The sequence below is a fragment of the Pollicipes pollicipes genome, unplaced genomic scaffold (genome assembly GCF_011947565.3).
Source record: "Pollicipes pollicipes isolate AB1234 unplaced genomic scaffold, Ppol_2.1 Scaffold_7231;HRSCAF=8579_pilon_pilon_pilon, whole genome shotgun sequence".
Taxonomy (NCBI): domain Eukaryota; kingdom Metazoa; phylum Arthropoda; class Thecostraca; order Pollicipedomorpha; family Pollicipedidae; genus Pollicipes; species Pollicipes pollicipes.
Genome location: NW_023597034.1, coordinates 37,279,576 through 37,349,645, shown reverse-complemented (window position 1 = coordinate 37,349,645; position 70,070 = coordinate 37,279,576). Strand labels below are relative to the sequence as shown.

General features: G+C 52.9%; 4 protein-coding genes and 1 long non-coding RNA gene across 5 annotated transcripts in view; 2 read left to right on the top strand and 3 right to left on the bottom strand.

Annotated features, from left to right (window-relative positions):
- Window positions 1-6,900, top strand: part of LOC119110075 (uncharacterized) — a 14,525-nt gene extending 7,625 nt beyond the window's left edge. Inside the window, exons 3-9 of the mRNA XM_037233818.1 lie at window positions 1,868-2,008; window positions 2,579-2,635; window positions 2,963-3,042; window positions 5,221-5,508; window positions 6,221-6,421; window positions 6,498-6,641; window positions 6,796-6,900. Coding sequence (XP_037089713.1) covers window positions 1,868-2,008; window positions 2,579-2,635; window positions 2,963-3,042; window positions 5,221-5,508; window positions 6,221-6,421; window positions 6,498-6,641; window positions 6,796-6,900 — 1,016 coding nt within the window. The remainder of the gene's footprint in view (window positions 1-1,867; window positions 2,009-2,578; window positions 2,636-2,962; window positions 3,043-5,220; window positions 5,509-6,220; window positions 6,422-6,497; window positions 6,642-6,795) is intronic.
- A 23,344-nt stretch (window positions 6,901-30,244) lies between these two features.
- Window positions 30,245-43,043, bottom strand: LOC119110074 (gamma-tubulin complex component 3). Its single transcript, XM_037233816.1, has 19 exons — window positions 42,940-43,043; window positions 40,630-40,808; window positions 40,157-40,273; window positions 39,608-39,716; window positions 39,259-39,324; window positions 38,703-38,821; window positions 37,330-37,353; window positions 37,159-37,275; window positions 36,240-36,449; window positions 35,734-35,870; window positions 35,228-35,379; window positions 34,351-34,543; window positions 33,661-33,865; window positions 32,687-32,813; window positions 32,393-32,490; window positions 32,021-32,152; window positions 31,495-31,614; window positions 30,839-30,979; window positions 30,245-30,452 (listed from the first exon to the last, which is right to left on the bottom strand). The coding sequence occupies exons 1-19, from the start codon at window positions 43,019-43,021 to the stop codon at window positions 30,282-30,284; spliced, it is 2,499 nt and encodes an 832-aa protein (XP_037089711.1). The 5' UTR covers window positions 43,022-43,043; the 3' UTR covers window positions 30,245-30,281.
- Window positions 43,044-43,666: 623 nt separating this feature from the next.
- LOC119110340 (GPALPP motifs-containing protein 1) lies at window positions 43,667-47,795 on the bottom strand. Its single transcript, XM_037234119.1, has 4 exons — window positions 47,390-47,795; window positions 46,042-46,221; window positions 45,303-45,437; window positions 43,667-44,443 (listed from the first exon to the last, which is right to left on the bottom strand). The coding sequence occupies exons 1-4, from the start codon at window positions 47,792-47,794 to the stop codon at window positions 44,288-44,290; spliced, it is 876 nt and encodes a 291-aa protein (XP_037090014.1). The 5' UTR covers window position 47,795; the 3' UTR covers window positions 43,667-44,287.
- A 1,234-nt stretch (window positions 47,796-49,029) lies between these two features.
- Window positions 49,030-51,742, top strand: LOC119109612 (uncharacterized). The gene is made up of 3 exons (XR_005095436.1): window positions 49,030-49,250; window positions 49,647-49,856; window positions 51,228-51,742. It is a non-coding gene; the product is annotated as an uncharacterized LOC119109612 (long non-coding RNA).
- An 8,533-nt stretch (window positions 51,743-60,275) lies between these two features.
- LOC119109611 (elongation factor 1-beta) lies at window positions 60,276-63,308 on the bottom strand. Its single transcript, XM_037233316.1, has 3 exons — window positions 63,130-63,308; window positions 60,898-61,301; window positions 60,276-60,514 (listed from the first exon to the last, which is right to left on the bottom strand). The coding sequence occupies exons 1-3, from the start codon at window positions 63,207-63,209 to the stop codon at window positions 60,360-60,362; spliced, it is 639 nt and encodes a 212-aa protein (XP_037089211.1). The 5' UTR covers window positions 63,210-63,308; the 3' UTR covers window positions 60,276-60,359.
- Window positions 63,309-70,070: the final 6,762 nt, after the last annotated feature.

The window sequence follows — 70,070 nt, the reverse complement described above, 5'->3', positions numbered from 1 at the left end:
ACTCGTGCCATAAATGATAAGGCTGTTGCCGGCTGAAAGCAGTAAGCGTTAACACCAGACTTGAAGACTAAAGATCATCCACTTTCGATAAATTTTAGTACGGTACTTCGATTGTACCTAGGATGACTCAGAATTAATTTTGTATGCAGGATATGTTGAGCATGTGTTGAATTGTGTCAAAAATTTTAGTTTACTGGCTTCACTTGATCCGGCGTTCTAGTCCAAAATTGAAAGGGGCTTCGAACGCCCCACAGTAAATGGCTCATCAATTCCCTCAATAGATCTAACTTGATGGTAGCAAAACGCAGGACAATGCCACCACCTTCTGATGACCATTTCCAAGAAGCACAACTCAAGGAGCTGCTTTCTTCATATATAGCTACTTTGAAGGCCTTGTTCAGATGATAGGGAGCAGGTGGGAGGTTTTATGAGGTATCGTGCAGCTGCCGCTTCCTGCGTGCTTCCCGGTTACGCGACCGCGAGCCCGCGCGAGCGTCCCTTCATAACCCGGCAGCCGCTACAGGCCGGTGCCGGCCGGCCGGCTCTGCCCCAGCCACTAATGCCTGCTGCCTGCCCTGCTCCAAAAATCCGAGTGTCCGATCGACGTGCCGGCTGGTGGCGTGGGAGGGCAGGGCAGGGAAGGGAAGGGCAAGGGTTATGGCTTGGAGCCAGCTCAGCGCCGGCGCCGCTCCTTCAGAGGCGCCGGTCGGTCGCGCTGCATCCGGTGGATTCTGAGTGACCCCGCGCCCAACTACGCCTCGGGCGCCTCAGGACTGCACTGCGCGCCGCTCCAGCTGGAAAAGCCTGCCGAGGACTGACCTTGCCCGGCCCCGGAGCCGGTGCTGCGTGACTGGCGGAATGGCGGCCACTCTGTTGGCAGTTGTACACGCTGTGTGGCGCCGGGAACGGCCCACAAATCATGAACAGCATCTGAGTGATCTATTTAGCAGTCCCTTGCGTGGCCGTGAACTATTGCATTTCTTATCGGTTTTCATCATGTTTGATTTATTTGATTTACTTCGTTGCTGTCATTCATTTCTCATGAATATGTACTATCTTTCTGGACGTGTTGTGGATAATTTTAAACAATCTTCATAGCCGTCTTGCGCCAGGTGGTTCTACTGCGTTCTTGGCGTGCTCCATAAAAGCACGCGTGGTGACGTGTGTTGCGTTAAAAAAACATGATAAGCTGCCATACCGTGTTTGGTTTACTTAAATGCACACGGGAAAAACAGATATAGTTCCTTTGCAGCTCAAAACTCATGCATTTTGATGCATCTCGCTACAATAACAAGACCAAATGGTTTGTGTGTCCGGTAACTAATGAATATTCATTTATGCTTTTCCGTCCACCGTGGTATTGTTTATTTTGAGAGACGTTCTTTACGTCGCTCTTGCTGTCCGCCTCCGTCCGAGCCAGTCCGCACCGTCGAGCCGGTCCGCCCCCGTTTTAGAAGTCCTGCCTCCGTCGTACCCAGCCCGCCTCCGTCTGACCTAGCCCGCCTCCGTCGTACCCAGCCCGCCTCCGTCTGACCTAGCCCGCTCCCGTCGGACCCAGCCCGCCTCCGTCTGACCTAGCCCGCTCCCGTCGGACCCAGCCCGCCTCCGTCTGACCTAGCCCGCTCCCGTCGTACCCAGCCCGCCTCCGTCTGACCTAGCCCGCTCCCGTCGGACCCTGTCCGCCTCCGTCTGACCTGGCCAGCTCCCGTCAGACCCTGCCCGCCTCCGTCTAACCTGGCCCGCTCGCGTCGAGCCGGCCCGCCTCCGTCTTAGAAGGCCCACTCCTGTCGTACCCAGCCCGCCTCCGTCTGAAATAGCCCGCTCCGGTCGGACCCTGCCCTCAGAAGGCCGGCCTGCTGTGTTTCAGGCGGCAGTCCTGTGCGTGGCGTGATGCGGCCGCCGCCCACGGTGGACATGTGCCCCGACCTGGACACGCTGGCCGAGCTCGGCGCCGCCGACGAGACGGTGCGCATAGCCGTGCTCGGCATGCAGGGCGTCGGCAAGTCAGGTGAGGGGTCAGCGGACCAGCGTACCGGCGTATCGGCGTACTGGCGTACCGGCGCACTGGCGTACCGGCGTACCGGCGTACCGGCGTACCGGCGTACCGGCGTACCGGCGTACCGGCGCACCGATGTGCCGGCGTACCGGCGTACCGGTGTATCGGTGTGCCGGCGCACCGGCGCACGCCTCGCTGGAGCGCGTGAGGACCGAATCGAGGGAGGGAGGGGAAACGGTCCGGAATTTGTTTTGTGAATGGCTAAGGGAGCACAGTCGTTGGTCGCGTGTGGTCTTTCACCGGTGTGTACATGGCGGTAACGGTACACTTACATAACATCAAATGTGGTAACACTGCATTCAGGTGCATTTGTCCTACAACAGAGCCCAGCGGCGTCGTAGATTACAATGGGCGGCTTTAAGGGCACTTGTACCTGCGTTCGCCATGTCAGGATATACGACACCACTTATAGATATTTCATATCGTGTTCTGAGCTCTTGACCCATGTAGCGTATTGCGGCATTGGCTTGTGCCGGTCTCGGAGCTGGTGTGCCTTGGTAACGGTGTTGTTTCAACTTGCAGCCATCACGGTTCGTTATCTGACGCATCGGTTTATCGGCGAGTACAAGTCAAACACAGGTGAGACAGTGACGCCGATCCAGGGGCGCCTCGGCCTTCGATCACATGTCAATCAACGCGGCATGGCTCGATAGCAGTGTGCCTGCTGCCAACTGCTTACTACTTGCAATGGCACCCCTGTTGCATTAGTCGTTAAACTGGTAGTGCGTTGTGTGAACATTGGTTGCCTTGGATAATGGAGGTGTTTCAAGCCAACGGCAACTGCTCCCGTAACTTGTGAGCCAAAGTATTAACATGAGCTACCAAAGGAAAAGCGATGATAGCTTTCGTTCTGGGAAGGGATATGCAATTATTATCAAATGTGACGGCGGCCTCCCTGCGTTGCAGATATGATGTACCATCAGGTGATCAAGCTGGATGGATCAACGATAAAAGTGGACATCATCGATGTCTCAACTTCAGTCCAGGTAATGTGGGAGCCCAGAACACGCGTCCTGGTGAATACATTCAGCGTAGACTAGACATACTCCCAGACCCATTAGTCCAGACGCAGTAATCGTCAGGACACCATTTTAGAAGCAGCCCCGGCAGAGACACCAGTGTTCAGGTATTGTCGCCCAGACGTCCGGTCCATGTGATGTTGCCTGGTGGCGACGTCGTGGAACGCAACATCCTAGGTAAAAAAGCCCGTGCTCTGAGTATAAACGACACGCCAACCGGTGATCCTGACGATGTCCCTTAGACGATTCCATGCTTGCAACTTCCACGGAAAAATCAAGCCTGATTACAAATGCATGACCCGGGCCGTGTGCTGCTGCGCTGAACAACAGCCTAGCTGCCGACGGCGGCCTTTGCCTCGCCCACTCCTACCTCGCTGAGTCTGTGAGCAGCTGCAGCCCCGGTGAGTCATGGTCCATCTCCCTCCTGACTGGTACTGACGCGGGCTGATTGTCGGCTCCTGACACCGTTCTAGGAAGAGGGCCGGCCAGCCCCAGCATCCATCCCAGAGATTATTTAATGCATCCTGTTGGCGCTTCGTGGACTGGCAGTCGGCTTCGCCCCACCACATTGGTCTTCCAGAAAGGTGGCAGCATGGGACGCCGTATCTTGCGCCATGGGCTTGGGGTCACGATTCATGAGCAACCGTCGTCTCTTCGCGGACTCATCAATAATCCTATCTTGTCATCTGCCAGTATTTTCATTATCGCGTTATTTGAGCGCTAGACGGCCATGTATTTATGGCGGCACTACGTTCTGCTGATGGATGCGGTGTTTGTTGTAAACTCAAGAAACTGGACTAACACGACAGGTATAGGCCCGGCGGTGAGCGATAAGGACTAATTTTGGCGGCGGGAGTAAACGCTTTTCAGTAGATCTGCCTGCTCTGGCTTTTTCGACACCCACCCAGGGAAAACACAGAACTGGGGCGCGCCGTCTGGGAGGTGAGAAGTCTCACAAATATTATCCAGCATAACGCGTGAGTTGCCACGGCACAAACGGGTCCAAATGACACGGCCAGATCTGATAGCAGCCACCTGGCAGTCGCGGCAGGGGGCCAGCGCGGTGAGAGGTCAGACTGTTCCGCTCGAGCGGCGGGCAGCTGGTGCGCCCTGCCAGAACACATGCGCTCGACAATGTGGGGCACCGGGTGGACGCCTGAGTCACATAGAGACAATTTACTGCAACAGTGGTGTTATGTTAGTAGGCTATAAGCGCACTGGCATGATTGTTGCCTAACGCTGCACCAGCATCTGCTACCCTAGGATATGACGCCTTCCGGGTAGCTCTCGCTAGTTATGCCAGCCACAAGACCATGAGGGATATGACACTGAAGTCAGAAACTGCGCGCGGGAAACGCCTCTGAGTCGGCCCCGGGGAGTCCTTGGTTCGTTTCCATCGGAACAGGCACCCAAACACGGGGCGCCGAGTCGGTGCAGCGGACCGTGTTGGCGGCGCCGTCGGCGGCTGGTGGCGCCGGGCCGAGCTGTTTTCCAGCGCGCCGCGCTGACGGCCGCTGTCCGGGCGGCTGCCAGCTCCGGCCGGCGTCGGCGTCGGCCCCAGCTCCCCGCCCCGTCACCGGCGCCGGGGCCCGCCGGGTCACCGGGACGACACTGACGAGCGCGCCAGACGGGGCGACGACTCCGCCCGGCCCCGTTTGGCCGATGCCCCGTGGCGGCGCCACGCGACCCGGGCAACGGCACGCCCCACAGACCGCGGACTCGAGGCAGCGAGCGGTCGCGCTGGCGCCGGGCGCGGAGCCGCTTCACAGAACTGTGCCAGATTCCGGCACCGTGGGCTCTCCGAAGGTCCGGATCGCCTCTCGTCACGACCCTTGATGCTTAAGTGCCACTAAATTAGTGACGCATATGCTGGGACTCGTGGCTAGGGTTCACATCCTAGCACTTTTGGCGCTGCTCGCTGGCACAGCATTTTGTTTTCGTTTCCGCGTCAAAGCGGTGAAAGTGCCAGCCGCACGAAACACTTAACCGCTATGATCTGATTTATGCAGTGTGCGTACCGTGACATCACGCGTGAGGCAGGTTTTCCCCATCTACAGCAGTGCATTACAGAAGACCGTGGGATTCGGTGCGACACGACCCGGTGACCTTTGCGCTGTGACGTCACCCAGCTTTCTGCCATTGCAGAGCGGCGCACTGGTGCACAACAACATCCGCAGCTGGGCCGAGGGCTTCCTGCTCGTGTACGCGGTGACCGAGCCCGACTCGTTCGAGCACGCGCGCCACCTGCTGGAGGAGCTTCGCCGGACGGGCGCCGGCCTACGCACGGCCCCGGTCCGCGACGGCTCCAAGAGCCCGGCCGGCCGCCGCAAGAGGGCGGCCACGCCGCAGCGGCCTGCCAGCGGGGACACCGGCGAGCCGACCGCGCCCACCATCCTAGTCGGCAACAAAACCGACCTCATCCACCTGACCAAGGTCAGCGCGCGGGGTCGACACGGCAGCGGCTCGTGTCGGGGCTGTGACGTCATCACGCCGCAGCGGTGGCAGCCATGGGGCAGCGGCGTCGGGGAGAAATGACGCCCGCGGACTGGGGAAGATGCTGTGCCGCATTGCACGGCTGCTTGGCGGGCCGCTGGACTCTGGAGTCCCGGGCAATCCGTCACTGGAATGCCCGCTCATCAACGAGAAACTAATGCAGCGGTCAATACAGACTGGTGCTCGAATCCGCTGATCTCGCATTACTTGTGTGTGCAGATTTTTTTGAAAATTCATGGTTTTAAGTCTCATCGTTATTTGTTGCAGCCCCGATAGCTTGCTGACCTTGGTGCCGCTTCACGAAACAGTTTCGTTTGACGTGAGCGAGACTGTTTTGACACTGACTTTCTCAAGATCTGATGATTATGGCGTTGGTAATGACTTCAGCGAGATCCGAGGAAAACCGTGATCTAGGCATCGCCTCAGCTTTCATTCATCTCAGCGTATGATAGACAAATATTGCCCACAGTATCCCAACATCATATTTCTTCAGATTCAAACTTTGCACGTAGGCTTCGTAACCTAAACAAGACTGGTAAATAATCCTAAGCAGTACACCTCAGCCTGAAGCTTCCCCAACACAGCTCTGTTTACGCAGGCGTCTGGCGTAGCCGGCCGTGCCACGGCCTGACGGTGGACGCTTCTGCCGCAGGTGGACTCGACGCTAGCCCTGGAGACGGCGCTCCGGCTGGGCTGCCAGCGCGAGGAGGTGAGCGCCTCTGACTCGTCCGAGGAGATCAGCGCGCTCTTCCACACCGTGATCCGGCAGTGTCTGGCGCTGAAGCGGCGCCGCTCGGGCATGGATGCGCTGCGAAGCGCCTTCTCCAGCCTGCCACGCGCCGGCCGCGGCCAGGCGCAGGCGGCCGGCGGCGGGCGCCGAGGCGGGCGTCGGCAGCCTGCGCCGGCGCCGGCCGCGCGGCCGCCTCCAGCTGCCCACCCATGGCGAGACCCAGCTGGTGGACATCGTGTCGCCGGTGGAGCTGCGCCCGGCGACGGCGGCGACGGCTGCGGCGGCGCGGGACAGCGAGGGCTCGCACCAGCGACGGCGAGAGCGTCTGCTCCGGCGCCACCTCGTCGGCCTCGTCGGCCGGCTCGGCAGGCTTCCGGCCTCCACACACCGCAGCCGGGGCGCCCGCGCGCAAGTTCTCAGTCTTCGGACGTGGGCCGCAAGCTGGGCAACTTCATCTCGGGCGGCTCGCGGCCGCCCCACGCCCGCGCCCCAACAAGTTCACCACCTCCCCGCTGAAGACGTCCGTGCCCGACCTCAGCAAGGCCTCGCTCTCCGAGAAGCTGGACACGCTGAAGAAAACGGTGAAGAAGGTGTCCGTGTGAGACGTCGCGCGCGCGGGCGCGTTGTGATCCAGACATTGTCGCCGGTCGCGGGCTTTCACCCCGCACGCGCCCGCGGCCGGCCCAGCCAGCATCACCCAACGACTTTGAGTAGTGATGTGAAGCCGAACGGTCGCGTCGGTGTTTGTTCACGGGACATTGGTGTTACGAGTGTGGACGTCAGCGTACATAGTGTACTTTCGCGCATTCGATTTGCCACCTTGCATTTCTACCTGAACCGTTCATTCTCATGTAATTGTAAGATTATTTCTGAGCATTTTGTACTGGTGCTACAATAAATGGCAAAGTGTGGCATATGTTTACATATTTTGCAGGCAAAGTTTATTCGGAAGTAATGAAACAAACAATGTCTTGATCTACGTTTCCCATGGTGTTCGGAGTCCACAGTGTCATTTCAACTGTACTTAAAAAGCTATGGAATGGTCGGCGAAATCCTAAAATAGCATTTTCGACGACAGCTAACTCCAAGGATTTTCATACTCAGTTGGAGCTTCTTTGAGAGGAATAAACAAGTTGGTTATGCGGATCATTTATCGTGCAGAACTGCCAACGTCCAGGCATCATTTACGTCTTCATCATCGATTAATGACATAGAGTCTGCGTCAATACAGTTTGCGTCTTTCCCAAACGTTTAACGAATTCCAACGGCTCAAAATAATTATAAGCCATCGATAGTGGATCCATAGGGGGCAAGTCTGATTACGGTGATGTGGCTTCATTTATTGCTCCTGGAGGTCTATCCAGCTCGACAAGAGCAGCATTGAATTGAATATAACGTACCCACAAAATGCGCAATCGAAACGGTGCTTAAAAGCTTGCAAGCTTGCAATAGTAGACATTGTGATTGCGGCGTATTGGCCAACACCAATGCGTGCAGAAAGTGTACAATTTCTCACGGAATGTCGGTTATGCCTTGCGCTCTGACATGCGTTATGTGGCTCTGACAAGATTTGACGGCTGACGCTCTCCTTCTGAGTGGGCATTGGTGACTTCGGGATGAATGACGGTAGCCCGGGTATGTTGCCGTCCCCCTGTTGCTGATGCACACCGAACTGGTTGTTGAAAACTCGATGATTGCATAGCACTGACGGTTTGCACTAGCCCAACGACGTCTTGTGCACTTGGCCACCCACGGGTCTGCTTTCGACCCACTGTCATCTCAGGATCTTATCGGTCAATCGGACGAAAACTGAAAAGGCCATTAAAAGACCTCGTCATAGCCATTTTTAACAATAAGCAGACATATTTCGTCCGACCAAAGAGTCACGAGCAAAGCAAAATGCCTGACAAGTCTACAAACCGTGTAATGGCAACGGAAGTGTCCAGCCCGTTAAAACTGGTCGCATAGCTTCGGAAACGGTGTTCGACGAGCGACCACCTGTCCTGACGTTTCTTAAGGTGACATTTCATAATTTACAACCTTTTCCTAGTGGTTTGTGACAGGATTACGGTCGATTACGGTGGGGAACAGCATATTCAGCGAAGGTCTATCAGTTTTCACGAAGTCCTGGTCGCCATTGTACGATGGAATTTGGGCCGTTGATGCCATCATCACTACTGTACCATGGACTTTGGGCCGTTGAGACCATCATCATCATTGTACGATGGAATTGGGGCCGTTGAGGCCATCATCACCATCGTACGAAGGAAATTGGGCCGTTGAGGCCATCATCACTATAGTACGATGGAATTTGGGCCGTTGAGGCCATTATCACCATTGTACGACGGAAGTCCGCGCTGCCGAAGCCATTATCATCATTGCAGGATGGAAATCCGTACTTCGCACCGGAAAAAGCCTACGAAACGCCCACGAAACACGCCTGAGTCGCAGGCGAAAACAGACTAGGACCGGAAACTGAATAAGGCGCAACGGTCAGTGAAGAAGGAGTAAAAATCGAGAGTAGAAGAACATAGCCAGCAAGCACCGGAGGACCTCTTTGCCTCTCGTTAACATGTTGCGTGCTTGAGTCGCCATTACCCAATACCCAGATCCAAAAGCGCTACACAACGATCTACGAGATATTCTGTAACATGGCGAGAGCCCTGTCACGAGTTATGCCGCAAGAGCTGGCAAGCGACCTCACCTGTCCATGGATATTTGAGGCGAGCACGTTTCGGCAACGGCCAGGAATACTGATCTTCCGCGAAAACGCCTCCGGAGCCGGAACAATTCGCCGAAGATGGCTCGTGGCTTTCCCACCCTCATCAATTATGCAATGATCAGAACTTCCCCAGATCAGCACAGCTCCCTAAAACCAGTCTGGCGCCAATGTCAGGTCGAAGATTTCGGAGCTCGGGATGGAAGCGAGCCAGTTTACCCTTCACTCACCAGGAATGCGTACACATGTTATCCCGAATGCATCGCGCTGCTCGTTTTGCCTCCCTTGACGAGTGCACTGGTCATTGTCGCGTAAAGACGGTATGCTATCCACCAACCAGCCACGGCTGATGCCGGCACAGCGCCATAGGTCACATACAGTCCCAAAGAATACAAACGCCGCCCCAGCCGCTGGACCACGGTGGCGGCCCCGGGGGGAGTTCAGTGGAGTCGCCTGCACCGCCAGCAGCCCGTGAGCGTCAACGGTGAGCCTGAGCTGGGTGCGGCCGCAGCAGCAGCTGAGGCCGGCGAGGAAGGCAGCCGGCGATCTGCCCCAGCCGCCGGGAATCCCGCGGCTGACTGGCGCAAACACGGATCGACCGAAATAGATGGCGCCCGACGGCACGGCGCCACCACTTAACATGCGACGCGGTGGGAAGGGGTGAGCGGCTCGTGATTCCGCAATCACCATCCGCGGAAAACCAGGCGCCCGTCGCGACTGCTTTCCACGATCTGTCTTTGGCTGCCAGCGCCTGGGAGTTGACCGAGATCCGGGAGGGTGTTATGAGAGATTGCTGATGCATCGGCTAAATAAGCGGAAGTTTTGTTGATTTTAACATGCTCATGCTTTTACCACGCAACTGTGTGCTTTTGGCGCCAGTGAGCAATAGCCACGGCACTAGCAATGTCACTAGTTGAGCCTGTCGTGTTATATATGCTCGTCTTAAGGCTCAGAATAGCCATAGATCACGCACTTGCCAGACGACATGAATTAATGTGCATGAGGAGCCTCTCCGCGATGCGTGGTTTGGTGATCCAGCGGCGCAACCGAAGAAGCTGTCTTTTCTTCACGGCCATGCTGCCGCGCGGTGCCGCTCTGCTTGTGGCACGGTCTCCGCCGGACCGTGTGACGTCACGTGCTACGGCCTTGAGATAATGGCACATGCCAGACATTTAGGATCCAATACGCGTTCTAAGCCCTTTCTCTGGGAACGGATATTTTACGATCACATCAGGCCAATGGTACTATTCGACTGCACTAAGCCAACTGATATCAGAACTCATGTGGAGTATTTCAATACACACCACGTACTGAAACTTCCAGCGCAGCATACGTTAATCGTCCCTCGATCAGAAAAAGTGCATCGCCTGCTAAGTGAGGCGTTGCAGGCCTCAAAACTGTCCAGTGCTATCACTTTGCCATAGCTTAGAACTCTGAAGAGTTACTGTCGTGATATCCATACCAGTATATACACCACACAAGTATATACATACCATACCAGTATATACACTTAAACTGAGCCACATCCAGCAGAGAGCAACGGGATTTAAACCTTTTTCGGTCATTTTTCCAGCACTCATGACCTGGTTGTTTGGCCTGACTTAGAGTTTGGGGTGTCCTATATAAGCATCAAGGCTTAGGAACCACCATCAGGGTTACCTCGCACAAAACTGACACCTTTTCGGGTCGGAAAGCCACAAACGGTGCAGCACGTTCGACGGAACACTGGACCGGTCGACTGTCGCCTGTTTCCAGTACCTAGTAGCGGTAGCGGCCTCGTGGGTCTGTGTGTTATTCACCCGCAGCTCTCCAAGAAGCTCGTGACGCACCGAAGCGTGCACTTCTGGCCAGTCTTGGGGATGTATATCACGCATGTGGGACATGTCTGGCATTGACTGTGAACACCACCACCCCACCGCCACACTTTTTGCCGCCGGTGGATGGACGGGCGATGCATTCCCCTGGCTGCAGCAGACAGGCCTCTGAAGCTGGCGCAGCCTTCTCGCGTGGTGACGTCATATTCTGTATTTACGTGTACATTTTTACGCCCCTGCCAACGGCAGGGCTAAGGGTTTTACGGCAGGCTGCATACATGTGTGTAGCAAATGTAGATAGCACATCTGAAGAGCCAATAATTCAATACCGAGAGCGCATTAAGCGCAGTAGAAATCGTGCTCATTCACATTTGTTTAAAAAGAGCTGGCAACCTTCTGAATATTTTTTGCATCATCTTACAATATTTTTTAAGCCGAGAGCACTGACCTTTCCAAAGTTCAGAGCCATAAAAACCTTAGACATTTTATACTCTAATTTAGGCAGGATGAGGACCGTCTTATCCCGCTGTCGACTTTTCATTTCCGGCTGTCGTGTTTTAAATGACTCGGCTATTGTGATGACACACCCTCAGGGGAAAAGGTGACATTGGTGGGTGGTTTCGTTCGAAACGGCCTTGTGCTGAGAGGTCTGTTTGTCATGCAAGACCAGGTTCACTGCCCGTGGGTCCGCGATTTGGCAACCAATTTCATTTACTTGATGGATTGTTTTCTCTGTTCAGCGCCTCAGTTACCGTATGCATTAAGATGAAAACTAAGCCAGAGAGGGAACAAGTAACTCATAAAGAGCACAGCGATCTTTACCGACATGTCATGGCCATAGAGACTGAGGAGAATCATCTCGCCGCACATTTGCCCGCGCTTGATGTGTTTGTAGATGTGTTTGCTCCAGCTGAGACAGCGATCTATCGCGACTCGTACCAAATAACATAGACATATGAGAAAGGTGGATTCAAATCTCGCGATCTCCTTGAGGTTAGAGTGCCATATATTTTCTTAACAACCAAACATGACCGCTTACGTTTGAAACGTCGCACGGGTTGCATGGTCGCGAGTGAACTATGCTTAAGGCTTGACAAGCGCAGTCCAAGAAGGAAGTGATAATGTTAGTGCTTTTAGCACATGAACGCACTTAAGCACATTTACAGCACATGAATGTTAGTTAGTGATAATGTTAATGCTTTGGCAGTGGTCCGGATATCATACCCTGTGATTCCTCAGCGTATAGCAAAGGTCGTCGACAGGTGCGGACAAATCATGGACGCGCAGATAAAAATAGGACAGGGCCGAATACACTGACTTGCCGCACACCAGACAGAGCGCAGGGTGCGTGAGAGCAGCCTGACGCCTGGGTCCTGCAGGCAAGATAACTTTCAAACCGAGGGAGACCAATTCCATAATGACGCAGTCTGTGCAGTAAAAGTGTGCAGTCTCCTGTGGTATGTCTTATCCAAGGAAAATTTACCTAGAAATGTATCGGAATATCCAGCCTCGTTGAGGCCTTCACGTTACTAGGCTACCGATTTCTATGACTTTTTTCGGTTCGCGAAGTTAGCTTTAGCTTTTAACCATATCCCTATATTTTAACTAAAATCTTCTGGATAAGTATATACATGACCTCTGTAGACCAACATCTGTGTTTGTATATTGGCGAGGTAACACGGCCACAGTAGTCTCTGTTGCATTCAAACGCATGAAACCTCATGCCTTTGAGAATCCCCACACATGCCTAACCTTTGCGTGATCTGCTTGGCTGGCCAGAAATCCTGCCACTGGTTCCGGTAGTTTGAAATATTCAATTTCGAATTTCGAAAACAATTTTTGAGACCTGATCGGTTTTCCTACCTTCAGCAGGACTGCAAATTATGCGATTGTTTTCAGTAAACATGCCGGATTGCTGCGATTTTTAGCCGCTGTCCGCGGATTTCAGGAAACATGTAGCGTTTACGAGCGTCTGTCGCTCACACGGCAGTGCAAACAAATAGCTGAATGAATGGAGTCGCGTCAGTACCAGCGGCGTCTCTATCCGTCTCGCTCGGCACGCCCTGCTCCATCCGTCCTTCTGCCCCGGCCACTAAAAAGGCGGCGGCCAGTTGACAAACGCTGCTCGCTGCCGGCGCCGCTGTCCGCCACCTATGTCCCACTTTGTAGCCGCGGGCTTGATTGGCGTGACCGGGCGGCATGAATGACGTCGGTAGAGGTCACGTGACCGGCGCAGCGTCCCCGGATTGGTCGCCGGCGCCGGCCGGGGGCGGAGGTGGCTGACCCTAATTCTCCCGTCATCGCGTCGTAGAGTCAACAGGCCGGGCCGCCAGGGTCGGTGCTGACAAATGTCCTCGCCCGGGACGGACCCGCGCTGCAAATAGCCGCCGCCGACGGCAACAGCACCCGGTCACGTGTCACATGGGACGGGCCCAGCATCCAGTCACTTGTCACACGCGGCGGGCCCAGCACCTGGTATCGCGTAGAACGGAGCCCGATACTCGGCCACCTGTCGCGCGGGGCGGTCCCGCCTTCCCCTACCCGATCACGTTTCATAGTGGGTAGTCCCGCCATCCGGCCAGGTGGCTGTCCAGGTGGCCGTCCAGGGTATACGCTGCGATCAGGCGGTACATGGGCACCCTGGGGTAGGTATGCTACCTTCCTCATGATAACCACCGAGCTTGATTGGGCCCGTTACTAGAAATAAAGGCAGTTCTTGAACTCCTTTCATGCAATCAGCCATGCCGTCTAGATGACGACCGACGCGGAGTACTTCAAATGTCGCACATCCAGCTACACGAGGGCTCCATCTCAGGCTACTGACGTATTTCCGGTGGGGGGCATCACCGGTAACAGCGACCTGACGCCAGGCCTTACGTCATACGAGTCCAAATCACATAAACAGTGCTCAAAGCGTCTGATTATAAACACACCATCAGCTGCTTTATGCTGCGTCCGTCATTCTAAACTGCCGTCGTTAACCCGGAGATATTGTTTGAAAACCTTCGTTATGCCTTCGCGCGCAGATCGGCGGATCAAAAAATAGGGTTTCGCAGTGCTATTTTTGGCACTGTGGCAAGCGGCTTGAGTTAAGCGCAGCATACATCATTGTTCTGTGCTGAGGTTGGCTGCAGGCAAGCTTCCGGACATCACTGGCGTTATCAGATAAGGTAATTAATCTAAATATGCTGCTGCACTAGTTGGAGCGTTCCGCCAATAACAATATTCCATGGATTGAGTTCCACTAGCTCGAATATGTCTACCCATTTGTCAGCATCAATCGCATGCATTTCCCTTTCAAAACGCACGCATGATGGTTTAAATGTACTGTGCGTTTGGAAATTGAGCGATTCAACCAGTATGACCGCGCGAACTGACGCTCTTATGAGCAAACCCTTCAGGCCGTCGTAGTCAATTGGATGGCTTGGACAAGCCGGCCCAGCTCGCACCGCAACTGAAAGCCTTATATATCTCCGGCCACGAATATGACGGTCGCAGATACTATACACCTATATTAGATAGGTCTCGGATATTATATACCTGCACCCGATCTGTTAAGGAGGCTGAGGCAGCTCGGCGCAAAGAACCTCACCGAGTACCACACAATCTGTCTCGTCCACAAGGCACTTCGACACCACGACAATTTGGTTGCTTGGATTAGAGCGCCTTCGACCAGAAATGACCATTTCAGGGCCATGGGGTGAAGGAAAAATGGCTAATGGTCGGGCAGACTTGCATGCGCCCGGGGGGGGGGGGGGCAACCGTACCCGGTCGTGGTCCCTTTCCCCACGGGGTTCGTGCCCCACTCGTAGCTGACGCATGCAGCCTGCCCCAGCATAGGTGGGGTGCCGCGAGGAAGAAGGGTAAAGCAAGATTGAGGATTAGAGGGTCGGATGCCCTCTCACGACGAACCTGAGGAGCTGGCTGGGAGGCCGATTCCGTACGTGTGCCGCCGTGCCGCACCGAGAGACGGGTACAGGGCGGGGCAGAGACGCGTCGGGTGTCGGTGTCAGGCACTGGCATGACCGGACCATCTGTCAGGCCGATTCCGTACGTGTGCCGCCGTGCCGAACCGAGAGACGGGTACAGGACGGGGCAGAGACGCGTCGGGCGTCGGTGTCAGGCACTGGCATGACCGGACCATCTGTCAGGCCGATTCCGCACGTATGCCGCCGTGCCGAACCGAGAGACGGGTACAGGACGGGGCAGAGACGCGTCGGGCGTCGGTGTCAGGCACTGGCATGACCGGACCATCTGTCAGGCCGATTCCGCACGTATGCCGCCGTGCCGAACCGAGAGACGGGTACAGGGCGGGGCAGAGACGCGTCGGGTGTCGGTGTCGGGCACTGGCATGACCAGACCATCTGTCAGGCCGATTCCGCACGTATGCCGCCGTGCCGAACCGAGAGACGGGTACAGGACGGGGCAGAGACGCGTCGGGTGTCGGTGTCGGGCACTGGCATGGCTCGCTGTCTCTCGGGCTGCTGCTGCTTGTTGTGCCTGTATGTCTCATCGCCACCTGAGGCGATACCTCCCTGCTGGAGCATCGGCTGCGAGCTGATGCATGTCTTCCTGGCCCTGCTGGATGTTTTATAATCATGACCTGAATGGCACGGGTTGACTATGACCGGATGTATTTGGTGATAACGACATATCACCCGCCGCCGATGCTTAGAGGAGAGAGTGTAATATATATATATATATATATATATATATATATATATATATATTCATGTCTTAAGTATTATTGCGTATCGCATGCAGTGCGGAACTTGGCATGAAGAAACATCTCTCATACACCACACATTCACTCCAATTTACACCAGACAATTCACGCCCCAAAAATCCGATGTTGGAGTACAATATTAAGATACGTCTAGCTCGATATTCGAATGCAGAAACCCTACCGGACGTCACGCTGCAACAAACACAAACATAAGATAATGCGTGATGCCCAATCCGTGGCTGATTTACAAATTAATGAGATCAGTATCAGTCGGATGCATACCTTTACGAAGTTGCCGCGGACAAAACACTCTTGGATATCATTCAGCGTTGTATAAGCCATAGCTGTCACTCTTTCCTCATATTTCGATACCCGGCACTGCCCGTGACTTAACAGCACAGGAGCATATCAACTCGGGCATGCTGTTGTCTGGGCATGCTTGGGCATGCTGGGGCTTGTTGCTGGGGCATGAAAAGGAGCATATCATCTCTGCTTGGGGTGCCGTGGACGCTTTGTTAACACAAGACGCCTACCTTTCCCATCACTTCCTCCATGCGCCTCGACAATGCGCGTGCGATAAGAATGGTCGGCAGCGGGTTGTAATCACAAGAGGAAGCACGCTCTGGTTACCTGGTTACCACGCTCTGGTTACAGTACCAAATCAAAAGTCGATTCATCCCGCCCTCACCCTCCTGGCATATCCTCCACAGCCACATGGGCAATCCAGTGTAGAGGAGGTAATGGCATCGATATGTATGGTTATGATGTATGGTTATGCCATACTTCCGATTATAATAGAAAATGCGTTGCAGCCTGGAGCCTGGAACATGGGTGATGCATTTAGAATATCTTGATTTTGTCAAAATATGTCACATTGAAAGAAGGGCAAGGTCAAGTTTAATCGCTCTAGCTGTAGCGGTTTTGTGATGAAAGAGTATAATATCCCTTATAAAAATAAGTGTCAAGAAACATTCAAATATACTGTTCTGGTCGCCCGCTCGCTCAAATATACCACAATATATTTGTGACATATTTTACATTATCTCATCAAGTGTTATCTAGTTTGTGTAATCTAAAAGGCTATCCTCTTGCATAATTACTACATAATTATTGCTTAATGTCACTTGTGTCAATATGCCATAATATATATGTTTTGGAGACAATACGCGGCGTTGCAATGCACGTGGTTCCAGGACGAGACGGTGAGTCCTCGCCAAAAGCAGCCTTTGAAGTACATTGCTCGGGCGGCGAGAAGGCGCCATTCAGCATGAGAACCCGTCATTCGGCATGAGAACCCGTCATTCAGCATGAGGACGCGTCATTCAGCATTCCATCAAGCGCAGCTGGATCGTTTGCCTATTTACATTTTTTTTCAATTCCCCATTGTCTCAGCTCCTCCAGGTACTAGGTAGACTATATCACTTACGAACAATACTGTGCCCATACACATCGAATCACCTAGCCAGATCAATCGTATTCATAAAAAGATACAGATCCATGTCCTCCAAAAATTTTCGAAGCTACAGACGTCTCTTTCCTGGACGTTCTGCTGGTCACACGTGTGCCTGTCATTCCACACGTCCGCTCCCGGTCGCCAGCAGACCGTTTTGTCGGACAAATTGGTCCAACATGCCGCGACGACGGGCTAGTAAGAATCCAATAAATTCCGCGTGTAACTGGGCCAGGTCCTAATCAGCGCGGCGGCGGCGGCGGCCGGGTGTCTCCTGTCGCAGCCGGCAGGCCAGGGCCGGGGTCAGGGCCAGCGCCCGACCCCGCCGGAGACCCGAGCCGCCGCCGGCCGAGAAACGGGGTCAGGCGGCGGCGGGGGCGACGCCAGCCGCCGGCTGTCGCGTGCGGCGGCCAGGGTCGACCCCGCTGCGTGGCTCGCGGCCGGTCGCTCAACACCGGAGGCGAGTCGGCCGCCGCCGCCGCTGCCGCCGCCGCCGGTGCAACGGGGGCATGCACATCGGTGGGACCACGAGAGCATTGCATTGGTACCTTAAAATTGAAGACGTCTTGCGATGTATTTTGATGTACTGGCCGGCGGTGTACTGTGAGCCAACGGTGCATATTTCTTGTAGGACATTGGCTTAGGTTAGTGCCGTTGTGAAGTCTGTAGACCCTTCGCCTGCATGAGCTGTGTCAAGGGAGCCGTGCCTCACTGTGTTATAGCTCGGAAGGTCATCAGCGATACCTAGCGCAGCTTAAAGCAAGACATTACAGCCGGAACAGCCAACATTTAAGGACTATGAAGCTTTGAAACGTGTTTGGAAAGATGATTGCAAAGGGTCTCCCGTAGCTTGACAGAAATAGGGTCATACGCAGAACTGATCTGGGTCTTCCAAACGAGGTTTTTAACTTTATGGTTACGAGCAAGACCATACGTCCGAACTGCGAAATAGTATTAAAGAGCCGGCCGGAAATTCTGCATCGTCAGTTATCTAACGCGGTGGGGGCAGCCACAATATTGACGGACTTGTATCTTCGTAACGCTGTGGTACTGTCATAAGGCTTTGGCCAACAGATAGCTAAGATGTTCACATTATTGTTGTCAGATATCCACAGCCCAGGGCCTGGGACAAGGAATTATCACTGGGTGGGGGGGGGGGGGCAATCCAAAAAATGATCATAGCCCCATCCCTCATTAAGCAAACCTCTCAGCCGATTTCGCTGAATTTTTAAGACAGCACCGACCGGAAAATCAAATGGGCCCCACCAAAAATGTTGGTGGGGCCCAGGCCCGCCAAAAGCAGTACGGGAGATTCCGTCCCAAGAAAGATCGTCCAAATCAGTCATGAACTGAAATGATTTCGAAACTATCTATATTTCAGGTAATTTTACCCGGAACTGTCAGCTGAACACAAAAGAGGCATGTTTGCTGAGTTTCAATTATCTCCACGGTGTACATTTGTTCTACTTCTTCCGCAAACACTGAAGAACCGCTGATAAGTTTTTGTCACGTCGTAATTGATCTGAATACAATGATAGCCCGCGCGATGCATCTCACTGAACTCATTTTCAGCAATCCGGCTTCACGCCTTGACCTAAATGCATGGTAATGGATGGATGCAGACTGAGGACATCGGACGCCTATGCCATCTTGCTGAGGCTCCCAAGCTGCTATGATCGAGATAGATATCGTGTATCGGGTTTCAATATTTCCAAGCTGTTTTACAACCTCACCGCAATTGACTTATGACCTGTTTGAGCTCGGTAACTTAATGGTTAAACAACGGGCAGTTTTACCCAGGACGGCTTTGCTTTATGTACATCCTGTGTCATGCACATGACAGTGCATCGATGCATATGAACTGTTGGCAATTGGATGACAATGAAGCAAATCACGCCAGAGTGGCATCAAAGCTGGACACATTCAAAGGAAAAGCCAAAAGTGGGGTCATTCACATGTATTGCAGGCTATGGTCAGACTGGAACCAAACAGCTTCTACAACGCCACAGTTCGCTGACACGCGTGCTCCCAACGTGACCCAGTACACTTAACAGCGATCCCTCGGAGCGGAAGAACTTCTTGGCAAATTCACGCTGCTTGTACCTCTCCGGGTCCGGCTGACGTTTGCGCCTGTCTTTGTTTGCCAGGAAGGCCGCCAACGCCGGACGCGGGTCAAACCTCGCGGTGCCCAAGCAGTTGACACTGATGACAAGTCGGTCGTTCACCGTTGGCAGACGCATGCCCAGGCGATGGCTCCTGCGCACAGTGTTTTGGTGCGACACGGCACGTTCGGTGCCCATGCTGTGCGGAGTGACGCAGAGGAGCGACGACAAGAGTTGCTGGCAGACGCCTTTAGCGTCTTTCGTCATCGCCATCAGTTTGTCTTTCGTGCCAGGATGCCGGTCTCTGGCGTCGCTCATCTTGCCCCACTGGTCACAGGCGTCTCTTGTGAACTGGGCCACGCTCTCTCTGCCGAACAGCTCGGATGCCAAGCTGCGACCGGCAGCGATGAACTGTTTCGCTGACCTGGACTCAGTCCTAGCGACCATGTCCTGCACAACTTGTTTCTGCTCGACATCAAGCTTGTCGCCCAGGAAGTTCTTCGCGGCCTGAACGATCTCATTATGCACAGCTTCAAATGTCCTCTTCGTCAAAACGAAGCTGTTGTGCGCTCTGACGACTGGTTCGTCTGCAGCTAGAATGAACTTGTCCTCCTGTCCACCAGGCAGAGGCTCCTATTTCATTAACTCCAACTGCAGCTGCGCAGCATTGCGGTCCTCCAGCACATCTGGTAGTACCAGGTCCCCGCACTGGAATTTTTCTGCGGGTGGCAGACGATTCCGCAGATGGCGGCCATGACGCTCGTCACACGGACCGCGCGCCCGCCCGCGGTCCATTTCTTGATAAAGCCCTCGGCTTCAGCCTTCTCTTTCTTGCTGCCTTTTACTGCTGTCTCCTGCCGTACTTCTCTACAGACCGCTAGGTTCGTCAGGACAGCGTTGATTGACGACAGCAGGTGCTCGGCGAAACGGACCTCGAAGTGCTGGGGAAAAGTGACCACCTTCTCGCTGCTCTCGCGGAGCTTTTTGTTCCTGGACTTCGGTGTTCGGAAGTGCGTTATTAGAGCACACAGGTCCGTCTGCCAGTGCAAGATCTCCGATACCGTCTTCTCCACGCTCTCAAGGGCTAGGTCGATTCTGTGACACACGCACCATATGGTGATCAGGTCACGTCCCAGCAGGTCATTGAGCCTTTTCCAGAGACCCTTGCTGCGACCCGAGTTGACGCTCTCTCCGTCCGTGGTCGAGCCAACCAGCTTGTCGAGAGGCAGATCAAGCCCTTCGACAGCAGCTTTCACCACCTCTAGCAGACCTTTTGCGCAATATTCTTCCGGTTCCACCACGCTTAGAATGAAGGTCTGCAGCTCAGTGTCAGCATCGCTCACTCTGGCAGTGACACATTTGTTGTCTTGCTACTGACGGTCTATACTTCCGTCGACCTGTAGGCTGTTCACAGCTCCAATGGCAATCTTGGCGCCGACCTTGGCGCGCCCTAACTTGGTGACGACGCTGAGCATCTCCCGGTATATATCCGGATTTATGTAGTGAAGAGCTGCAGGAGGTGGCTCTGTTAGCTGCTGCCTCCACCTTGTGCTATGCGCAGATGGTGCACACCAGCACATCTCGCTCCTTGCCGCTTATCTGCCGGTATTCTTGGAGAAGGCAGTCGAAGGCGTTCGACAACCACTAAACGTTCAATTTGGCTCCCTTATATCACTCGTCAGTTGCCGCACAGCTCGGTTCCGCTGGAATGGCAGGGTGTGTCTCCGAGGCAGTAGGGTAGATCGTCGAAGCGGCGAGAAGCGTTCCAGAAGAGGCGGGTTGAGTATACCGGGTGGAATCTAGGAGCAGGGAAGTTGCAAGGATTAGAACTGACCAACGAACATGAGAGAATTCTCACCAAAGGGCACAAGGATAGTAAGACAGACATTTTCTGACTGTGTGTACCAAGTTACCAACTTTTGGTGCCTGTTGATGAAGACTGGGATATTATTTTCGGAGATATCATGCCACTGGCAATAATGCAAATACTGAGCAAGCGGTTTCCTCCTTTGTAGGGAGTTTGAGGTCCAATCGTGTGTCGCGCCATATTTAGACAAACATCCTGATGAAATAGCATAACGTTCGTATACATTCCACATAGGCGTTGGGCTTTCAGCGCATAAATATCCCCGCGGGTTAGGTACACCAGGGTTATCACCACACGAGTCACTAAACTTGATTACGCGTTTCGTATGTTATCTTCAGTCTCAGATCAATGGGATATGTTTTTCACTGTATTGATTCAAAATGTGTGGCAGGTTACAGTAAAACGACACGAAGCGCAACTGAGAATACGGCAGCTCAAGCTTTAACAGGTCACTGTTAAATTCATGCGGCCTGCTGATGCTGATATATTATCAACAGTATGGCCACAAAATTTACCAACATCATGTCGTCGGAGCACCGTGACCTTAGGTAAGGCCCCGACCTAGCGATATGGGTACATGTTGTAAAACACCGCCTGTTCGTCCAAAATCGGCAGTTGGTTAGACTGCAAGGTAAGAATGAACGCCGGATTCGAATTCGCGGTCAGAATAGCCTTTAATGGCATTGAGGATCAGATAAAGGTCACCAGAGGCCTTCCAAGGTCGACGACCTGTTTTGACCTCAGGTGTGCGCGAAATATCTTATGGTCGTAAAAGGACAGTTGTGATACGTAAAAGCAATGTTAAAAAGCAACTAACATACTAAATTAGATGCTAGATGAACATAAGAACTTTCCTTATGCATGCCGTGGGAAGCAAAAGTGGCACTGGAGACCGGAGTCGTCGAAGTGAAAGACAAGTGAAATCAATCTATTGACCTCTCACAATTATCACTGGACGTGCTCTTATCTGAAAAACATTATCTTGCAATTCCCCTGTTAAAACACTGAATCCTTTGATTCTGAGCATTTAAAAATTTGATCTCAATTGACCTTAAGTTTGACCCTTGCGTCACCCAAAATGGCACTCTGTGCTTTGGTACCTCCTCACCTCGGTTCTTTGTTACCTCACATAGTAATGAATATAATTCAGCCATCAAAGCTTGGGCACGAGCAAATATAAAGAAAATATGTCATCCTTCTCCATGTGGGTCCTTTTGGAATAATGACATACTTAACCTGACCCACGTGAAGAGTTATAAATTGTGTCTCAGTTTCTGCCGGTCAGAATATGACATATGTTCATTTCATCTCACTCACGCATCTTGATCTATTTGTGACCTGTGGCGACTTCAAAATTGACCTGGGTAAAAAATTGCACGTGCTTTCGCGTTATATCGTCGACACCTTTCCGCCAGTGCCTTTTTCCCATGCCATCGATGGGGGATGAGATCATTGGGGGAGGGTGCGGAAATCCGCCCTTTCTCCGGCCGGACGAAGGGCCAGCTGAGGCCCGGCGGGGACGTGTTAATGAGCACCGGAATCAAATCTCAGCGGCGCTTTGCTGCTGGTTCACCTGATGATTTCATCGGGAACGTAACATTTACACAGAAGCAAATAATGGGTGGTGATCACATATCAGGAAAAGATGGTTTGCAGCAAATGACCAGCCGTTTTGGTCCAAAATACTTTGGTGGATAGAAGCGTAAAACGATAGAAAGAAAATGTTGTCCTAACTAACCGAGCATAGCCATCCTTTTTGCAGCAGGTTGTCCTTCTTCGATGTCCCCTTCGCCACCATCAGCAGCAGTCGTGCGGGAATCGGGAACGGGAATGGGCTCGGGTGGAGGCTGGAAACATAAATGCAGGAGCTCACGCAAACCGTACTGAGAGGTATTGTAAACGTTCGAAAAGTGATACCGGCCTGACGCCGGCGCCATTCTAAAATCCACGTATAATATTAACCGGACTTGGCATGTTTCACTTGAACTGGTATTTACCAGCACCTGATCTGAAAACACCCAGTGCAAACCACCATACATTGGCCGAGATGTAAGTACAGCCAAATAAGCGCGTGTGCTGTGGGGGAGGGAGGGGGGCGGTACCCCCTTTAACATTCAGTCTTTCCGTGCACAAGTACTCCGCAATGCTCCACCACGAAAAAAGCAAGAAAGAGGAGGAGCCTCCCCCCCCCCCCCCCCCCCCACCTCATCCCATTCAAATCGTACCTTTTCTGGCAACGCCAAAGTGCCGGCATTGTAAGTCTAAGCAAGTTCAATGCCGGTCCATTGTACATTATATAGGCTGCTACCGCCGGTGTTGTGTTGAAAGAATCCTGAGTCGCGTGTAACTTCTGCCATGGAAGAAAGCCTTTTTCTGGAATGTCAGCACCCACTAAGATTTTGGTCAGACTTGTATCTTCCAGGATACCTTGCGACTGGTCCTATCATGCCCACTACCGGGGGGGGGGAGGGGGGGGGGGGGGGCGGGGGAGGGGGAATGAGAATGGAGAGTTGTTTTGGGGCCATTTATCCATTCCCAGCCTCTTGCCTTGCGGCGGCCGTGCTGAACGATGAGCATTCCCCTGGGGTCAGGGGCCTTTCTAGCAGTAAAGACTGAAGAGGTTCAACAAGAGAACAGGATCAATGAGCCTTGACGAGGTAATGAGTGGAATCAAATATATTGGCACAAGCTTTCCACAGCTGGCTGAATGTCGATTTCCAGGAAATGGTGCATTTTTATCGGTCACACCAAATGAAATTCGGGCTAAGTAATGAGTGCCGCACGTGTCTTTGCTTACAGTTCGCAACCAACCAGTTCGCCTCTCCATCTCTTCCCTTCCCGCCAAGGCTCACACACTCCTCCCTCTTCCTTAGACACCTTCACACACCTATACACACCTGGATCTCTAATCATTTCGGTATTTTGCAAATTGCATACAAAATTTCACGTTGCTTCTATCTCCTATTTCTGGCGTCCCATGAAATTCCCTAGTTATAGTGAGCCACGCCATTCAGACCTGCAGAATGCGGCAGGCCTTTCCTGCTTTCTTACCCGCCTTGCGACCTCGTGGACCCAAAAGAAGCGGCTGCACAGTGCACATCGAACTGGGGATGAAGGAGCATCAAATAGCTACATTTTTCGTAAAGAACCGCCGTATGTCCATTGCAGAACACAGCGACCTGAACGAGAACAATCGACAACGGATCCGCCACAGGCATTTGAATTAACGTTTATAGTCCAGGGCCTTGGCTTATAGGGCCTCGCTTCTACCAACCGCGGGTTTGCATTTGGCAAACCCGGGCAACGCATTTGTATATGCTGCGTCGTTAACCATAGTAAAGAAAGTCCTGGTGCACTTTTGGTGTACCACACACCCTCTACCTTAGGAACAGTACCATGGTCCTGGTGCACTTTTTGTGTACCACACACCCTCTACATTAAGTACAGTACCACAGTCCTGGTGCACTTTTGGTGTACCACACACCCCTCGAAAAACCCAGCTCCCACGCAACATGATGGAGAGCATTTATGACCGTAGGCGGATTCCCGGTCATGCTCGTCTACTCTCGCAAGGTCCGATTATAGCAACAATGCAGTCCCCTGGCGCTGGTTCTGGAACCTTGGACTTTACCGCAGCACAAAGCTGCTGTGCCAAACTGTCCTGGTCCCGGCGCACGCCACCAGCAGCGGGCAGGTCGGACGGGAGAGTCACTGATGACCGGCCCATTTCTTCGACGGCGTGGCAGTGAGGCTTGACTGGCATTAAAGTGAGATGAGGAGGCTGATGTGCGGTCAGCTTTGTTCGCGCATCAGGCTAGTGGGTGGTGGGAACACATCGGCTTCCGGCCTAAAGTCGGCAAGATCATGTGACACAAGCGGAGGAATCGATTGCAGCATTTCATTCTTTTGAAAGGATAAGTCTCAACCATTTGATTGGGGACATTGCTGGGACATCGCCCGCATCAAGTGGTGCTTGTTGCGTGACCTCGACACGACCATCCGACCGTGAAAGTGGGTGCTAACAGTAAAATGTCACGCAGAAGTATAACGCTCCGCAACGCGCGACATTGCAAATGTTACCCTGAGTGTAGGACCCTCTGACGTCACATGACTTTCCCGCACCTGCTGCCGCCGGTCGCAGTCCATGCCAGCCAGGGCCAAATAATGAATGCATAAATCGAGTCGAACCCCCGCCAACACCAAAACCCAAATCGGAAGACAGACGCTCTAACCGAGCTATTGAGACGGACTGCAGAGGGGAAGGCAAGAGGAATGTCAGCTGTTAGTTTTGCGGACAAGCATTTGCATTTGAAAAACCTCGGCACATCCGTACTAACAAATCCACATGTTCAGAAGGAATCACAGCAAGTCCAAAGGAAACATAACTGTCCAGGCGTTCATATCTGGCTTTTGTGAGAACAATTCCCAGATAAAGGGGCCGTCAATAGGCTATCAATTCATGTTGTGCATGGTACGATGACGTAATCAAACAATGACGTATTCTGGGGCATATTTACCAAACAGAAATTGAGCTGTCCAGAGCAGTTTTTCCACTGAAAAGTATGCCAATAGTCATAAATGAGATTATTTTATTGTATCTGATGTTTGCTTTATTATCTTCAAATGTGGAAAATTCCTTTTAAAATACAGGAAAAAACATCACTGACGTGCTCAGGAGTCAAAGATATGATATGCATATGAAGATTTGGCTTCAGCCAACTAAAACACACGACTGGCCAGGCTCATAAGCTATTTCCATTTCTCCCTTTCAAAGCACGCTCACGCTTATTCCTAAGAGCACACTAGCCATGGCAGGTTGGGTGTGGCTTGTTGTCGCCCCAGTGCGCGTCGCATCGACCCCGACACAGGGGCCGTTGTCGACCTTTGCAGATGGCTGCCCAGCCCATATCATGTCTGATTACTGCGTGTGTATTGTCTAGTGATTGTTGATGTTTGTAAATGTATGTTTAAAAAACAACAAAAAATACGCGACTGGCTGTGCCAGTGTATGGTTTGAATGCTACTGCGGATTTCATGAAGACAAATAATGTATTGAGGGATCTTATTGGCGTGTGATAATTACCCTTCCCGCATACTAGTCAGATACAGTTCTGAAAATAGAAACGGACAGGCTGACGTTGCTACGCTTCCCTGTTCTTCATTATAAATATGTTGTTCCATTATTCTGGAGGTGCCAATACGTATTCCCAAGCTTGCTCACAACCAAGAAATTGATATTTTCCTTCCATCACTTAATCCGTCTCAATAGCTCAGTTGGTGAGAGCACCTGCAACCCTAATGACGAACTGGCGGGGGAGGGTTCGAGACGCCTCTCGCGGCCACTATTGGGTCATGGTCGGCATGAACTGCGGCTGGAAGCGCACGGTGTGGAACACTGCCCCTGAAGGGAGCATTCCATATTTATATGGGAGTTTGAACTGAAATGCCCACCTTGAAGACCTTTCGGCGCTGTTCACAATTATGCGCTTCTTAAGACCTAAGTCCCCCTAGTTTCTGAGTTACACGCCCGCAAAAAAACATCGCGGTGACTAGTCCGATGACTGTTTCGATGACTAGACTAATTCGGGGAAATTATTTCTGTAATCTCATGCAGACATCCCTGGCGTTATAACCTCATTCAAATCCTGTGATGCCATAAGCCGTGCGGCGTTCAAGGCCCAGAAAAATATAATTGTCGAGTCATTCATATCTGGCGTTCGTGAGCGCGATTTCCAGGTATAACTGCCGTCACTTGGTTCTCAGTCAATGTTGTATAAGGTACGGTGATGTAATCAAACCATGGCGCATTGAGGAGCATATTTACTAAACTGAGAATTTAGTTGTCTAGAGCAGTCTTTTCCGTTTGAAAAACACAAATAGCTACAAGTGAGCTTGTTTCGTAATATTTGATGCTTGCTTTTATATCTCCAGATGTGAAATTCTCCTTTAAAGATCAGGTGACGTCAGAGAGGGATAGCACGGACCCTCCTACCCATAGGACGGGCATTGCAAAGATTGCGGCTCGCAGTTTTTGCTGTAAAATTCTACCGCACCTGACACGAAGTTCTTCGACTGAATGGCAATGTAGCGAAAAAATGCATGGGCGCTCGTCCAAAAGATTTATACAATCAGAAGTGTATGGCCAAATCCTGAAGATATAATAAATAAAATGCTGCAAATAATTCCTTTATCTCGTATATATTCCTGAATTAACGCCAAATGTTGTTGATGCCCAGCACCCCCCTCGTCTCATACGCGACCAAAACCGACTGTACAGCAGCCTCTTCAGCTTTCTTCGATGCCGGCCAAGCCTCACTAACACACCATCGAACGAATGGGCCGCCCATCTATCACTGCACTCCTCTGACCTGTCGGCTACAGAGGGCATGCACCGGGATTAGGACTGTTCCCCGCAGCAGCCGTGTGCTGCGTTGCCGTCTAGGGTTCCAGGACAGGGTCAGGGGCCTGATCGTTGCTGTAATTGTACCAACACGACTGTTCTTCATGTCACATACCATACATCGCCGCTATAGTCGGCTGTTTTTACTGTGAGTGTCGAGCTGCGTGAATGGGTGGGTTGTTGTCGATCATGAAGACCATGCAACAGATCCACGCCCAGTCGTTTTGTTGCATGGTCTTCCGGTGCCTGGTCATCTCCGTTGGGTCTTGTACCTTGGTACGGCGATGTGCCCCTCTATGAATCCTTGCAAGGAGGCTCTGTCGGAAGGCGCCGTGTCCACTAGCTTCTCTGAGACCCTATCTGGAACGCGATACGCCGGGGTCCCGGTGTGCCGCGTTCCAGGAGTCCCAGGCCGAGTCCGGCTCGTCACGTCGTCAACGGTGCCGCGCTCCCTGGCCCGCTGCCACATTCCCAGGCCGTCACGGCTAGTAAGTGTGCAATTTGGAGCTAGCAGCAGGGAGGTCACAGGCTAAAAATGAACTCGGGGCAGCGGTGGTCGGGTCCGAACCTAACCGCCAGCGGGCATTTCAGAGCGTCTCACGGCGGTTACGAGACTGCACCCGTTTACTTCCCGGCTCTCATTCCGTGCGCACGTGGGTGTGTCGCTTGACTTCAACTCCACATGCACAACGTAAGCGCTCCAATGGCGCCACAACGCGCAGCGCTGTCAGATGTGCTGGCGTCGGCATGTAACGCCCGCGGGTGACGCTTGGCGCCGGCCCGGTCGGCTGATTTCGTTGCGACACTCCGCCCCCGGCACAAATCCCGCTGGGTTTATTGTGCAGCAGGTGCGCGTCGAGCCGCGGCCGGCCCGTCCGTGAGGGGGAGAGGAGCGAGGAAGACACGGGAGGAGCTGACACGCTGGCGGCGCTGCCCTGGAGCGGACAGCTCCAGGCCAGCCGGCGAGCGCCCAGGCGCCGCCGCCCGACGCGACGACGCGCGGGAATGCGATCTCGAGCAGAGCAAACAGCCACACGTGCTAAAGCCGTGTAGGCCGCGCAAGATGAATGACTCCTGACGCAAATGGAATGAGCGGTATGCGCGGGATCGCAGGTGATGCGTCTGCGGACAGAGCGAGCGGCACAACCGATGTAACAGGCAGGGGATTACACGCTCCGAGCCTGGCTGTGTCTCACGGCGGTCCGATTCGTCCTGCACATATGTGCTATGTTTGAGGGGACGTGAACCCGTTCAGCATAGAACAGTCGGCAAAGCAAGCTTTGGCCGCTCTGCGCAGCCGGTGGATGAAGCGTCTTGTCTGGGCTCGGTGCATCAAAGGTGTTGGCCGAGTTCGTTGAATCCGTACATTGCTCTTGCAGTTATCTTGCAGTTATCATAGTCCTCCAGTTGCAGCAGTTGTATCCCCCTTACCGCCAGCAATGTCTCGTTAAAATCCATTCATCACTTTGACCCTAGACTAGTCATCACGATTGCCACAGATTTTGCAATCTTCTGCGATCACAAGATGCTTTTTTCAAAAGCAGAAATATATCATAGACGACTGACATCTAATGGCACACTGCGTCGAGTCCAGCAACATGGACCAATATGGTTCATGCTTTAGTTATTAAAAGATCAGCAACAAAAAGTACCCTTCAGTACACGATGACTATATTTGGCATCGAATCGGATGACATATGTACACAATCAGCGTGAGCGGTTGGTTATGGTCATTAATGTCAGCAGGTTATGCGCGCGCGGCGTAAGCTAGTGGCCTCAGGCTGCCGAGCTGACCCCGGACAGGCTCCGCATGGCACGGCTCGGGTCAGCGAGGTAAGCTCAGCTGAGAGTCGCGAGACGGGATTCGCCAACACGTGGCACCCCTGCGGACGCGCAGCAGGACAACACGCGACTGAAAGCGAAGCCGGTTAGCTGGGCTGCATCACAGATCATCAGTGAGGAATGGCTATACGGTATGGCTCCATCCAACCGGCGTACAGGCAGGCAAATCTCTGACCAAGGCCGGGTACGCGCCCGCTGGCGCCAGTCTGGCGCTGCCCTGGGTCCAGCGTCACGTGTCGCAGGCTGGCGGGCTGGAGCCATGGCCTCAGGTGCTGCCGGCCGAGACACCGGCCAGTGAGCCGACGCCGGGAGGGGCCGCCACGCTTCCGGAGGGCGCACCGGCGCGCCACGGCACGGCGCAGGGCGGACGGCGGACACGAGCCGTCTCACTCCCGGAGAGTCTAGGTCGGGGACAGCGGCCGACACGAGCCTTCTGACTCCCGGAGGGCACGGAACGGAGCCCAGGTCGGGGAAAGCGGCGGACACGAGCCTACTGACTTCCGGAGGGCATGGAGTGGAGCCCAGGTCGGGGACAGCGGCGGACAGCGTCGGCTATCGCCAGAGCTCCGCTCTAGCGGACGCCAATCAGAGTTCAGCAGCGTCAGCAGCTGACAGCGCTCTCAGAGGTCCGTGAACGAGTCCTTCGAAGCAGCCTCGGGAAGCACTAGACTCTGCCTCTCTTCAGGAGACATCTTTGTCTGGCCTGGTCAAGCTTACTGCTTCCCTCAGGCACCCCAACGCCAAACATATGGCTTCAGGTGACCTCGGGTGGGGGAGGCTGAGCCAGTGCCAGCAGATGCAGTGACTCTGGGCAGCCTCCTGAAAGGTCTGCCCCACCGCTCATTCCGTGACCTCAGCTTGGAGAACGCTCCGGAGGTCCGGCTCCGCTACTTGTGCCGTGACCTCGAGTGACCTCGCCACAGGCCTGCCCCCGAGGCTTGGGCCGTGATCTCGGCTGACCCGCCCGGAAGGCTGACCCCGCCGCTTGTACTCTGACCCTAGCTGAGCCCTCCAGAAACCTGACCCCGCCGCCGATGCCGTGACCTCGGTTGACCCCACCGGGTCACAGCCGCACCCCGACGCCGCTCATGCGCCGGTGGTGATACGTCAGCGGTAGTGAGAGGCGCGAGTCCTTGCTGCGGTAGTGCTCGTTGAAGTCGAGTCGGAAGCTGAGGTACTGCAGGCTGAGATCCTCCTGGGATGACAGCATCATCAGCAGACCCAGCACCATGTTCTGTCGGGGAGGCCGAGACGCGTCACTTTCTCTGCAGTACCGTCCAGCCAGCTCAACGTCCAATATTGAAGTTAAGTTGGAATTTCTAAGAACCAGAGAACGACCAAAGGCATAATAAAAGAACGCGAACATTCCGCAACTAGGAACCATAACAGCGCGCAGGCGGACATGAGGTTCCAGACATTTCAAGCTTCTTTCCCACACATTGGGCTCTCATCCCACAAAAGAAAACGAACAGATGTCATGCAACAAAGAAGCAAAAAAATCCGCCCACAAACGCCGCTAATAAACACTACTTCCCAGCCCTAGCTTAGCACTTGAGCGTCCACATAAGCACCACCAGTGTCAGCCGTCTGCAATAGCGCGCTGCCCGCCACGCGGCTGACCTGGTATCCCTGCGTGAGGTTCTGCAGCTGCGCCTTAGTGGCCGGCAGGAAGATCTTGACGAAGTCGCGCCGCCGCTCCGCCTCGGCCGCCTCGTCGGCGCTGCTGGTGCCGTACTGGCCGGCCCGCGTGCGCGCCGCGATCTGATCCGCACAGCCCACCGCACCCCGTCATCAGCCGGCCGTCACCGGGGAACACGAGACACGAACGCTCGCTGTGGCAGGGAACAGCGTGCTCCTCACAAGAGGCTCTTACGTGGCGCTCACGGCGCCAATGGCCGCAGTGGTAGCTGTGAAAACGGCAGTTACACCGTGCAGAAGGACGCTACAATCGCTGGTTTTTACAGCGGGCGGTCCAGTGTGGGCTGATCATTGCATTGTGCTGGGTCCCGGACCCGGTACCCGGGAGAGGCAGCACTGCGACGCACGCCGCGGCGACACACACTGACCACGGCTTGGTACCGACCCTGACCACCAGCCCCGACACTGACCGCGGCTTGGTACCGACCCTGACCACCAGCCCCTACACTGCCCGCGGTCCGGCACCGACCCTGACCACCAGCCTCGACACTGACCGCGGTTCGGCACAGATCCTGACCACCAGCCCCGACACTGACCAGGGCTTGGTACCGACCCTGACCACCAGCCCCGACACTGACCGCGGCCTGGTATTCAGCGCGGCGCGCCAGCTCGGCCTCCACGCGGTCATAGAGCCGCTCCTGCAGGATCTGGAACTGCAGGATCAGGTCGTAGATGACGCGCAGCTGGTGCAGCATGTCCTGTCGACAGAGAGTACGACCGAGTCAGGACGTGGCAGGTCACACGCCGCGGGCCAGTCCTACAAGTCCGGCGTGTTCAGCAGCGTCGGCGATCCGCTCCGACGCGCGGAAACCTAGGCGCGCCGCAGGACGGTGGGCCCGACGACGAGAGAGTGCCACAAGACGGAGGGCACCAAGCAACCGACGCCAGGACAGGAATCGATGTCCAGACTTGCGCGTGTGGCCGGCTCCTACAGCTGAGCGGACCAGCGCAGCCCGCCGTCCGCCGAGACGGGCCGGCTCTAACCTGAGACGTAACCTCTGACCCGGCTATAACCTGGGGCGTGACCTCCGACCCGGCACTGACCTCAAACGTAACCTCTGCCCCGGCTACAACCTGGGATGTGGCCTCTGACCCGGCTCTGACCTGGGACGTGTCATCCAGCAGGGCACGAGACATGATGGTGTTCAGGAACTCTGTGTGCGCGCTGATCACCTCGTCCAGACTGTCGGCCCGCTTGACCTTCGAGGTCAGGTCGGCCCAGGAGCACTCCATCACCTGGCCGACGACAGTGACAAAGTTCGTCAGAAGTCAGACACGACGACATGCCGATGCCGAGATCAATGTGTCGTTGCCAAAGGCACATTTATCATATAGGGGCGCAGTATAGCAGTTTGCGCATATAGCACGGCGCAAACTGCACAAATTTACGTGAGCTGTTAAAGACAGCACTGGCGTTGAGTGCAATCAGTAATTGTAGCTCGGTCAGCGTCACGGCGGTTCCACGGACTGACTGACCTCAAATGTGATGTAATAGGCCAGCTGGTGGATGAAGTGCACCATCTGCGAGGTCAGCACGTCCGCCAGGTGCAGGACCACGCTGGTCTCCGTCAGGCCTGCCGGGGGGAGGGGGAGGGGGCAGTGTCGACGAACGGTTCCGGTGACATTGCAGTGGAACGGTTACGCACCAATGGTTCAGTAGCCAAGAGCCTGAGGACAGCATGCTGCAGCCCACTCCACACCCACCAATAAGCTAGCACGATTAGACCCTATCGGTAAATCGCGACAATCACCTCACGCGGTCTGACTCACTTTTTGTCATCTTGGCCAGCAGGGCCTGCCGCTTCCACACCCCGGAGAGCACGAACTCCATGCGCTTGGCGCGCCACAGCGCGTTGAACAGCATCAGGTAGCACGTCATGCACTGCGGGGTGAAGATCTGAAACAGGCGCCGGAGCGACGTTACACGCTGGCTGTGCAGGCAGGGCCACACGATGTCGCACATCGAATCACAAAATTTGAAAATTCGGAACAATGATGCCGGAGACAATACACGGGTAACCATCTCACCGTCCCCATGGACACGTCCGTTGGACACCCTCACTTGTCTGATATGCGGCTCTAACGCCGTCCTGACCCGCGAGCCCTCACCCGGTGGCCGCTCTCGCTGTCCTGATGAGCCGATGCTCGGTGCGACAGCCTCACCCGTCTGGTCCGCGACTCCACCGCTGTCTCGATCACTAGCCCCTCTCGGTCCTGGCCTCAAGCCCTCACCCGGTGGCCGCTCTCGCTGTCCTGATGAGCCGATGCTCGGTGCGACGGCATCACCCGTCTGATCCGCGGCTCCACCGCTGTCTCGATCACTAGCCCCTCCCGGTCCTGGCCTCGAGCCCTCATCCGGTGGCCGCTCTCGCTGTCCTGATAGCCGATGCTCGGTGCGACAGCCTTACCCGTCTGGTCCGCGACTCCACCGCTGTCTCGATCACTAGCCCCTCTCGGTCCTGGCCTCGAGCCCTCATCCGGTGGCCGCTTTCGCTGTCCTGATGAGCCGATGCTCGGTGCGACAGCATCACCCGTCTGATCCGCGGCTCCACCGTTGCCTCGATCACTAGCCCCTCCCGGTCCTGGCTTCGAGCCCTCACCCGGTGGCCGCTCTCGCTGTCCTGATGAGCTGATGCTCGGTGCGACAGCATCTCACCCGTCTGATCCGCGGCTCCACCGCTGTCTCGATCACCTCCCGGTCCTGACCTTGAGCCCTCGCCGCGCTGCCCGGTGGCCGCGCTCACCGTCCTGATGGGGCCGTCCGTGTGGTAGTCGAGGCTGAACACGTCCCAGCCGGTGTCGCCGGGCGAGACGCTCAGCAGCCGCACGTCCAGCCGCTTCAGCACGTCCGCCGCCTCCCACTGCGCGTTGGTGGCGCGGATGGCTGACTCCAGAATGCCGTTCAGGTTGTGCGGGTACAGCGTGGTGGCCGGCTTGCACAGCTCCGGTCTGCGCGCGCGGCAACACACGCCAACAAGGTGAGTATAAACAGGTAGGGTCGAAGGGATAGTTACGCATATTTGGGGGGCACATGTTCAAGGACTGTGTTTTGCTGTCAACGGGAGGGGACGGACCTGTATGATTGAATTCGATGACAAGGAGGGTAACTTTGGACGAGACCAATGGCCGAGACCACGTCTATAAGACTGTTTCATTATCCATACACATAGACGTTGCGCAAGTCTATTCCCACGGCAGTAAACAGTGTGCCCGCGACTCGGGGGGTGCGTGTGAGCGGTGGCTTGTTTCTAACCCAGGCGCCAGCGTGAGCTGCTGCGCCTAGTGACACTAATTCAGGCGTACGTGTTCGCGGAGTCCCGATGCTGACTTAAGGGCAAGTGTGGGCATTGATTCGGCACTGATTCAAGGGTGTGTGTGGACGTGTCTTGGCACTGCCTCACGGGTACGCTGCGACTGCGTCTCCGGGTACTGACTCGATCAGCTCCAACAGGTGCCGAATGAAGTCTCCCTGGCCCAGCAGCAGGTAGCGCCGGATCGCCTGCAGGTTCTCCAGGAACTGGTAGCGCTGGCACATGGTGTCGAGCACGTGGCGGGCCGTCTCGCGGTAGACGGCTGCGATCGTGGCGCTTAGCTCCCCCGTGCCGTCCTCCAGGTACAGCGCCTCCACTGGCGGACGCGGCACGCGCCCAGTGCAGGCGTCAGGCGGACTCCAAGGCGTGCGGGAATCGGGAGACGGAGAAGGACGGGTGGCACGGGTCGGACTCCGGCTTTGGTTGAGAGAGGCGTTAATTCAACAGCTGGGAGGCTGGTCAGGGGTCAGCCCGTCGGCAAATGTGGAGATGACTGATATGTTAAACGCCTTGAAGGACTTTTTGTATCTTGGGAGGAAGTGGTGGAGGCAAGTTCTCGGAAGAAAAATGCAGCGTCCAGCTTACTAAATGTGCAGCATACCATGGAGGATTCCAGGAGCCATCACAAAAGACCAAACAGTTCGGAGGGTCCGAAAACATCTTTACGCAAACGCAGACCGCGACCACAGGACGACAGATCAGGCCCGCTCTCTCCCCGGACGCCACACACACACTGAGCTGAACATCACGACCAGGACTAGGCCCAGGAGCAGGACCAGGGCCAGGGCCAGGGGCAGGGCCAGGGCCAGGGCCAGGATCAGGATCAGGATCAGGATCAGGACCAGGATCAGGATCAGGATCAGGATCAGGATCAGGATCAGGATCAGGACCAGGACCAGGACCAGGCCAGGACCAGGACCGGGACCAAGACCACACGCCCTCCCCTCCCTTGGTATCGCGGCTGCCCCTGGCCGGCCAGCTGGACGCGCCGGACACTCACCGTTGATGGCGTCGAACTTGGCGCGCAGCGACTCGATGCCGCGAATGCCACTGTCGTCGCGGCACACCTGGCGCAGAAAGTTGATGCTCTTGCCAGTGGCCAGGATGCGCCGAGCCTGCGTGTTCGTCAGGAAGCTGGGGATCTGCGACTCCCTGCGGCGCCGACATTGAGGGTCACATGGCGAGCTGAAGCAGGTCGGTCGGTAATGGTGGCTCCGACGGCCAGCTAATGCGGTGCTGCTCCTGTCAACCGCTCATGAGCTCGAAGCAGCACCTGTTTCACTGGCATTAACCCGCAACAGAGCCAGGGCAAAATCCCCGGCCCAGGGCAAGTATGAAAACACACCAGCATCACAAGCAATCCAGTGATACATTGTAAGGTGTCACCTGGCTGACAAGCCACTGGTTCCCAGCGATTCAGGAGTTGCCAAGAGCTGTTTAACCGGGCGCGATACCGACGGAGCAGCGGCGAACAGCACCGTCCGAAATTGTATCACAATGGCTGACCTCAGCTGATACTTGTCGTGCCAGAGCCGGTCGTCGGCCACGGACGGGTCGGCGGCGATGAACAGCTCCTTGTGGCGGTCCTCCAGCTCGCCGTCAAACATCCACTGGCTCAGCATGATGAACATGGGCTCACAGGTCTGTCAGCGGAGGAGACGTCAAAGCATGACGTCATTCATCCACTTGCTTAGCGTATCGAACATTCGTTCACCAGTCCACCAATGGAGATGTAACAAGGCGTCCAGCACTCACCTTCTCATGCTGGGCGAATCTGAACTTCCGTGAAGGATAAATCGGTACTGCATGACTAACATCAACTAGCTAGGAATAACTAATATCTGGCTAGAGCCCTCCTGAACAGAGTTTACCGTAACACGACACCAGGCTTTCGCCGGCTCAGCAAGAGCAGCGCCACCCGTACACCTCGCCCCTCCCCCTCCCCAGCGACCTAGCTGAGTCTCTCGCCCGGTGCCGACGCGTGCGCCCGGCCGCCCGCGCCGCCAGCTGACCTTGCTGAGCAGGTGTCGGACGGTGCGCACCAGCGCCGGGTCGCCGTGGCTGAGGTGGCGGTGCAGCACGGAGGCGAGCGCGCCGCCCGTCTCGCCGCCGCACGCGTCCGTCAGCGCCGCCAGGAAGCGCAGTTGGAAGAACGGGTCCAGCGTCCAGACGTGCAGGCGGCGCAGCGTCAGCCGCTCGCCGCCCGACTCGCCGCCCGACAGCTGGGGGACAGACGCGGCGCTCACAGGGCGCACACAAGCAGGCTAGCTATCAGCCGCTCGCCGCCCGACTCGCCGCCCGACAGCTGGGGGACAGACGCGGCGCTCGCAGGGCGCACACGAGCAGGCTAGCTATCGGGCGGCCAGTCCAGGGAAAATAGTGCATCGCACCAGATTTGAACATCACCCCCACCCCTCAGAAACAAAAGGCCATTATCGTTCAGATCTTGTTGGTATTCGACGCTGCAATAAATAACTGTCGTCACAAGAATTCGCATCAAAGTCTAATTCCAATATGACACCTAAAAATATAACTACGCGCGACTGGGGCAATACTCGACCACTGTTCGGCGGAATGTCGGTGCACTCCTGGCTTCGACTTCACTGTCTGTTGCTTATCCTCTGCCTCAGAGTCCACCGACCAGCATCGAGCCGGGCAGCGGTCAGCCTAGCATACGGGCGCCTCGGGCTTGGCAAATCTATCGGGTATCTCAGGATGTCACGGCTTGGGGTCAAAGGACAACGGATAAGTCACCGACGAAATGCGAAGCGTGCGGAGAGCACCGGGAGCCAGAAGTCTGGAAGCATGAATTTATAATTACACCTTTCACACCCCACCTCATCCATTTTGGAAATCTGCCATCACCATATGAGCCAGCGATACTCCTCAATTGTACCCTAATCAGTGCCACCACCTGGTAGCAACCCCCACCTGGGCCTCCATCAGCGCTATGAGCCGGTAGAACTGCTGCAGTTGTTCGCGGAGGGCGGAGGCCAGACTCTGGGCCAGCAGGCCGGCGTCGGGCCGGGCGGCCACGGAGCGGCAGAACAGCCGAACACGGCCGTACAGCCAGCCCAGCTCCACCAGCCGCAGCACCGTGCCGCGCACGCTGCCGCTCACAGAGACCTGGCGGCGGTGCGGCTCACGCTGGTCACACTGACACCTGGTGACACTGACACCTCGTGACGCCGATACCTGGCGACACTGACACCTACTGACGGGCCACGCCGGTCACACTGGCACCAGGTGAGTGGTCATGCTGGTCACACTGACACCTGGTGAGTGGCCATGCTGGTGACACATACCTGGTGATAGTGACACCCAATAATGGGATGCACTGGTCACACTGACACCTGGTGACAACGACACCTGGCGACAATGACACCTCGTGACACCAATATCTGGTGACATTGACACCTACTGACGGGCCACGCTGGTCACACTGACACCTGGTGACAAGCCACGCTAGTGACACCAGCTCCTGGTGACGGGCCATGCTGGTGACACTGACACCTGGTGATGAACACGCTAGTGACACTGATACCTGGTGACCGTCCACGCTGGTGAAACTGACAGCTGGTGATGAACCACACTAGTGGCACTGACTCCTGGTTATGGACCACACTAGTGACACTGACTCCTGGTGATGGGCCATGCTGAAGACACTGACACCTGGTGACAGCCACACCAGTGACACTAGCCACTGGTGATGGACCACGCTGATGATAATGACAGCTAGCGAAAGACCACATCGGGGACACCGACAACTGGTGATCGACAACACCGGTGGCACTAACAAACGGTGACGGATCAGAATGATGATGACGACACCTGGTGACAGCAACAAGCTGCACTGTCGCTCAACGACGCCACCATTCATGAAGGATTAGTAGAATGAGTCGCGCTTTTACCCCCATTCGACCTCCGCCCCCCCCCCCCCCCCCCCCCCTCCTGCCAAGTGCCCTCTGGAAATAGCACCGCCGACCCACCAAATCGCAGAACAAGTAAAGAAGCAGCCCCCGATTTCGAAACCACGAAGCCCACAAGCGCTGAATAGCACAAATCAGCCGACCACGTCGCAATGGATTCACGCCTCACGACAAAAAAGGTGGTCATCACACAGCTGGTTTTGTGCTGGGTGAGACTACATCCAAGCCACAGTGGAGAAGACCGGCGCACACTGACGAAGCCCGTCCCGTCCGCTGGGTGGCCGAGCGAAGCCAACCTCTGCTGTCACGGCACCACTCGTGTCAACTGACGACCGATGACGGTATCGATGACGGTACGAAAACGTCCACCGAATCCCGCACTGGTCTGCATGATACATTAGGTTGCATCCTTTGCTGGTGTATAATACAAGACTTGCAGCCGAGACTGAGGGCGTAAGCCATCACTCCGGCCACTCCCAGCGCGCATGCCGTGGCGTGTGACGGCTGCCTGTGGGTGGGCCGACAGTGCGCCGTTTGTCCGCTGACCTTGGGGTCGATGGTGACGTGGTCGCGCTTGGCGTTGGACTTGAGGTACTTGCCCTCGATGCCCTGGAAGGCGTACAGCACCTCCCTGAGCAGCGTCTGCTCCGACAGCTCTGTCTGACCTGTGGGTCGTCCAGCACATGCACCTCGGTCAGCCGGTGTCGGGTGGACGGCGAGACAGCTCTCGCACGCTGACACACTGTCCGGTTAAGCGGTCGCCGCCAGCGCCGACCTTAGGTCGCCGCCAGCGCCGGGCAGATGGCCAGACAGCTCTCAGACGCTGTCCGATTAAGCGGGTTGGCCTGTCAGGTCCCCGCCAGCGCCGGGCGGACAGCAAGACAGCCTTTAGACGCTGACACACTGTCCGGTTAAGCAGCGTGGCCAGCGCCACGCAACGCAAAACCGGCGGTCGCTACCTGGTCGACCAACGTAAGCACGACTCCCAGCGGTCAGATCGGCAGCGGCAGCTCCGACTGCGCCCAGTCCCAGCATCACACCGCAGCGCTGATCGTCAGCAGGGGGCGGCAGACCGACTGCACCCGCTCCAGCCGCCACTTACTGGTGAAGGGCTGGCGGGGTGGCTGTCGCGTGCCGTTGCTGACCGGCTGTGGAGCGCCGCCGGCCGCTGCGGGAGGGGGACACGGTCAGTAGGGCGGACCCCACGGACGACGGCGGCGCAGACAGCGCAGGCGCACCGCGAACTGGGCCGCCGGTAGTTGACAGACTTCACGCGTCACAGCGTGTTTACACTTGCTCCCTGGCTCATAGCAGCATGTGTGAAATGTATATGTTTATTGGTGGGGCTGCAGGTTCAGAGGCACGTTCGCGCCTAAAATATCGGAATTAGATACGAGCACAGCAGTGCCAGTACTGCTGAGAGCTTACCCTGCCTCTAACATACAGCATACCTTGGGGGACGTTTGCCAAGAGTGGCGGCGCCAAAATCAGGTCGGAGGCCGAAACAAAGCCACTGGTGACGTTGGACGCCTGCTGGGATTCAATCAGAGTGTTCTTTGCCTGGAAACGGTCCACAGTGCAGGCTGTTAGAACTGGATTGCACGGCGCAAAACTGAATGAGAGCATATAAGATCAAAATAGTAAAAACAAAAATACAGTTATAACACTGACAAACCAGCCTCATAATCACAAAGCACCATCCAATGTTTCTTAGTACAGTCCTTTACACTATACTGCATTGTACATCATCCCATACTGATCAGGACAAATAACCATGCCAGAGAGCCTTCATTTGAGCCTCCGCTGGCATCGCGTGCTTCGGCTGCGGGGGGCCGCCGGCCGCTGTGGGAGGGGGACACGGTCAGTCGGGCAGACCCCGTAGATGACGGCGGTGCAGACAGCGCAGGCGCACCGCGAACTGGGCCGCCCGCAGCTGACAGACTTCACGCGTCACAGCGTGTTGACACTTGCTCCCCAGAGGCCGAGCTCGACAGACTCACGAGGCTGGGCAGGGCAGCGACCGGAGCGAGACGCTGGAACGGAGCCGCATCAGCGCCGCCCAGACGGCTCAGGTGCAGCAGGAAGCAGAGCACGGACGCCTGACTGCGCAGCACAGGCTGGGGGAGGGGGCGGGGTCAGCGGTGCTCACGGGCCGAGCGGCCGGCGTCAGCGACGTGGACACAATGGCACACTTGTGAGGTGGCTTGGAGCTGCGTATGAGCGATGGCAGTGTGAAAATATATGGGATCAATGGTGTGGGCTTAACTCACGACTTAACATGTAAACATGAAGTGATGCATGAAAAATGCACTTCATCATATGGATATCAAACCAGCATACTGACAGGTTAAACTTACAGCCAGGTATGGGATCTGCCATACACAAGCGACCTTTTTGCATGTAAAGACCCAATAACCAACTACAACCATAACACTTGTAAGGCAACAACTGCTGCTGTGCACACGAAACCTACGCTGTGTTGGAGTCTTCTCAGCAGATCTCCAAAGTGTACAGCATCACGCTCTCTGCCATTCTTGGCCAGCAACTTCTTGATCTGCTCCCCAATGATGAACATGTTGTATTCCTTCTTTGCCATGCCATCAGCACCAGACAATTGCTGGATTGTCCGGTAGAAGAATGGAAGCACTTCATCTGAAAAACCAATTTGAGCATACCAATGAATGCTGCTTCATGCTTGGGTCTGTGGAAATGTGCATGGATCACTTTGAAGATAGCACTGTGAGTGACTAGAACATTCTCGCTGTGTGTCATCTGTTTTGAGACCATCAATATACTCAAGATTATAGAGATGAACACTGGACTAACCTGTCACTCAACACCCCATTGTGGGTTGACAATAGGACAGGACAGGTTCTTGATAACTGTTGCATTCAGAGCAGCTTTTAGAAATTTTAATTAAAATGTTTTGTTGTGGAGTAGCTTGTTATCTTGGGGCATCTTAACACGTGCCCGGGTGGCCAGCTAGACACCCTTTGCTCGGGTGGGGGGGGGGGGGGGGGGGGGGGCAATTTGATTCCCACTGGGATCTCGGGAAAGAGAGCTAGAGACATCAAATTCACAGGGTGTGTTGACCTGTATGTGAACTCACTTAGGTCAAAGTTTGAGATTCCTAGGTCATGACCTTCAGGTCAATTAATATCAACAAGGACAAATTCCAGGTTGGTCTCCAAATTGCCCCCAGAACCTAGACAACTGTTTCCAAGTAATAGGTCCCAAGCACATTTAAGGTTAGTGACCTTGCTTAACCTTTTGAAGGTCATGGTGACCAAAATCATACAAGACTGCTGAGTTTTGTATTTGAATAAGCGACAAAGATTACGCTAGGCAGTATGCTCCTAAAAACAAAATGTTGACCTGGGTTGTCTTGGGTGAATAATGTATTCTGACACCTAACAAGTCCATGGAAGATGTATAATGTGGTTCCTGCTATCAATAAATTCAAAATGAGCACCAGAAACTGTCCCATACAGCGAGCCCTAAAGTGACAAAACAGGTTGGTTTTGACCTTGGTTTGACCTTCATACCTGACCTTAGGTCAGTGTAATTTGCTTATTCAATATTTGTATTGCCTAAGAAAGCATCTCAGAGATGTATGGCTTCATCAAACACTCTGTCATTGCATCAGATTGAACAATTCCCTAGAAATCGCGTTCGCTGAGACCATGGCTTGGCTTTGACTTGCCATAGGTCAGCGACCTTACAAGGTACATCCAATTTTTTTAGTCAAACAATCTTCTAATCAATTGCCTACAGCTATGCAAAATTGGGTTCTGCTAAGCCACGCTATTCCGAAGCCATTCCGGAAAAATCTTTGGGGGGTCAATTTGACCCCTCACCCAGCCATGTTAAATCTGGTGATAAAGTAGAGTCTACACTGTAAAAAGCTGTTGCAAATGAGAAAGTATTCAAGCTGCTCCAAATCATTCATGTCTTTGCCATGGTTTGCAGATCAGGGTGTTTATCTGTGTGCACAGCAGCGTGCCAGCTGGATAGCACAATATTGCAGTTTCACTGTTGCTGTAACACATCTGTTGCAGTTTATCTTGCAGTTTCAACAAAACTATTCACTAGAAACAATATTGGATAGGTACTGGGTTGGATTCAGTGGGCCTCAGTCAAAACAGACATATCAGGCAGTTGATCTGATCCCACCTGCAAAAGATGCATCCACCCTACCACAATCCTACATTAAACACCTGCAGAACATCAGTGAGCTGAGCCTGGCGTGTGAGGCAGCGTGCTAACTTTAGGACAGGCCAAACCATCCTGACTTGGAAATCATTCAACTCAATAAATAAATCATCAATTATATGGGAGTACCTTTTTTGGATTTAGCTAGGCAACTTCATCATGGCTTGAGACATTGGCTCTGTGTGCTGGAGCTGGTGGTAACAATGCACCAAAACCAGATCACTCAAATGTGATTACATACACATATTTTACTTGTTTCCAGAATGTCCCTGCTATACCTGGCATGTACAAGGCACATATTTTCTGTAGCCCGGGACATAGTTTCATGGGTATAATGTGAAGTTTGACGACACAAGCAGTCCAATTTTAAACCCACTCAGGAAACTTTCTCCAAATAACTCGTACTCTTTTCAATGTAATTTCAAACAAGCGCCTGGCACTACATTTAAATAGAAGGGAATCCCAAAATAAGCATCTCAATTCCCAGGTGCACTAAAATGCAAGTTGTTTCACCTTTGGGAAGAGGGGCCCATTTAATCTTGTCCGAGGTACAAAAGTCATGAGAACTTACCTCCCTTTTTCCTAGTTATCCTGGTGCAAAGTTTATGCAGAAGGTTAGTAGCACTACCATCATCAACTGGAAAATTCTGCATTTTCTCCGGCCCGCGACCCGACCCCAACAAACGCCCACATCAAAAACAAAAGTGGTTTCCGCGCCGAGGATGCAGCTGAGCCATTCTAATTCACTGCCCTTGTCTGCTGCCAAATAATTTCAACGACGACTGGATCGATGTCACTTGTTTACACATCAGTCGAACAGAAATTATTCAATTTCAAGGCAAGGTAACTCGAAGTGCTGAATGAGACCATAATTTATATGCAACCAGCCCTCATAACACTTGGGACCTGTCGTGCGAAAAGCGATAATTTCATGAACGCCCTAATTCGGCCGGTGAAATCGAAAACCCGGTGTTTTGTGGATTCCTCTGTTCAGAGATTGAGATGTTATGGTATGGAATAAGCATTAAAAACAGGTTCTTAAGGCGTCTAGATCCCTCTGAGAGACCGCCAGGTCCTTGCTGACCTTCAGTGAGACCCCTGCATTAGAAAGTGGGTTAGGTCTAATGCGAGGCGTGAGTCAGCGTGAACCAGAATAACCATGCATCGAAACAAATAAGGCGGACGAAAGCAAATTGACTGTTTGGCGCAGAACCGTAACAACGTAAGCCGGCGTATCGAGCAAAAGTAAGCCAGCGGAGACCACTCCACCACGGATTCAAACATAGAGAGACCAGACGCACAGTCGCATTCTACGTGTATTGTAATATTGTCGAGACAAAATATGATCACATACATTTGATATGCTTCACTCGTAGCAACCTACCAACATCATCGTATGACGCATAACGCGGGCTAGCGCCGTAGCGTCCATTATCCACTGAAATGATACACATGGCAGCAAACACTTAAATGTTAGGCAGTCCATGTTTGAATAATGAAAATGAGAAAAATATTTAGTCGAAACACAGCCCGAGCCAGATGGCAGATGCGCAAAAACCTTGCAAACATTCCGCACAAACGCCAAGGCAAAACCAGCCTTAGATGAAACACAGCATACTTCAGGACCACTGCACCGCACCAGCACAGCATGTGTTGAGGCACTGAATGCATTTAACAATCCAATACATGGCACGACTTATACCGCGCCGGTCCTTACAACACCCCTTTGATGCGTCAGGACATCTTGCATGGAAGAGGGCGCTTGGCACGGTACACATCGCCCAGCACGGCATTATGCAAACAGAGCCACCACAGCAAACTCGGCAGGCCGGGCTCGGTTCGGCGCGCGGCGCAGCTGGCGCCAACCAATCCCCGTGTCGAGGACGCGCCGCCCAAGAAGATCAGGGCCGCCGCCGGCGTTACAGGAACTTCTGCGCGCCAGCGCCGAACATATCGGCGGCGCCGCGCGAGCGCTTGATGGCGGCGGCGCGCTGCGACTCGTCGAAACGGTTGGTGCCGAGGTCGCGGTCCCGGTCGAACTCTTGGCGCCGCTTCGAAGTGTCTCCCGCCTCCTTCTGCGTGGCGCAGGCGGGGTGGGGAGGGTCAGACCGCGCGACAAGCTGGCGGGGGGGGGGGGAGGGGAAGGGGCATGTTGAACAGCAGGCGTGGAGGTCTCGTTCTTAAAAAGGGGACGTGACAAAGGGCGTTACGTGCCCCTTTGAGGACACCAGCGCCTGCAGAGGCCACATTAGCGCTGTGAGGTAACGACGCATCCGGGGTTAGAACCCGGGGCCCCCATGTGGGAGCGGAGGGCGAAATCCACGCGCCCACGCGGGGGAGCCAAACCGAGTCCCAGGCGTCGGAGGGGACCGTCACCAGTTTGGATCAGGCTGCAAACCACAGCCGAGGCGCAGGTAAATAGTATCGGCACAGCATTCGGGGCTCGCGCTGCTGGAGCAGCGTGGTGTGATGAAGATGGGGAGCCTTTCGAGGATCTGAGCATAGGAAATACTGGGTTGTGAAAAATAATATATTATTGTGACTAAGTCAATAGTTGAATGGCTGAATGGCAGTAACCAGCAGCAGCAGGTAAGAAGTTGACATATCAAGAAAATGAGAATGACTAAGAATTGAGTCAGTGACCAAAAGCCAAATGGCGTGTGAATGTTTTGACAAGTATCCATTAAAGCGCCGACAGCGAACGTTAACTGCGCTTTTATTTGCTTCCACAGCAAAGATGTTACTCAAAGTGTTTATGCTGCTGGCAACAAAGTATAAAATATGCAAGCACACAGCACACGTACTGCATGCAGAGAAATGTGTCGAAATAAAGGTGTATTTTTTGGCGCAAACCTACATAATATTTCACGAATAATTATTCGCATGCAACTAATATGCAGCTCCTACTCGTAAGTGAATGCACAGGAAACTCACCTTTCCCTGCTTGACCTTCTTCTGGTGAAGGTCGAGCAGCGAGTCCTTCCTGCTGGCCTGCAGAGACTCGGCCACCTCGGCCATGCGCTCATCCCGCCGTCTTGTGGCCAGGTCCACCACAGCCTCCGCCCTTTTCTGCTGGCGGGTGGGGCGCAGGGTCAGAGAGGTAGACCGGGGTCATCCCTGCACCGCCGCCGCCGTCCTACTCTGCTGATCACGAGTGCAGACTCAACTCAGCTCAGCTCAGCAGGCTCAGCGCGAATAAGTTCGCTAAACGGTTGGACTAGACAATCTCATCTGCCTGCAGAGCCTTGAAGTATTACGTGAACCATCACAAGTAAGGAAGGTTGCATTACAAGCCAAGCAGATAGGGATAGCAAAAAAGGAAAAACGAGAAACGCGGTGCAAGTTCCCGTGCAATCGGATTTGGACATGTGTTTTAAGTGCATGTCGTTGCCAGCCAACAGCGGGAGCCCGCGATCAGGATCGGTTTAGCGTGTGAGTTCCAAATGACAACATCTTACACATTACAGTTGCATTACAAGTTAGTTGCTGCTTATTCTATGCTAATGCAGGCCAAAAAACAAATCGTACAGCAGCTCAGATACCATTCAAACAGGGACGCCTTCAGGGACCCCTTCAGTTCGCTGCCAAAGCCTGGATCGTACACGTTAAACCCCATCAGCATGTCCAGCAGTCTCAGCTGCGCTGGCCGTGCACCAGTTTCCGTTCTCCAGACCTTGCTGGTGGCGGCAGGGCGCGGTTTCTGGTCGGAGGCCACCTCAGTCCAGGCGCTGGTGTCGCCCCGCTCCGGCGCGGCACTGCGGCGAAACTGGCGCGGGCCGAGGCCGAACTCGCCGGCGCGCTCCGGCGGCAGCTCCAGCATCCACTCTTCGCGTACCAGCTCCACCGGCCGACCCTGCGGCCGGAGGTCACAGGCTTCACACAGAGGACACCGGTTGGATGGTCCACGGGCCGAAGACCACGGTCGTCACACAGCGAACAAAGGGCAGACACGGCCCGCACAAGCACGGCACCAGCTCCGTCAGTCGGCCCTGGAACACGACTGCTTTCTCACGGCAGATGCCTGGTTGATATCCCCCAGACGAAGATCACCACAGACACCCACAGACATCACTGCGGCGTCGAGGCGGCATCTTAACAGTCCACATGTCCCCTGTGTAACATCCGTATTCGTACGAGAGTTAAACAGATTCGCAGCATGAGCACCTTAAGAATTCGGTTTTGCCCTTAGACGTAGAACTGCATGGATAAGATCAACCCACATTCATTGTAAAACAGCTATATAAGCCTTGCCTTTCTTCTAACAGTTTCGATCATGTCCTCCCAGTTAAAGGGCATGTTCCACATTTATATAGGGGTTTGAACTGAACCAGCTCTCCTGAAGACCTTTCAATGCATTTCACAGCCCTGCCCTTCCAAAAACCTAAGCCCCTCTACTTCCTGAGCTATACGGCCGCGAAAATAAGGAGAGTATTCTGGGAAGGGTATTCCAAGGTGTCCTTGGCATTCATCACGTCATCATAACGTCGTTCAAACACTGCCATTTCATATTTCAGGTGACGACTAAGGCCGAGAAAAATATCATGCTCGAGTTTTTTTTTTCTTATCCGGCATTCGCGAGCATGGTTTCCAGATATAATGGCCTTCAATTGGCTCTCATCCAATGTTGTGCAAGGCAAGATGACGCAATCAAACAATGACGCATCGAGGAGCATATTTGCTCAACAGAGAAATTGTGGTGGCTGGAGCAGTCTTTCTTCCTTAAAAGTGTACCAATAGTTATAAGTGAGCTTATTTCATCATCTCTGATGCTTGTTTTAATACCTTCAAACGTGAAAGCAAAGAACCATGAATTGAATCTAGGCTACACCTTGATACTGCGTTAAGATCCGAAATATCCCTGCTACAAACACGGGACCCTGGGAAGGCTGTGCGCCCCAAGATATACTCAAACATGACACCATAACCATGTCATTAAACATGAGTCTGCCTGTGAAGGTGGCATACATACTGCAGCATGTTGCCAATTGAACACCAACCTGGAGCCCACATTGCCAGCTTACCAGAGCGTCCAGCTTGTCCTTCATGCTGCTGGCGCGTCGCTCCACTTCGTCGGCCGCGTACTGGCCGAGATCCGCGCTGGCCGCTGGAGGCAGCGGCCCGATGATGTCATCCTCGTCCTCTTCGTCCTCGGCGGGCGGCGGCAGTCCTCCGGGTGGCAGCGCCGGACCCTTGACCGCAGGACCTGCCGGCGCGCGCCGCACGAATCCGGGTGGCAGCGCCGGCCCGTAGGCATCCTCGTCGCTCGAGCTGTCTGGGTCAGAGCGGGTAGGCCGGTCCGCAGCCGCCGACCCGCCCGGGTCCGGCCGGCTGGGGCCGATGGGAGGCCGGTCTGCCGCGACCGACCCGCCCGGGTCCGGCCGGCTGGGGCCGATAGGAGGAGGGTCTGACTGGCGTCGAGCCCTCATTGATGGCGGCAGGATGGGACCATAGCAATCATCATCAGAGGCTTCCTCGGAGCTGGCACGCCCTACCCGGGGCTCAGCCACATCACAGGCCTTCCGCATTGATGGTGGCAGGGTTGGTCCATAGCAGTTGTCATCTGACATGACTCTGATGGAAACAAAGGAGGTGATGCCAGCATATCTCAGATAATCAGTCCTTAGTGCCCAAGCATTGACAATGGAGAGAAGATGCTCATGGTGCATAAATCTCTAGGCTGGGCATTATAACTTAACTTTGGAATGAGACCCAAGCCTAAGAAAGTCTTAAGGAATGCCATAATTTGGATGAGTTTCATTGTGCATGTGGCCTTGAAAGCAAAAGCATGGCATAGCACACTGTCTGACATTGAGCCATCAAATGCAACAAACCTGTCCTATTTCAAACTGCTTGTGTAATTAACTAATACTAAAATCAGCAGCACTGCAATTGACTTATAACTCATTTATAATAAAGATATGTGATGCTCATTATTACCATACTCTTGTTGCTGTCAACATAAGGATTTTAGAATGCACTCAGCTACTAAGGCTATATGCCATGGCCTACCTCCCACCTCTCTTTTGCAAAGTCTGTCTCTGTCTAATAATGTACTGCTGGTATCTGAGATATCACCATGTTTTTCAGCATGGCACCAACATTAACAGCGCAGCAATAGGGTTTCAAAGTTGTCAGGGCCAAGGGTAACATTATACAGTCAATGTCTGGCAGGAATCATCAATAATGTTTGTCTGCATATCATACTTAAGTGCTGTAGCACTTTGAGAATATGAAAAAGGTACGAAAACCTCATCTTATGATGAAATGTGTTCTTTCTTATGATAAATACTCAACTTACTATCAGGCTATACTCCGCACGACCCGCCAGTGGCTGCCGGGAAACATTCATCCCGTTCATGTGAACCACTGAACGCTATTGGATAGACAGCGGCTCCAAAAGAAACGAGAGCGCAGCAAATGTATCGAATATACGATTCATTTGACTTTAGGTGTAACTTTAATTTTTATCATAACTATGTTAAGTAGCGATTTCCGCTGTACCTTGCAAAAGGCAAAAATAATATTATTTCAAGGTATCAAAAATTGAAGATCCTTAAAACACGGTGTCTCCCCTGCATATTCTCATAGGGCCTGACACAAATAAGGTTCGTTTATTCGTCAAACTTCTTCAGCACTGTTCTACATTTTGTTTACGGCTCTTGACTAACACAGGATCTGTCGCGGGTTCGGGGCCGCGGTCCGGTGGTGTGCTGTAAGTCAGTAGCGGCTGAGTCTGTTGGCACACAAAGTAGCGTACTTTCAAGGCGGCTTTTCCTCAGTGTTATGACCGTGTTTAATTTGTACATTTACAACCGTGATGGTGTCCTTATTTATTATCAGGAGTGGTCAAGGAAAAAACCTATGACGATGTCCCTCGATGAGGTGAGTTTATTACTTTTCATACTACGCCCCATGGAATTCCTGATATAGTTTTAGGTCTGACTTCACTTAAAGCATGCACTGTTGTTGTGGCTGCTGATCATGATAGTGAGTCTTGTATGATGATGATGATGATTTGGGGTTTTAGGGCGCATCGACTGCTGAAGGTCATGCAGCGCCCAAAGAGTCTTGTAGGTATATGCATGCATTGAAGGGGATTTGGAACCAAATGTAACTTACTAGGGTTTCTAGGATTGCAACTTGATAATGAGTGGATAGGCATGATGCACTCTAAAAAATCAAGCTGACTGGTATACAATGGCATTGTGCATTGATAGTGTTATGTTTTAATTGCAGATCATTCAGTTCATGAAATGATCAGCTCATCACTGTTTTCAGGAGGCACGCCTGTTATATGGGATGCTCTTCTCCCTGAAATCATTCTCCAACCGCATATCACCACTAGATGTCCAAGATGGAGTCCAATCTTTCATGACCAACAAGTATAAGATGACACTCTATGAGACACCTACCTCACTGAAATTTGTTTGCAACACTGATTGCAATGCTCCTGGTGTGCATGAACTGCTGCAAAAGCTTTACAGTCAGGTAAGAAAGCTGTTGAGTATTTTTCCAGAAGCTACTCCTAGACTCATTGTATCTTCAGAAATGTCATATGAAATAGTGCATTATGCTCAGATATAAGATATCACACTTTATTTTGAACTAACCCTGGAAACATATGTGCCCATGTTCAGGGCAGTGTAGTGATGGCACCAAACAGTGCTATTTATATAATAGGGCATACTTGGCAAGTGGCGTGAAATTGAATAGTCAGTGATTGGGAAGTAAAATAGGTTGATCAGGGTTTGGCATCTCCACATGCAATAAAGTCAGGCAGTGTGAGTGTGACCCTGAATGTGTCTGCTCTTGGTTGGTTTGAACCTATGATCATCTTAGTGGACTTAATAATGGTGCTAGGGGGAGGGGAGTGCCTTCAGATGGCCTGCTGGTGATGTCACTGTTGGGGGTCACCATCAGGCCCATGTATTACTGGGAGGGAGGAACCAGCCTCATGAAATCAAAAGGGATCTGTAAAATTGAAGATGGCTCCACCTCATTAGTGAGCAGTTGACATGTTTTTGCCATGGAGATGTTGGGCTGGACCCATACCCAGAGGACCATGTTGGCCTTGGTGGTAGCTATCACATAGTGCTTTGTGGTCAGGAGGACCATATTTGTGGGGATTTTGTTGATGCATCACAGTGTGGGGAAAATGTGTTCAGACAATGGAGAAAATGAATGAGTCAGCTGTCTCAGACCTAGAGTCAGCTCTGAAATTTTGTCAAGTTTGCTGAAGTCAGTCAGATCCACTGATATTTTGGTGGTGGGGGACAGGTGTGGAATCAGCTTCAACTAGCAGGTCAAGTGAGACCAGAATGGGAATAACCCTCTGCATTGTGGGTCAGAGTCAGGTTTGCTGTTCAACTAGAGTCAAGTAGTAGTATGTCAGAAGCATGGGATGCTAAAAAGCAGGACAATTTGGTGTGACTCAGATGATGCAAGGATGGAACGGTCTGCGGGAAGCTCACTCAAACCAGACAGAGACAAACATTGGCTTACTTAATGTAGCATTAATGGATATTTTGTTTGTGAGCATAACAGGAGCATAACAGGAGCGATAATAGGAGCGCGCGCGAGGCAACGCCACTGATGATAGCTGCACATTGTAAGGATGGGGAGTCTGTATTGTGAACGGAGAATGGTGTTGCAACGGCTGGATGCTGCGGAATGGCAATAAGCTAGAAGCCAGAGAAGCACTGTAGGGATGATTTAACCTTCAGAACGGCTCCCGAGCCCTTCAGCAGACTCACCATCACTCACCGAGTGTTGTTCAGACAGTGGGGTGGTTAAGTTGCGCATGAGAGGGTGGCGAAACTGATAAGCTGTTTGAAGTTTAAGTTACTTGCGTCGTTTCAGGTGTACGTTGAGTACGTCATCAGGAACCCAGCCTGCCAACCAGCAGCGCCCATCAACAGTGAACTCTTCAAAGCCAAGCTTGACGAAACAGTGAAAAGGTCGCCAGCCTTCGCGTCAAAAGTGTCTTAGCCTGTAAGAAGCACCAAATATGTTTGATGTGTTGTCCCGTTTAATATGCTCCGTGGATCGTCGCAGATAAAGTTGCCTCGGACATTACAAGAAACACCTGGAAGGTTTCAAGTTCGCTGTCGAGACGGACAGAGAATGTGACCTGGTAACCGGCTCGGGATGGTGGGCCTAGCGTGAGGTCTAGTGGACTTCTCGGGCGTTGTGGGTATGGAACCACTACGTCCTCGCTTTGAAAACGGTAAAAACGCTCTGGCAATCGCTGCCAGACGTTTCAGGCCGCATTTCTCTGTAAGCTCTTGAGAAACGTATTGTGTGATTAGGTGGCGAATGGCCATATTTCAGCAGGCAAAAATAAAAATAAAATGAGATGGCCAAGCAAAGGAAAATGAGAATATGAAATCCGCCAGCCATGTTCCGAATTCGCGGGTCAGTGGTCGCTGGGCCTTATCCAGTGTTTACGGGTATATGATATATATATATATATATATATATATATATATATATATATATATACATGTGTAGTAAAAATGTACATTATATTAACAAGGTGGCATACCCGCCATCCATATTGAAATAACCAACAAGCTGTTTGCTCTGCTTATACTTTGTGATCACTGAAAATGCTGATGGAAGTGTGCAGAAAAGGACGTGTGGGTGTGGGTGTGCGCGCGCGCGCGCGTGCGTGCGTGCGTACGTGCGTGTGTGCGTTTGTATTGGACAAGATGCCTGATCAGTCTGCTGGACAGTCACCATTAACACACGCCCAGGTGGCCGGTTGAATGCCCTTCGCTCAGGTGGGGGTCAGGTTAACCCCCCCCCCCCCGAGATCTGGAAAACATAGATAGTTAGGTACACCAAATTCACATGGTGAGTTGGCGTGTGCGTGAACTCAGTTATGACAAAATTTGAGCTTCTTATGTCATGACCTTGGGGTAAAATAAGGCCAAATTCTACAGTGCCCCAGGCCTCATGCAACCGCCGTGCAGCCATTTACATATTCTATACGAAGGGCCACTGAGGTCATTGACCTTGACTGACCTCCATCAGAGAAAGATGACCGAATACTTGCGAGATTGCTCCTATCTTGCCACACAAGTAAGCGTCACAGATTACACTTGGCAGTATGCCCCTGAAAAAAAAATGTTGACCTGGATCATTTTGGGCCAATGACCTACTGTGATGGTTAAGAAGTCCATGGGTTATGTCCGTTGCGTTCTCTGTCGTTAATGAATTCGAAATGAGCCCCCCCCCCCCCGTGAGGCACTACCTTTCCGTGGTGGGGGGGGGGATTGCGTGCCCCAATGATCCTGCGGGTGATTGAGGAGGCTTGTAAAGCGCCCCTTCCGGCCAAAGAGGAGGGGCCAGACATAACGTGCCTCCCGCAAAACGTGACTCGTTCAGAGTAGGGATTAGCAACCCCTCGGCCCCAGCTTTTCAGTCTTGTCTGGGTCTCGCCGTACCCCGTTGGATCCGCAGGTAGCGATGAAGGGATCCTGGTCACTGAGGGAGTTGCGCTGCGGGTCAGTCGGGGTAGCTTACCAACACGTGGCTTTGGCCCGAATTTGTGATCCCGCGGATGCCTCGTGAAGTCTCCACACGAGGAAACCGGCTGGTCGGGCGTCGTGTTTCGTGACGCTTGGAAGCAGGCAGGTCATGTGACTGGTGTTGAGGGGGAGCTGCTGGGTGCAGTGTCTGCCTCCTGACATCATTAAGGGACCGTATCTCGGTTTGTTACCAGGGTGCCTGGTTAGCCCTTGCGAACCGAGGCACTGGCGCCCGCAGACTCGTGCCCGGTGGCTCTCGCAGCAACTCTTTTGGCACACTGGTCTGCGTATAGCGTGCTGGTAGCCCTGGCGGCTCCTCTGTTAGAAGTGGACCGTCCCCGTGTTGGGCTCCGTGGTGGGCGGGGAATCAGCGCGCCGAATATAAACACACACCTATGGACGCTTTATCATCAACCAACCCCCCAAACCCCGAGTGTCGCCCTGTGCCACTACCCCAGTTTCTGGTCGTAAGATCCGCCAAAGTAGATGACCAAGGAAGGACAGTGCCGCTCCGACTAAACCCATTTCAGCGCCAACAAGCATTTTCAAAGATCGGGACGCCCAAGGATGTCTTTTCGTATGCGGACGGAGGCATAGAAGTGCATCTAACAGACGAACGCGAGATCCAGCGCATGCTTAAAATGACCACACTTACCTGCAAAGTACGAGGACAGGGAGAGGTTAGGGTGCCCGTATCGGTGCACCCTCACCCCTCTAAGAACTACTCCAAGGGTGTCATTACTTGCCGGGGCATTCGCGGTGTGAGTGATGAGGATGTTGCTGAGGGTTTGTGTGAGGAAGGGGTGACGGCAGTGAGACTTATCAAGAGGAGAGAGAGAGGAGAGCTGGACCGATACTGATTCAATTATTCTGACGTTTTGCTCTGCGGGAGTGCCAGATATGGGTCCGCGTGGGATATCAGTCGGTTCCTGTTAGGGTCTGTGTACCCGATCCAGTCCGATGCTACCGATGCCAGACGTATGGTCACTTCACGGACAAGTGCTGGAAAGAAGTTAGATGCGGAAGGTGTGCAGGAAATAGGTCACCAACACTCTGAGTGTAAATCAGAAACCGTGAAATGCGTCAACTGTGGTCAGGGTCACGTGGCGTCATATCGCAGCTGTCAGTCCTTGTCGGCGAAAGCTGTCCTGAACATCAAAGTGAAGGAAGGAGTCTCGTTTCGGGAGGCCCAACGCCGACACAACGATGCTACCACCACAAGGGACATACGAAGACGCCCTTACCAATCCGGCAAGAAATTTAGCCCAAGTAACACCCGCAGCCAAGGAGGTACTTGAAACTGAGGTGGACTCGATGATTTCAAAGGCATGACTGTAGGTGAGTTTGCACAGCTGATACTAAGCACACTTGTATCAAATGGCTCTGCTGCTACGTCGTACCGGAAGTCGGATCCTCCGGAAAATAATGCACCTGCGGCATTGGCCGCGCTAGAGGAGCTCAGCCTATGGGGCTGGAACCCCCTGGTGGAGCTGCCAGAGAGCCCGGGGCTGGGTTGCGACCCGGGAACAAGGGATGGACCACGGTCCAGCGAGGTTGTGGACTTCGCCCCCCCCCCCCCCCCCCCCCATCATCGCACCCGGCCCAGCCCGTGCTGAAGACACGCCCTCCCGTGCTCCATCTCCCCCTCCATCCATACCAGCTACGACGGGATCTGTCGTCGCTGGCACAGGGGCGCTACGAGAGCTGACCCCTTCTGGCTCCCCAGCTAGTGGCCCTGCCGGAAGCGCCGGTCCCCCCGGCTCACGGGAACCGGACAAGGTTCGGCATCCCCCAGTCGTCGCTCCCCCCCGAAGCCGCCCTTCTGAAACTGTTGAAACCGGGTTCTCTGGACCTTGGCCCTGCAAGGCGCGCCGTCAGGTCGGCGTCTGCACAGCGGGCGGGGGGCCGGCTCCCGCTGTCGACTCCGCCCCACTCACCGGGAGGGTCAATGGGTCCGCCTCCCATCCCTCCACCTGGAGACGGGGTTTCGGGTCGGCCTACCCTGCAGTCCCCGGTGGCGGGTCGTGCAACAAAGCGTGCCCCTCCTTGGCCGACACTCTGAGGAGGGTGGGAGTCCCAAAACTCGGCCAAGGGCCGGCTTACCTCCACTGAAGTAGAGCGTCGCCAGGGAGATTTGTTTAGTGCAAAATCCTAGGTGAACGCTTAAAGCAGATGTAAGCTGTACCGATGGATCTCAACCGTACACCCCACATACAAGTATACCTAGCATGCCACTGACGTTTTTACAATGGAACATGCGTGGCTTGAGGGCCAACATGTCGGACCTACACACACTCTTATCTCATCGTATCCCGGTTGTGGCATGCTTACAAGAAACAAAGGTATCTGATGACACTCACATTAACATCAAATGTTACAGCATCTTTCGGAAAGACGTGAGAACTGACACGATCGCCCATGGTGGGGTGGCGGTTTTAGTTCATCACAGTATATCGTGTTCTCCTGTAAGTCTTAACACTGACCTTCAAGCTGTTGCTGTCGTCGTCGACCTTGGGTCGCTGAGACTGACTGTCTGTTCTATCTACCTCCCTCCTGCTGAGGAAGTACCGGATTCGACACTACAGTCCATCTTCGATCAGCTTCCATCGCCGTTCTTGTTGTTAGGTGACTTCAACTCCCATAGCCCTTCGTGGGGCTGCAGTCACGCAAGCCGCCGAGATCGACATCTTGAGCGTTTGCTGAATACAAATAATCTTTGTGTTGTTAACACCGGCCGGCATACCCATATATCTCTGCCGTCCAGCACTACTTCAGCGAAAGATCTTTCTATCTGCTCCTCGTCCCTTTTCTGTCGGTTGTCTTGGTTCGTTGAGAGCACTACATGTGGGAGCGACCATTTCCCAACATGGCTTGGGATGAATGCTGGACACCCAGGCAGGATGCCTTCCTGCTGGGACTTTCGACGTGCTAACTGGCAAAGGTTTACTGAAGAGTGCCATATTAGAGTGCAGCCGACCGAGGACGACAATGCAACGTCTCTTGCACAACAAGTGACATCCACAATTGTTGACACTGCAAGGTCTTGCATTCCCTTGACATCACCTGAGCCGCGCAGGATCCCTGTTCCCTGGTGGTCAGAGGACTGCAAGGCGGCAATTCTTAACCGGAAGCGGGCGTTCAGGGTTTTTAAGCGTTCTGCAACGACCAACGACCTCATCGCTTTTAAAAAGGCCAGAGCATTTGCGAAACGCACAATACGCGAGGCAAAGCGTACATCATGGAGGGAATATGTAAATGGTTTAAATCGTCACACCCCACTGAGTGCAGTGTGGAAGCGAGTTAGTCGCATTCCCGGTAGGAGCGTCTCCACTGCAGTTCCGGTGTCGAAAGTGGCGGGAATCATGATATTAAACACAGAAAGTTTCCAACAAAATAGGTCTCGTATTTGCGGAAAGGTGCCGACATGGAACAGACGACCCACGCTTTATTCGTTACAAGGAGCAAAGTGAGAAGACGGCAATCAATTTTAGAATTCCTGACTCGGAGATTTATGAGTACAACCAACCACTCACTGTCATGGAGCTCTGCACTGCTCTTAAGAGAGCTAAGAGTGTGTCGCCTGGATTGGATAAAGTCCACAATGATATGCTGAATCACCTGAAGAAGGAGTCCCTCCATGCCTTACTCTCACTTTTCAACTACATATGGTTGCAAGATGACTTCCCGGAGTCGTGGCGGGAGGCCATTATAGTCCCGATACAGAAGCCCGGAAAGAATGGTTCCGACCCACTGCACTACCGCCCAATTTTGCTGACTTCATCCCTATGCAAAGTGCTAGAGAGGGTGATGAATGATCGTCTCATGTGGTACCTTGAAACTCACGGCTGTCTTTCCAAAGTGCAATGCGGGTTTCGGAAGAACCGATGCACTGTTGACCACTTAACGATCTTAGACACAGCTATACGACAGTCTTTTAAACAAAGACGTCAGACGATAGCAGTCTTCTTTGACATTGAGCGAGCTTATGATACCACCTGGCGCTATGGCATTCTAAGCAAAGTACACAAGTGTGGACTCCGAGGTCACATGGCACTCTTCATTGAAAACTTTTTACGTCGTCGATTCTTCCGCGTCCGAGTGGGTGGCATGCTATCTGATCGCTATGAACAAGAGAATGGTGTTCCTTAAGGGAGCGTCCTTAGCGTAGCCCTGTTTGCGCTGATGATCGATGATATTGCCGACTGTCTGCCACCTACCATTAGTCGGTCACTGTTTGTGGACGACTTTGCCATCTGGCGTGCAGCATCCACAACGGCGTCTGCTGAAAGGCAGCTTCAGCTGTGCCTCATTCGACTAACTGAGTGGAGCCTAAAGAATGGCTTCAGAATTTCGACCATCAAGACAAAGTGTATGCACTTCTGCTCACGGACTAGAGGCTGTAGAGACCCGGAGTTGCGACTGTATAATGCCGCTATCTCAGTTTGTAACAACATTTGTTCCCTGGGCCTCACGTTTGACCGTCGGCTCACGTTTAAGCAACTTTTAAAGATGGTTAAGACTAAGTGTCTCAAGCGCATGAACCTCATGAAAGTAATGTGTCGTGTGACCTTTGGAGCCGATAGAAGCACTCTGTTGAACTTGTATAGGGCCCTAATTCTATCAGTCATCGATTATGCTAGCCCTGTCTACGATAGTGCTCCTTCATCTTCAAAGCAGGTTTTGGACACAATCCACCATGCATCTGTTCGTGTAGCCACTGGGGCGTTTCGTACGACCTGAACAAGAAACTTGCGTGGAAGCGGATGAACCGCCTTTGCCTCTTGGAGACAACGACTTACTTTGAATTACGCTACAAAGGTTTCACAATTTCCGGATCACCCTGCCTTTAATTTCATCTTCTCTCAGACGTTAATCCGTTCTTTCTTGACGGGGCGGCCCATGTCAGCGCGGCCGATGTGCCTGCGCGTCCGGGACTGGTTGGACGAGGCAGATATTACGCTGGATGACGTTGCCCCGCACACTCTTCGGGACCCAGCTCCGTGGAGACGTCTGAGTCTTAAGTATGATTTGGAACTTTGTCAGCATCTTAAAAATGGCACTTCACCACGAGAGTTCCTCACGTATTCGCTGGAACAGATCTCACAATACGCGAACTCATTACAAAGATTTACCGATGGGTCCAAGGGCTCAACAGGAACGGGTTGCGCATTTGTTTGCGGTGACCATACCGTATGTCTATGCATCCCGCAGCACCTGTCAGTTTTTTCCTCAGAACTGTTAGCTATTTTAGCAGCGCTTCAGTACGTTGCTTGTCGTCCTGAAAGGGACGTAGTCATTTTGACCGACTCGCGTAGTGCACTTTTATCATTAGACCCGACGGCGATATCGCGTGACCACTCATTTTTGACGCGCTCAATCTGGGAGGAACTGGAATGGCTGGACAACACTTCCTGCCGTATCACATTTATGTGGATCCCCAGCAACATAGGAATAATGGGAAATGAAAAAGCCGACGCCGCAGCTTTCGCTGCGGCGTGTGAGAGAAACCCAATACCAATTTATGTACCCGCTCGAGATCTGAGGTCAGTCATTTCCAAATACGTCCGCAATACATGTTCACAGTGGCAACACATGTTCGACCAACATCTTCACGCTTTCAGGGAAACCAAGCCCCAACTGGGTGATTGGGAATCCTCCCATCGCCGAAGCCGCTTCCAGGAAGTCGCCCTTTGTAGGCTTCGGTTGGGTCATACATATGTAACACACTCGTTTTACTTGACGCGTAGGGATGTGCCACGGTGTGATAGATGTGGGGACCGGTTGTCCGTAGAACATGTCCTCGTCACATGCCGGCGCCTTGAGACGGAGAGGCGACGATTTTTCCCTCCGGCGCCCCTTCATCGGTTACTCGGTCGAGACCCATGTGGTGAACTTGGAGATATACTCGCATTTTTAGCACACATTGACTTTGACCTTGTTTTCACTCACCCCTCAGTGTAAGTGTGCCAGTGATACTACCTGTTGTTAGGTTGACGACATACTTATCGCGTCGTCGCAGATGTAGATAACCGTCATCGAGTGGGTGCAAAATGGCCCTGATGCCGACGCGCCCTTAAAAACCAAATCACCACGAAGTCGAAATGAGCTCCATAAACTACCTCGTAAAACCAAGTTCTTGAGTAAAAAGCAGATTAGTTTTTGACCTCAGTCCGACCTGCATATTTGACCCTATGTCAATGAAATTGGTTATCATTCTAAATCCAATTTCTGCATTGCCCAAGATCCCAGATAAGTATGGCTTCGTCTAACACCCCGTTCTCGCGTCACGTTGAACGACTCCCTAGAAATTTCCTTTGCTGACAGCAATGGCCTGACTTGGCGGCGAGAGGTCAGCGACCTTCCACGCCACATCTGATTACGTACATCAAGCGATCCGATTTCAACTCTACAGCCATGCAAAGTTTGGCGTGGCTGCACCGGACCGTTCGGAAATCATCCTTGAAAAACCTTCCGCGGTGTCAATTTGAACCCCCCCCCCCCCCCCTTGGGCGCGTATTAAGGCCGAAAAACGCGTGGCGTGCCGGAGGTCGCTTCCACACTTTGGAAGTCCGCACTGTCAGATCACCACGAAAGAAAACCCTCCATTGTCCGGTATCATGCGGTGAAAAAGGCGGCAGTGGAGAATTCGGCGACTTTTGGTTGATGGTCAAACTGAATGGCGATGGGCTACGTTTTATGTTGCACCCATTCCCAGACTCCATGTAGGTTCAAGCTTTTGGGGTCGATCGTCGTGAGACCCCCGAATGACAAGTGTCACTCTAAAGCGACAAACCATCGCTGATTATCAGGTGACCATGGATAAGGTCTGGCTGCGTCCGAGGCAGTGCTCCCCTCGCTTGGTGGCGTAACGACGCTCCGAACTGAATGCGAATGCCACCACACGTCCAAGGGCGTTCGCTCATCTGTTAAGTAACATCAATGAGCCACGAAGTTGTAACTTACTTTCGTTCTCGGAATCGCAGCGCGAAAATGAACAAACCCAAACGCGCAAACCCCTGACCAAAACGAACGCAAACCTCTGACCGGAAGAGTTCGCTGGCGAAAATTAGTTGCTATTCGGTTATGCAACGACGCTTTCAGATGATTCAATTTCCCAGCATCCGCATCTAGTCAGCCGGCTGCCGACGAGAAAGCGAGCTGCTACGCAAGTGGTGAGGATAGACGTTCTACCCTAGTTTCCCGCGGTCGCCGGCAAGGCCCCGAAACCTAAATCGCCATCATCTTCGTGAGGAGTCATCCCCCTCCGCTAGTCGATTTGGCCATGCCCTGCAGCTCTACACACCAATGTCGCAACACTATCCTTTTCGAAGACGACTAAATATAAATTGCAACGGCGCACGGGTCAAACACAACACACGCTGTAAAATGCGTTTATATTTCAAAACAATAAACAGCGGATGACTTTTGGAAAGCGGCCATCGGGACGAGCCGTCACTGGTTAGATCTTGTTGAAGGCAGCGATATCGACGGACTGGACGAACTCTTCGTTCTCCTCGATCTTCTCGGTGAGCTCCTCGATTGACACCTTGTCGTCCTCAACGGTGCACATGATGGTGAGCTTCTTGATGCCGAAGGCCAGTGGAACCAGTTTGCCTGTAACACAGGAAATTTGACACTGTCTACCATATGAGCATCTTCAAGGAATGTTACACACGAATACTTAAGTTGCTCCAACGCAAAAAAAAACGTGTACGGCTAAAGGAGAAAGCTTCCACGGAACCGGTGTAATGCCCTCCTCGCTGGAGATTTAGCATATAATACTCATTCGAATGTGTACCCTGCACGTCTTAATATATAACCAGGCCTGTGTTGGGTGAGCTCGCATCTGTAAATCGAAATGCGGTTCCATTTATGCTAGTGTTCCTAACCCAGTGCTTGTCGAAAAAAGGGCGTCTCGGGGAGGGTGCACTACTTCACTAAACACATACGCACACCCGGCGCAGACGACCGCGAGGATCTCTCTACAGGTCACATACCGGCTCCCCAGACAAGGCCGTCCATGCTGATCTTGCGGACCTCCGCCTCCATGGCTTTCATGTCGGTTTCGTCATCCCATGGCTTCACATCTAGCAGCACAGAGGACTTGGCGATGATGGCCGTCTTCTTGGCCTTCTTGGCGTTGTAGGCGGACACGCGCTCCGCCTTGATGCGCTCCTTCTCCGCCTCATCCTCATCATCCGAGCCGAACAGGTCCACGTCGTCGTCGTCGTCGTCGGCCGCAGCGGCCGGCGCGGCACCGGAAGCGCTGCCCGGGAACTTGGAGCGCTCACTGCCGTAAGAGCTGATCTGGGTGTACCAGCGCAGCAGATGCGGCAGGCCGGCCGGCGGCGCGCCCTTCATGGCCTCGAACGCGGCGGTGTCCTCCTGCGATGGGCTGTACCTGGGGGAGCAACCAACAGCAGGAGTGGATGTGTGCACCTGAATACAGTCAGCACAGGCTGAAACATCCTGCAGCCTGAATGACCACCATCAGCTTGTCATGTGGCTCAGGTTACTGTGTGACTCCCAATAGATCGGTAGCTCAGAGCATGTGACAGCTCTAGTAAATGCCTGATTAACTCAGCTGACAAGAGTGAGTTTCAGTTGTGTTTTGCCTCTGGGTTTAAGCTCACTTTTAATCATCCCTGAGATAGCCCACAGTCAGTGACAGCAGCCATGCTGAGGAAAAGAGATTCAAGGCAAGAAGGATCATGCAAAGCACATCAATGCAAAAAGGGAGTACTCCACATTTGTATGGGGTTTTGAATTGAAATAGTCATCTTGAAGATCACTGAGTGCAGTTTACAGTCCTGTCCCTCTAAAGACCTAAACCCCTTTAGTTACTGAGCTATATGCCTGCAGACATTCAGACTTTTCTATTTAGCTATTCCAAGGTCACCCAGGGCAATGATGAGGATGCAATGACATCAGCATGTCATTCAAATCCCATCAATCCACTGGACATGCAGCCATCAAGCCTAAGAAAAGTGTAATTGTCCAGTCATCTGCCTGCCAGTTTCAGTGACTAAGCCATTTCTCACATACACTGACATCTTTTCACCATTTTCACATAAAATGGCACAGCTCCCATGTAGCTCCAACATCAAAATCCTGAGAAATAAAAATAAACTTAATGTAATGGCCTGCCCAACCTGGCCCAAACCTTTTGAAGTGGGAGACTAATAGAATCCAACCCAGCTGATCCTCATCCAGCACAATCCAAATTAATAGCCTATAGGCAGCAACCTATACTTAAGGGGATCCAGTGGCACGACGGTACATACACAGCTTAAACCACAACATAAATGGGCATCAGCACAGTGCTTCATGACCATGGATGCTGTATGCTGCTGCAAGCAACATAACCCCCAATCTGGAAGCAGACTAAAGGTTAAGGAGGAAGTTACTTAGTTGACACACACATTATTTAAATATGACATCTAAAAATAAACAATCTGTTAATATTAAACAATACATTAAGTTATACGCAATAAGAGTAATAAAGTGCTTCCATAACAGACTAACCACTATACATCATTTTAATTTATATCATAGTGACTTTAGCTATTGAGATCATGGGGGAGTTAATTTGATACCAAACAAATAGTAACCAGTTGGACATAAGCTGCAAAGAAATACATATTGCACTGAGCATGACTGGCACAGTAGAAGAATCACTGCACTGATTTTAGAGGACACACACTAAACCTACATGCTTAAAGCTTGGTGCATGGTTAGCACTAACTTCAGCATAAATAGCACCAATATTTCAAAGGTTACTGATATCAAGAAGGATTTTTTGGGGAAACATCACCCAGCATATCCCTTGGAGAAAACATGTAAGAATCTAGCAAAACTTGGGCTGACCTAAAATGCACAAAGGCACATCTCTCAGTACACTGCCAACATATGAACATCTAGCAACATGTAAGACTGGAGATTCACACACAATGGCAATAACTGCCTATATTATTGGTCTGGATCAACTTTTACCCTCTAATGTCTTTAACAGTTTAACAAGCATATTACTGCGCCAGCATCTGCAATAGTTCCATTCTCAACCGAAAGCATGTGGTGAATAAGAGATTATTTGTTTCCGCTAGAAGCAAACATTTACCCACAAGCGGGCGGTTAATAAACAGTGAGTAAAAAGGACGTAAAAGCGAGCAGCTGCCATGACCGGTAGTCAAAAACGGCGCACAGAGGAGGACAGCGAAACGTATACCCACCCTACGATGTAGCTTTTGTCGGCAAGGTAGCCATTGAGTTTCTCGAGAGCAGCGGTAGTTTTCAAGTCGCCGAACTGCATTGTTACCAATAAGAATTGGTGAAAATATCCTCAAATGACACGTAGCGGACAGGGCCACCCACGCGGGCAGAAACCGGCGTTCGTAAAGGGCAGAGCAAGGTTGGCCGAATTGCATTTCGCTTTCGTGTTTCGATGCTAAAGTGTTCAATAAGATATGGAAGCTATGGAGCTCGGTTCTCACCAAGTTTTTCGGGCCGAAAAACTTGGTGGGAACTGGGCGCACGAAACGGGCGGGCGTTTGGAGCGCACGAAAACTGAAATCGTCCACTGTTTTCTTACCAGTATTGTTTCCGTCTGTATATTGAATGGTGGCTGCTTGTTTAAAGTGCGTGCTTGAGTCATACACTACAGCCCACTTCCAAGCCAATTTTCTTGCAGGCTAGAAATACTGTCGTCAAGTTGGCATCAGACTCACATTCAGACTCACATTAAAGAGGTAATCATGATAAAGGAAGGATCACAGTGAGAAAGTGGATTCCTTAGATTGTGTCCAAAATTCCTGCGCTGGTAGAAATTGACCTCCTGATAATGATCAACACAAATGTTGGACGGGTACGCTGTATCAGAAAATCTATAAGCCACTACACTATCGGCATCCTGGAGTTAGAACAGCAGGCAAGATTAGACATGACATGAAATAATATGATAATATGAGCATCAGGGTGTGTCATCGATGGGTAAATATCTTGGAGTCAAATGAGACAAAGTTTTTCCTTGGCACAGGGATTCATAATAAACTTTCAGCTTAGCCACACACACCAATACTGATTTTTGTGACGCAAGAGCAGTTTTTCTTCGATAGGCCAAGAAAATTGTGTTTGATAATAGTGTCATATATTTTACGCATCGGGGCCGTGTTCCAACAAGCCTTAATCCTGCCACTTTCCACACCACTGGTACTTGGTGGATTGAGTATGAGATAGATATCACGAAGAACGCCAGCAAAATATTGTCAAACAGCTATTAAGCTGACTTTTTATTGGAGAACATTACTTTTTGGTGCGACCGAAGCTGTGCAATTATGAGAATGCTCCACCAGGCCGGGGCAGGCTCAAAGTTGAGATTGTTTACGCATCATTGTGATGTTGATTTGCACTTAATAAGTCTGTTGTGTGGGCGATACAAATTTGTTAGCTTAGTTTCGCGCGTACTGAAACGTTTCTTTTGAACAGTTATTTAAATAATCATTCAGAAGGCCACACGGTCACGCACGACAGCACTTTGTGATAGGCCACCCGGCTTTCACCACCACCTGCCGGCTACGAAAAAGCCTTCGCGCAGGCACCGGAAGTTTACCTTGGGGTCATATGACCGGGCTACGGCTGTGACTAGGGAGGCTCGTGAGGCGCGGAGGATGACCAGGCGGTTCCAGGGGCGTCGTGGCCCGGTCGCCAGTGAGGCGGTGTTTGCTGCTGAACCTGGGCCTCCTCCTCTGTCGGCTGCTGAGCTCGCGCCGCCTGCCGAGCCAGCGCCGGCTGGTAGTGCTGAACTCGAGCCCGTGTAGCGGCACGGGGTCAAAACCTAGTCGCATGGGTCACCAATAGGTGGTGCCAACGAGTGCTGTTGTTGTGTGTGTAGCGTTGTGCGTCGGGTGAGAACTGTGTGCGTCCCCATAGCTTCGCTGCTCTGTTAATGTTAGGTAGTGATAGAGTGTGGCAGTCGAACCGAGCCATATCGTTAAATCCGTCCCCCTTATCCTCTATCTTGCTTCATCTTGCATCCCCACGACACCGCGCTTGTCCGGGACAGGCTGCATGCGTTAGCCACGAGTGGGCCGAGAGCCTCGTGGGAATGGGTACACCGGCCGGGTCCCCGCGCATGCGCGGTTTAAAGCTCGGCGGTTGGCCCCTCAGGCGTATGCACGTCTGTCCCATCGTTAACCATTTTCCTTCATCCCATAGCCCTGAAATGATCATGTCTGTCAAAAGGGTTGTAATCCAAAAACCAAAAACCAAACATAACGCTAATATACTATTTGTGCAACCTGACAGCGCAGTGTTATTTACTCTTCGTGATCCGTCCCTCTCTGGACGCGCTTCCCTGTCTGTCAGTCCGGGGCGGCATCACCTCGACGCCGGCAGCGAAGTTTCAAACCGGACCAGCACGACCAACGCAACAGTGCTAGCCCGGCCACTCGGCTGCATTCAGCCGGTTGACAGCCCGAGTCCTGAGATGCGGGTGATTACACTTGTGTCGCACCGCACGGGGCTCGGGTTGTTAACTGAAGAGAACGAAGGGCAACTACCGCCACATTTTCTCTTTCGTCGCCGAATACAGTGACGTGCGCGACACCCACTCCGCGACCGGGTGATCTTATCGCTGGCGAGTCAGCTGAGAGCACGGATTCTGGCACGGCTCTGTACATGGTAGAAGGTGGCGACGGCGCCGATCGTTCGTTCCGGGTGAGACTACTGCCACTGTAGATTATGACGTTAACGATCTGACTACTACCGCTCTGACGGTTTACAGCTACGATGGCTCTAACAGTTACGATGGCTGCTGCTATCATCAACGCCCTCCAAAAAGACAGCAGAGACGGAATGGCTGCTTGAAATCAAATATTGTGGATCCTAAGAAGACATGGCGGGCAGGGCAAAGAGCGAGAGAAAAGACGGCTCATCAAAATGCTGAATCAATCTACGAATCAGGTTTAACCGTCCTCTACTTCGACGGCCGCGAAGACAGAGCCCACATGAGCCACACACAGCCACGCAAATGCCGTCGAAAACACCTGGTCGTCATCGCTGATCCAGGCGGCCGCTACGTGACTCACTTCACGTCCAAGTTCGGCCGCGCCCTGCACTTGCTCAACGAGTGGGCTCCGTGAGCCTGCAGTGCGATGTGCTCAATGTGCTCGGCTGCAATGGCACGGCTGTCAGCACCGGACCGACAGGCGGCGTGTTCCGGCTGTTTGAGCTGGCCAACGAGCCACCCGTACAATAGTTCATCTGCCAGCTACAAGGCAACGAGCTGAGCCTCCGCCATCTGCTGCTGAGCCTGGGCGGCACGACCACGGGGCCGACATCTTTTTCTGGACCCATTGGCAGGACCTGCGATGGAGAGGTTTGCGAGAGGGACGTATTGGCGTTCGAGCCTATTCCGGGGTATGTGTCAAACTTGCCGGTCGCCCTGATCCAGCAGCTGAGCACCGACTAGCAGCTGCTGTACCTGGTGGCCTTCAGCGTTCAAGATGGCTCCGTCCGAACCGCGACAGCCCGGCGTTGCATGGGATCATTGAAACAATTCTGGTATATATGAAAACGCATTATCTTCAAATTTATAGCAATGAATATCTAAGCTTTTTCACGTATCACTTGGTATTTCACTTGCTCACTGTTGAACATTATTACTCAGGACCATGCGTTGTGCCATAGAACGTCGTATCATTTGCTCGTTGGTTCATGCTTGCTAATATATTAACTATTAGTACTAGTACTAATATTAGTATATTATTAGCTTATATAAATTCCGTCACATGTAATGCCTATAAATATCGGCATAATAACATGCGCTGAAGAGGCGTAACAATTTTTGTGTTGTTCATTGCATTAAGTCGCAATTTTGGGTGTCATGCTCAGTTCGTAACAAATTGTTCTAATCTATTCGCTTTTGTTTGTCGATGGTTGACACTGGCCGCTCCTCTGCTCCTAACTCACATCTCTACGGAGACCTCCAGTAGCGCTTTCAGGGACTTCGTCCAGTGTGTGTACAAGAACCCCGTCCAGACTGGCCACTACGTACCGGTATGGTCCGCCATCCGGCTGAGCAGCCGCTGCGAGTTGGGCTCACACAGCTCGTTCCGGAGCGTCGCGCTGCTCGGCGAGCTGCCGCAGCACACACACAGGCAACGGTGCAGCCAGTCCTCCAGCGCAACGGATACTGGGTCCGTCCGGAACAGCTGCTGCTGGGCATAGTGGGGGGACGAAGCTGTGTGGTCCTCGAACATGCGGCCCGGATCATCGCGTCGCGCGTGAGCGGCAAAGCGGGGTTATCTTCAGCCCAGAGTCTTCGTCATCCCCGTGATAAACTTCGAGGCCGTGAGGTACTGCCAGCTGATCTCCTGGCGCGGGCCAGTTACACGGCCTCCACTGCGAGGCTTCAGCGATGGCGAGCCGCGAGACAAAGTGCGGGCTCCGCCGGCCATCCCGCCCTATTCGGCTCACATCCAGGCGGTGGAGAGGGCCGTGTGCTCCGCCATCGAGGCGTGTTCGGTGGAGATGGGAGAGGAGACGCGGTACGGCCTCAACACGGCTAAGCTCAGGCAACGCCAGATTTTCCCCAGCGTCAACTCAAAAACAGATCTGATGTGAAGGTGACCTTGTAGTTGTTAATTAATCGCATCATCAGAAATATCAGACTCCAGTTCCGACTTCCACCTATCACACAATTACTCAAATCTACCTTTTTCTATATTTCAATTGGTTAACAAGCAAATTAGAAATGCACGCAATGGTTACGAGATGCGTTATGTTCTTTCTTCAGCAATTTCATGATTGTTGCAATTCTATCGCATCCCCTTTAACTGCATCTGCCACGGGGAGTCGTAACAGCAGGCTACGGCAAGGCAACCGCCACCGCCGCCGCCACCGCACCATTCCGTCGTCCGTCTACCGTTGTCCATACCGTCTACCGTTCCGTCGCATTTCGTCCGGGTACAGGACAGTCGTTCGGAAGAGAGCAGACCGGAGAGCGAGCAGCTTGACCAGCACTCAGCGCTCACACAGGCAGCACGTACTGCGTCTCTGCCTTCTGGTTTAGCAGCGCTGCGGCAGGAAAGTTGGACGCGTGCAGCCTACATGAGTGGGGAGAGCAGCACCGCGTATCAGCCAGGCTGGCAGCGGCCAGTGCAGCAGTGCCCGGACACGCGCCGCATAGCAGAGTGAGACCGGCGCCCTACTGCCGAGAACATCTGGGGCTGGAGCTGGAGCTTCGGCAATATGTAGAGCCCATCTACGACGCTACGTCTGCCGCCGTGCGATCTCCACCAACACGCGTCCCGGTTTCCGGTCTGTGTGCAGCTGCTGTTTGGGCCTGTGCATCGAATACGCAGGCTCGGCCAGGAGCAAGATGTGCATGGGTTCACCCTCCCCCCTCCCCCCACGCTCGTGGTGCATGTCGCGGACTTTGCTATATGTATTAAGTTGTACACCAGGCAATACATTCTGAATCATGTGCTATGCATGGTTTCGTTTGCAGCACGTGAGTTGTCTCAGAGAGGCGAAAGCCTAAAGCAGTGCTAACCAATGTACTCATACAACGAGTTCACACTTGACAACACATAAAGTTTTTCTCATGTGATAATCAGTCGAGCAATGTCTGACCCGCATATTAGACCTCATCCCGGAACATTTTCGTACGACGACTATGCATCGCTTGCCGCCCACGGTTTGGCGCTACCTGCAGCGACCAAGGGCGCCCAACATGTGGTAACTGCAACGCCGGGCGTCGGTTTAGAGCGACATTTTGATTGGCTCGCACGTCTCGAAGTTGGCTTATTGAGAATAAATTTTGCTATGTCATGTACTTTTAGGCTCCCGTGCTAAATAATTTCTTTGTCTCACTTGGTTGTCTTACTTATGACACCCTAATGAGCATGTGAAGCTGCAAAAGTGTCATGCTCAAAGAAATTTAACCTCTGACCTGGCATAAGGGGCTTAAATTTCGATCTAACAACAACAATGCTACTTTCAATCGCGAAATGTCATTGATGCCGATCCACGCGTGTTTTCTGCTAGACTCTATCCTTCTTTGTTTGGGAAAGGCAGAGGGAGGGGGTTGTCACATCGGCCCCTCCTAATAGTCCGCTTTAACACGTGCCCGGGTGACCGGCTAGATACCCTTCGCTCGGGTGGGGGGTCAATTTGCCCCCCCCCGAGATCCAAAAATAAGAGTGTGAGACACCAAACTCACAGGGTGTGCTGATCTGTACATAAACTCATTTAGGTCAAAATTTCAGGTTCCTAGGTCGTGACCTTCGGGCCAAAAAGGTCAAACAAGGTCAAGTTCCAGGTTGGTCTTCAAAGTGCCTCCAGAACCTAGATAACCGTTTCTAAGCAAAAGGTCACATGCTCATTCGAGTTCAGTGACCTTGTTTGACCTTTTGAACGTCAAGGTGACCAAAATCATACAAGATTGCTTTGAGTTTGGCGTTTGACTAAGCGAAAAAGATTACGCTAGGCAGTACGTTTCTTAAACAAATTGTTGACCTGGGTCCGTTTAGGTCAATGACCTATTCTGATCTCCAAAAAGTCCATGGAAGATTTATAATGCGGTTCCTCCTTTCAATATATTCGAAATGAGCACCAGAAACTATCCCATACAGCAAGCACTAGAGTAACAAAACAGGTTGGTTTTGATCTTGGCGTGGCCTTCATACTTAACATTAGGTCAATTTAATTTGCTCATTCCACTGTTATGTTGCTTAAGGAAGCATCTCAGAGAGATATATGGCTTTGCCTTACGCTCTGTTGCTGGGTCAGATTGAAGGATTCCCTAGAAATTGCCTTCGCTGAAACCATGGCCTGACTTTGACCTGCCATAGGTCAGCGACCTTACAAGGCACATCTAAATTTTTTATGCCGAACGATTTGCTATTCAATTGTCTACAGCTGAGCAAAGTTTGGCGCGGCTACGCCGCGCCGTTCGGAAACCATTCTGAAAAAAACCTTTGGGAGGGTCAATTTGACCCCCACCCGGGTGCGTGTTAAGAAAAGCGGCGGATGAGGGCGAGGGCTATTAATCACTTGTAATCTTCCTTTCACGTCACCGGCCATGTCCATGTGCGCTGAGCACGCACGCGATAAACTTAAGACCTCAGGTTGCAGGGGTATAGTTTGCTATTCAATAGTAGTGCCCCCGCGG

Bases quoted from the DNA above. Each gene is read 5' to 3' on its own strand.
- LOC119110074 (XM_037233816.1), bottom strand. From the start codon at position 43,021: ATGCAGAATTTTCCAGTTGATGATGGTAGTGCTACTAACCTTCTGCAT. The intron at 35,380-35,733 runs GTCAGCCATTGT...TCGGCGCCGCAG, and splicing joins CACGACAAGTATCAGCTGAG to GGAGTCGCAGATCCCCAGCT. The intron at 33,866-34,350 runs GTCAGTACCCGG...CCGCGCGCGCAG, and splicing joins CACCTGTTGGAGCTGATCGA to ACCGGAGCTGTGCAAGCCGG.
- LOC119110340 (XM_037234119.1), bottom strand. From the start codon at position 47,794: ATGAGGGCTCGACGCCAGTCAGACCCTCCTCCTATCGGCCCCAGCCGG. The intron at 45,438-46,041 runs GTCTGGAGAACG...ACCCGCCAGCAG, and splicing joins GCCCTGCCGCCACCAGCAAG to AAAAGGGCGGAGGCTGTGGT. The intron at 44,444-45,302 runs GTGAGTTTCCTG...TGCGCCACGCAG, and splicing joins AGAAGGTCAAGCAGGGAAAG to AAGGAGGCGGGAGACACTTC.
- LOC119109611 (XM_037233316.1), bottom strand. From the start codon at position 63,209: ATGCAGTTCGGCGACTTGAAAACTACCGCTGCTCTCGAGAAACTCAAT. The intron at 61,302-63,129 runs GTGGGTATACGT...TTGCTCCCCCAG, and splicing joins GACAAAAGCTACATCGTAGG to GTACAGCCCATCGCAGGAGG. The intron at 60,515-60,897 runs GTATGTGACCTG...CCTGTGTTACAG, and splicing joins CGGCCTTGTCTGGGGAGCCG to GCAAACTGGTTCCACTGGCC.